Source organism: Rhododendron vialii, chromosome 7a (genome assembly GCF_030253575.1).
Source record: "Rhododendron vialii isolate Sample 1 chromosome 7a, ASM3025357v1".
NCBI classification, from domain to species: Eukaryota; Viridiplantae; Streptophyta; class Magnoliopsida; order Ericales; family Ericaceae; genus Rhododendron; species Rhododendron vialii.
The window spans coordinates 16,886,455-16,957,984 of NC_080563.1; the positions used below are offsets into that span (position 1 = coordinate 16,886,455).

The 71,530-nt window shown below is 38.6% G+C and overlaps 4 protein-coding genes and 1 long non-coding RNA gene across 8 annotated transcripts; 4 read left to right on the forward strand and 1 right to left on the reverse strand.

Annotated features, from left to right (window-relative positions):
* Positions 1-1,018: 1,018 nt before the first annotated feature.
* Positions 1,019-11,532, forward strand: LOC131332716 (uncharacterized). Its single transcript, XM_058367012.1, has 4 exons — positions 1,019-1,354; positions 8,934-8,997; positions 9,083-9,661; positions 9,887-11,532. The coding sequence occupies exons 1-4, from the start codon at positions 1,019-1,021 to the stop codon at positions 11,530-11,532; spliced, it is 2,625 nt and encodes an 874-aa protein (XP_058222995.1).
* Positions 11,533-25,727: 14,195 nt separating this feature from the next.
* Positions 25,728-35,389, forward strand: LOC131333799 (phosphomevalonate kinase, peroxisomal-like). Of its 2 annotated transcripts, none has more exons than XM_058368558.1 (11): positions 25,728-25,894; positions 27,911-27,970; positions 28,162-28,306; positions 29,876-29,973; positions 30,120-30,229; positions 30,308-30,360; positions 30,684-31,070; positions 32,213-32,317; positions 32,512-32,739; positions 34,455-34,577; positions 34,734-35,389. In XM_058368558.1, the coding sequence occupies exons 2-11, from the start codon at positions 27,963-27,965 to the stop codon at positions 34,962-34,964; spliced, it is 1,488 nt and encodes a 495-aa protein (XP_058224541.1). In that variant the 5' UTR covers positions 25,728-25,894; positions 27,911-27,962; the 3' UTR covers positions 34,965-35,389. The 2 variants fall into 2 exon arrangements, with proteins under 2 accessions (XP_058224541.1, XP_058224542.1); XM_058368559.1 differs by having other exon boundaries at positions 25,772-25,894; positions 27,921-27,970.
* On the forward strand, positions 31,078-31,656 carry LOC131333800 (uncharacterized). The gene is made up of 2 exons (XR_009201916.1): positions 31,078-31,372; positions 31,414-31,656. It is a non-coding gene; the product is annotated as an uncharacterized LOC131333800 (long non-coding RNA).
* Positions 35,390-38,749: 3,360 nt separating the features above from the next.
* LOC131333801 (extra-large guanine nucleotide-binding protein 3-like) lies at positions 38,750-49,139 on the forward strand. 3 transcript variants are annotated; one of them, XM_058368561.1, is made up of 9 exons: positions 38,750-39,088; positions 39,764-40,787; positions 40,909-41,046; positions 41,366-41,470; positions 41,569-41,748; positions 44,495-44,672; positions 46,089-46,330; positions 47,503-47,675; positions 48,322-49,139. In XM_058368561.1, exons 2-9 carry the CDS (start codon positions 39,807-39,809, stop codon positions 48,917-48,919), a joined length of 2,595 nt encoding a protein of 864 aa, XP_058224544.1. In that variant the 5' UTR covers positions 38,750-39,088; positions 39,764-39,806; the 3' UTR covers positions 48,920-49,139. The 3 variants fall into 3 exon arrangements, with proteins under 3 accessions (XP_058224544.1, XP_058224543.1, XP_058224545.1); XM_058368560.1 differs by having other exon boundaries at positions 38,817-39,088; positions 39,796-40,787; XM_058368562.1 differs by having other exon boundaries at positions 38,950-39,088; positions 39,490-40,787.
* A 736-nt stretch (positions 49,140-49,875) lies between these two features.
* LOC131333802 (26S proteasome non-ATPase regulatory subunit 13 homolog A) lies at positions 49,876-55,426 on the reverse strand. The gene is made up of 6 exons (XM_058368563.1): positions 55,136-55,426; positions 52,312-52,758; positions 51,390-51,470; positions 51,062-51,258; positions 50,876-50,975; positions 49,876-50,345 (listed from the first exon to the last, which is right to left on the reverse strand). The coding sequence occupies exons 1-6, from the start codon at positions 55,283-55,285 to the stop codon at positions 50,160-50,162; spliced, it is 1,161 nt and encodes a 386-aa protein (XP_058224546.1). The 5' UTR covers positions 55,286-55,426; the 3' UTR covers positions 49,876-50,159.
* Positions 55,427-71,530: the final 16,104 nt, after the last annotated feature.

A 71,530-nucleotide genomic window follows, 5' to 3' on the forward strand; every position in this document is an offset into this window, starting at 1 on the left:
TACTGCTTCCACCTCCACTGCTTCCCAGCTTAGGAGTACCAGAGCTAACATTGGAGTGACAGTAGCCGGCCAACTGGGTGAAGTCCCAATTTCCGAAGGAATTCCGTTACCACGAATAAGAGTTCGAAGATCCTCACGGAGTCAGCCCTCCTCTCTACCATTACCCGAACAGCCAGCTCCGATCTGCGTAACTAGCCAATCCTCATCCTCAGGTTATTCTCCATCTCCTCCTATCTCGAGCACTATGACACGCCAGCCCTTAAATCTCAGCTCCCTCGTCACCGTCTCTTCTCGGGGACGTGGGACTGGGCGGGTGGCCTCAACTGGAGCCCCTCCCCCACGATCTCGTCGTAATAGGGGGGGATCCGCATGGTCATCATCTTCTCCTCGAGAAGTGGACGCCACCACAGAGGCTGCTGACCTTCATAGAGACAAACGCCCAAGGGTAGATGATCAAGATGGTACTGCTTCTCAAGCAGATACTGAAACTCATCAACCCAATTCACCAACTGCTCAAATCCTTCCTCAGATATGGACTCCTCCTCTTATTAGAGGAGATCGTCCTATACATGTCGGAGATAGTGCCAGTTCATCTGAGACTGCTCTAGCCTTGGCTCAAGGTTTAATGCTCCCTGTTGATGTACAAAAAGAATCCTCGTCTTCGCCTGATCGGCTGGTGTCTACTGGTCTTGTCAATGGAATTAAGGTAAAAAACTTCTTCTTTGTTTTTCAAGCCCTACCTTTGTGTTGGTTAAAAATTATAACCTACATATGGTATTTCCGCAGTTTATTCAAAAGATGGCTACTCTAGGCAAAAAATACCAAGAAGCTGATGCTGAAAGAGTCAGGCTGATGAATGACAACACCCGAATGCTTCGAACAATCGCCAGGTTGGAAAGAGAAAGAGACAAAGCCAAATCCGACTTCAATCAAGCTAAAGGCAAACTCGAAATTGCCGAAGAAGGCCTCGATCATGCTTTGTCAGAGATTGACAATGCCAAGAAAGCTGCATACGAAGATGGGTACCAGAAAGGTTTTGACTCCACTACTGCTAACTACGTCGAGCAGATGCCTGCCATTCAAGATCAGATCTACCTGCTGGGAATCGTGCCTTACAAAGGTGGGAGTTGCTGAAGATTCTCCCCTTTGGGTTGAGAATGACCTACCAAGTCGTCAAGTTACAGCTCCTCCTGACGATGTTGATCAACAAATCGACGACTTTGCAGATGTTGATGAAGAAATACAGGTAGAATCACAAGATGATGTTGATCATTCGTCTGTTCCGGATGTGACCACTGAGATTGTTATCCCAGAAGTACAAACTGCTGCCGCTGCTGCCATTGCTGAGGCTGATGTCCCTCCAGAGATTCAGAACCTGGATTAAAAAAACAAGCAGGTAGTTTGTTGTTTGATTTCAATCGTTGGGCTGGTCTTGCATGACCTTGGCTTCTTTACCCTGCGTGGTACCAGTACTTTCTCTATTTTGACAACACAGGTTTTCGGCCCTTCGTGGCATAACTTTTACGTTCGGCTTCTCATATTTGCAGCATCTGTTCGTATGCAAGTTCAACCTAAGTATTTCGTACTGTTAACCATCATTCGTTTGCATAAGTATTTCGTACTTACACATGATTTCCTGTTCTGAAGTTTAAGTTTCACGTACTTTAAAAACATTTGTTTCCCAGTATCTCGTACTGTTTTTTAGTACATACAAGTGTATTCATACTTGTATTCGTTATGTTTCACGTACTCACACAAAAACCTCTAAGTATCACATACTTAGAACTACTCGTGTGTTGGATAACGTTTAAGTTTTCTCGTACTTTAAAAATCCATACAAGTGTTTCATACTTGTTAAGTATCACGTACTCACATAAAAACGCCTAAGTATCACGTACTTAGAACATCACACAAGTGTTTGTGTTTAAGTTTCACGTACTTAAAGGTTTGAAAATCTTACAAGTTTACAAGTGTTTCATACTTGTGCTTCAGTTTCACGTACTGAACTGTATAACTGTATACCCTGCTCCCCAATACGAATGAGGGAAACTAAACTCGCAGTTCGTATTAAAAACAAATACCACAACAGTTATACTAAGAAACGATTGTATTCATAATCTGCAAAACTTCAAGAGGGTATTATTCGTACCCCTTGCAACTAAAATAGTCAAAACTAGAACAAGGGAATTATATTCGTAATTCCCACACAATCACGTAATGCAAATCTAAGATAGATTTTAATACTTCTAAACAAAGAACTTTCGTAGATTATGAACATTCCAAGGCCTTGGAATTGGATCACCATCCAAATCTGCCAATCGATAGGCTCCTATGCCTACAATCTCAGTTACTCTATATGGGCCCTCCCAGTTGGCCCCCAGCTTGCCTTCGTTGGCCACCTTGGTGTTGCCGAGCACTTTTCGTAGCACGAGGTCCCCAACACCAAATTCTCGAGGATGAACATGCTTGTTGTAGCTTTTCATCAGCTGTTCTTGGTAAGAAGCAAGATGAACCAAGGCTTTTTCTCTCCTCTCCTCGGCGAGGTCAAGCTCGATTTCAAGAGCCCTGTCATTGCCTCCACTTTCAACCAAAACTGTCCTGTTGGTCGGCAGGCCTACCTCCAGAGGTATGACAGCCTCTGTTCCATAGGCCAATGAATAGGGGGTCTCTCCCGTAGACCTCCTAGGCGTTGTTCGATGAGCCCACAGGACCAATGACAACTCGTCTGGCCATTTTCCCTTAGCTTTGTCAAGTCTTTTCTTGATTCCATCAAGGATAGTTTTATTAGACGCCTCTGCTTGCCCATTACTCTGAGGGTAGGCTGGGGTGGAATAAAAATTTCTTATTCCATATTGGGCACAAAAAGCCTTAAATTTCTTCTGGAATTGGGATCCATTGTCTGTGATCAATGAATAAGGGACCCCAAAACGAGTGATGATGCTTTTCCACACGAACCTTTCTATCATAGGTTCAGTGATTTTGGCCAATGGTTCTGCCTCAATCCACTTCGTAAAATAATCAGTTGCTACAAGCAGGAATTTTCGATTCCCAGTTGCTTTATGCAATGGGCCCACGATATCCATTCCCCATTGGGCAAAAGGCCAGGGACTCGTCAAAGGTACCAGATCCTCGGCAGGCGTTCGAATCATTGGTGAGAATTCTTGGCACTTCTCACAAATCTTTACATAAACCTTTGCATCTTCTTGCATGTGTGGCCACCAGTAGCCTTGAGTAATTGCTCGGTGGGCAATGGATCTCCCTCCAGCATGGCTCCCACATGTTCCCTCGTGGATCTCATGAAGGAACTTCTGTACCATCTCAGGATGTACGCATAGCAAATAGGGACCTGTAAAGGATTTCCTATACAACTTACCCTCTGGGGAGAGCCAAAACCTAACAGATTTGACTCTTATCTTGTGGGCCTCCTTTTTATCAGAAGGGAGTATCTCATCTCGTAAGAACTCCATTATTGGATCCATCCAACTTGGTCCTTGGTTCACGTCCAAGACCAAGTCTACACTCTTCCCAATGCTAGGCTCATTTAGGTATTCTACTGCCACCCTTCTTTTGAACTCTGTTGGTACTGCTGCAGCCAACCAAGCTAAAGAATCTGCATGAGCATTCTGTCCAGAACTTATTTGCTCAATATATACCCTCTCGAAGGTATCAAGCAAGTCTTTTGCTGCCTGCACGTAGGCTACCATCTTTTCATTCCGAGTCTCGTACTCGCCGGACAGTTGATTCACAACAAGCTGGGAATCACAATACACCCTGACCCGTTCTGCTTTCAGGGTCTTTGCACTTCTTAACCCAGCCAAGAGTGCTTCATATTCAGCCACATTATTCGACGCACTGAATCCAAGCCGAACAGAGAGTTCAATCAGAACTCCTTGAGGAGGAAAGAGGACAATTCCAATTCCAGAACCAGTATTACACGCTGATCCATCAACGAATAACTTCCATTCTTTGGGATCCTGTTCGGTTACGGGTTGATCCTTCAAGGATGATGTCCTAGCTGCCTGTTCCTTTCTCGTAGGAGGCAAGGGGGCAACAGTGGGGGAAAATTCTGCCACAAAATCAGCCAACACCTGGCCTTTAATTGCTGTGCGTGGCTGATACTCGAGATCATATTGACTTAACTCCACGGACCACGTCGAGATCCTTCCCGAAAAATCTGCCTTTCGAAGCAGTGATTTTAATGGATATTCAGTATAAACCACAACCTTATGGCTTTGGAAGTAGTGTGGCAATTTCCTGGTTGCTGTCCTAAGTGCCAGGACAAGTTTTTCTAAAGGCAGATATCTCGTCTCTGCATCCAACAATGTCTTGCTAACATAATAAATGGGGATTTGCTCGATCCCCAAATCCCTCAACAAGACTGCGCTTACTGCATGCTCGGAAATAGCTAAGTACAGAATTAAAGACTCACCAGGCTGTGGAGTTGACAACAGTGGGGGCTCTGCCAGGTATTTCTTCAGGTCCTGGAAAGCTTGCTCACATTCTGCTCCCCATTCAAATCCCTCCCTCTTTTTCAATAGCTGAAAAAAGGGTCTGCATTTGTCGCTTGACCTGCTGATGAATCTGTTAAGTGCTGCTGCCATTCCAGTCAGCCTCTGGACTTCCTTGGTGGTTTTGGGACTCTGTAGTCTCTGTAAGGCATCAATCTGATCGGGATTTGCCTCTATCCCTCTCAAAGTTACCAAATGGCCCAGGAATTTTCCTGAACCAACTCCAAACGCACACTTCGAGGCGTTGAGTTTTAGTTTATAATTCCTTAGGATTTCGAACACTTCCTTTAGATCAGAAATATGCCCTCCCTTTTCTCGACTCTTTACCACCATATCATCTATGTAAACTTCCAAAGTCTTCCCGATGAGCTTCTTGAACATAATGGTTGCAAGTCTTTGGTATGTAGCCCCAGCATTCCTCAGCCCAAACGGCATGACACTGTAACAGTATAACCCTCATGGTGTGATGAACGAAGTCTTCTCCTGATCAGGTTCAAACATAGCAATCTGGTGATATCCTCGATATGCATCAAGAAAACTCATTCGCTCGTAACCAGAGGTTGCATCAACCAATTGGTCAATCCTAGGCAAAGGAAAACTGTCCTTAGGACATGCTTTGTTCAGGTCTGTGAAGTCCACACAGACACGCCACTTCCCATTCTTCTTCTTTACCACAACAGTGTTGGATAACCACTCTGGGTAATAGACTTCACGTATTGCCTTGGCCTCCAATAAACGATCGACCTCTTCAATCACAGCATCTACATGCTGTACGGCTGCCCTTCGTTTCTTCTGAATGATCGGCTTATGCAGAGGATCAATGTTTAAATGGTGACAGATCACATCTGCATCCACCCCAGGCATTTCCTCAGGCACCCATGCAAAAACATCCATATAATCTTTTAGGAACTTTACCGATTCGGCCTTTTCATCTGCTGGCAGTGATTCTCCAATTAAAAAATATCTTTCAGGATCAATCTCGTTGATCTGAATCTTTTCCAAGCCCTCAACCACTTTTTCAGCCGGGCTTCTTCCAACATCCTCGATGGTTGGTTGATCTGGCACTTCTAATGTGTGAACATGGTGGACCTTCGGGGCTGTTTTGATGATGGAAATCAAGCACTGCTGTGCCACCTTCTGGTTTCCTTTAAGGACTTCGATCCCGTTTGATCCTGGGAATTTCACCATCTGGTGATAAGTCGAGGAGACTGCTCTCATTTTGTGCAACCACATCCTCCCTATAATCGCGTTATAGGAAGATGGGACATCGACCACCAAAAAGTCTATTCTCAACACCACTGATCCGGCCCGAACAGGTAACATTACCTTTCCAAGGGGCCAGACTGCTCCTGCACCGAACCCAATTAGAGGTGTTGTTGATTGTTCTAAGTCTGATTGGGCCAGGCCCAGCTTTTTGAATGCATCATAGTACAACACCTCTGTACAACTCCCCGAGTCCACTAGAATTCTTTCGATGTCGTATTCCCCAACTCGTAGGGTTACGACCAATGCATCATTGTGGGGTATTTGGACCTCCGCCAAATCATCATCACTGAATGCCATGCTCTCATTGCATACATTAGTCTCTCGCCCTCTCTTGTTTCCCAATCGCATCACGTGCTGATCGTGTTTGACCTGTCTTTGCAACAGCCTCACGTCACTCCTCGTATAAGGTGCAGCCAACCCATGTATCATATGGATCACGCCTTTAGGGTGTTGCTCATAACCCAACTCCATAACCTTCCCTTTCTCTTTAGGGTCCTCCTGGATAAACTCCTTGAGATAGCCCCGAGAGACCAAATCATCAAGGTGCCTCTTGTATACCTCACAATCCTCGGTCATATGGCCTCAATCTTTGTGATAACTGCAGTGCTGATTCGTAGCACGTTTTGCATCTTTGTCTCCTCCTAGACTTGGGGGCCATTTAAAATATGGCTGATTCTTTATTCGATAAAGAATCCTGTATATTGGCTCCTTCCAAACCGTAGTGATAGAAAAGAAGGACTTGGGGTCAGGAGCTTGCTTGTCCTTGTATGGCTCTTTCTTAGCCTGCCCATACTCCCTTCTGTCTTTGTAAGACTTGGGTTCTGGCTTATCCACTTTTTTGGCAGGTGCCTTCGGCTGTTCGGCAACCGCCCTGCCATCCTCACGGAGTATGTCATCCTCCATTCTGGCGTGTTGCTCTATCCGTTCCATCAATTTAGCCAAGGTGGCTATTGGATGTTTATTCAATGAATGGCGCAGCTCTCCCCGAACAGGCAAACCAGTTTTGAACGTAGCAATTGCGTACTCCTCACTACAACTTTCAATCTCGTTGAAAGTTTTCCAGTACTTCTTTGCATAATCTCTAATTTGCTCGTTCTCCTCCTGCTTCATGGTGGAAAGACTCTCAAAAGTCTTTGGGGCCTTTCTGCTCGTTAAGAACCAAGCAGTAAATTCCTCTGCTAGCTGCCTCCATCCTCGTATGGATCGTGGGGCCAACTTATGAAACCAGGATAAAGCTACCTTGCCAAGACTGGAGGGAAACATCTTGCACAAGATGGAATCATCCCCCTCATGCATAAACATGGCCTGTTGATAATGTTGTATGTGAGCTACGGGATCCGTATTTGTCTCGTAAAGTACGAATGCACCGTGCTTCACTCTGCTCGGCAACCTTGCTTCTTGTAGCCTCTTTGTAAAGGGGGAGGCTGCAATATTACTTAGGGCCTTGCGTGCTGCTTCTCGTGCAGTCACTGTCCCATCCTCTTGCTCCTTTGACTTGTGGGCCGAAGCCTTGACCCAGTCAGCATCAGGCCTCTCGTACCTGTCTCGATGATGCTTTCTCGTATCCTCTTCCTCGGGGGTAGAACTTCGGTCTCCGCTCCTCCTTTTTCGTGAAGAAGTCCTTCTCTCTGGTGTTCAGCTTCTACTTTTTCTTCCCCTTTTTCGTAGAGAAGCCTCATGATGCCCTATAACAGGACTTCTGCTCTTGCTTCTGCTCCTTCTTCCTCGTGAAGGAGCTTTTCTGTATTGTACCACAGCATACCTACTGCCTCTAGAATTTCTTCGAGACAGTCCAGAATCCTCCGGATGCTCCCTAATTCTTTCCAATTCTCTGATCTCATGCTCTCGTTTTTTAATCAGACGAGCATACTCCTCGACTTCTTGCCTCTTCCTATCAAGAACGTCGTCGCTATGGTGCACATTCCTAGAGTGCGCGATCAATTCATCCCTTTGATGGGATTTACTCCTTCTCGTGGATCTCGAAGCCGTCTCTCCATCTCCTTTATTTTTGGAGTTATGATGCACGGTAAGGGGGCGGTCCTTTCTCGTGTTCCTCCTGGGCCCACCCTGGGGCTTTCTCGGAGCCCCAGGTGGGTATTTGTCCCTTCCCTCATCTAACACATCTTTTGGTTCATGCGGTGTTGCTGGAGTTACTTCCACCATGGTCGTATTTCAAAAGGGAATTCTTTCGTTTCCCACAGACGGCGCCAATTGTAGGGGGATGAAAACAATTGATGCTTCGGATCAACAGGATTGCAACGGCTTATTCGTGCCTCTTCACCGGAACCCTAGCTCGTCGTCTGAACCCTAATCTGTAAAATAGACAGGGGGTGAGTGCACCTTTGCCTCTCGTGGCAAAGGCCCTCCGATGCCTTTGTTAGTATCACGTACTAGAAAACTCAACCCTAATTATCAGTAGGAAAGCAATAATAATGCAATGTATTGCGTACCTTTCACCTCTAGGTTTACCTCATATTTATAGATTTATGGATGCTTGCTGTCCAAGCATCCTTGTTGCCATAGGATTCCTAACTCGTATAGGAGATCCAGGATATCAAGGAGTCTCGTTTCCTTTATCAGTTTATGGAAAAGAGTCCTTTTAGGATTCTTTTCCATTAAGAGCCGATCATCCCATACTTGTTGGGTATCTTTCTCAGATCCTATATTCTTGGAATCTTATTCCTTTACGGAACATGACTATTCTGGAATCTTCCAGAGTATTCCCTCTGCTCCTACTCTCGATTGGAGCTCCATCTTTGTTCGGCTGTCTCATGGCCGAACAGACGGCTTGGACCAGTTACTTCACATGTAACTGGTCCTTGAGCCCATACAACCTTCCTGGACCGTTGACTTCTCATGTCATTGGTCCATGTTGCCGAACACTTGTTTAGCACGATGACCATCCTGTCTATATTCAAACTATGGTCCCACGTACCATTTATTCGGATATCGATTGCATTGCTTTAAACCTGTGATCACTCGTATCACGTGCTAGGTTCTTTACATCATCTGTTCGGCTGTATCATAACCGAACAGCCTGCTTGGACCAATTACTTCACATGTAACTTGGGCCAATGTAATCGGAATGTCTCTAACTGCCGAATAGTCAGTTTATAGCCATAACTTCTCATATCATTGGCCCTTTATTTTGCCGAATAGATTGCATGGATTAATGACTTCCCATATCACTGGTCCATATCGTTGTTCATCGAACTGTCCAGCGGTAAGTCCTGTCATACTTACCACGTGCTCCCGACTACCACGTGTTCGGCAACTAAATGTATCTTCTCGGGAATACCTCCCTACAGCCCCTACCATAGAAGACACTACGACTAAACAAATGAGGGCTAAGGAGGACACTGAGTGGAATTCTGCTGACAATGAAAGTTTTGAGGCAAACTCTAAAGCTTTAGGAGCCATCTATGGAGCATTGAGTAAAACTGAATTTAGTCGTATTTCCGCGTGCACTACTGCAAAAGAGGCTTGGGATATTCTCCGAGTCACCCACGAGGGTACTAAGACTGTTAAAACTTCAAAACTCCAAATGCTTACAACACGTTTCGAAGATTTAAGAATGCAGGAAGATGAGACATTTGATAGTTTTGTCACTAAGTTGAGTGACATCGTTAATTCCTTCCACGCATTAGGAGAACCAATCCCTAATCTTAAAGTTTGTCGAAAAGTGCTTAGGTCACTTCCTGAGAGGTTTAGGGCTAAAGTAGTTGCGATCGAAGAAAGTGATAAAGTTGATGACATTCTTTTTGAGGAACTTGTAGGTAAACTTCAAACGTTTGAATTGAATCATCTCTCAAAGAAACCTACATTAAAGCCTAATAAAAGCATTGCTTTTAAATCTTCTAAAGAAGAATCTTTTGTGGCACATGAGAGTGATGATGACCTTGACGAAGAAGAACTTGCTTTCTTTGCTAAAAAATTCAAAAAATTTGTCAAATTCCGTAAAAATAATAATTCTGGAAATTTTTCTTCTTCGACTAATGGGGGCAAGAATTTTAATTCTGGGGATAATGAAAAGAAATCTTCTATTGATAAATCCAAGAAACCCCAAGGTATATAATGTCACGAGTGTCATGGTTTTGGGCATGTTCAAGCAGAGTGTGCAAACACTCTTAAAAAGAAAGTGGCCAAGGGTTATAAGGCTACGTGGGATGACGATAGTGATGACAGTAGTGATGGGGGTTCTGAAGCTCCTAGATATTCTGTGCTTGTTGCCAACATTAAGTCCCCCACGTCCCCCAAATCGGTTGAACTTTCTACAACTCTTAGCGATGATAGTAAGTATGTCCCGACTGACGAAGACTGTGAGAATAGTGATGATGATATAGATTCTATTCATGAGGCCTATAATCAATTGTTTAAAGAGGGTGTAAAATTGAAAAAGAAAAAGAAGGAACTCATGAGTGTCATCGAGAAAATTAGTGGTGAGAGGAACAAACTTAGTGATGACATTGAATCTAAGAACATCAAGCTTAAAGAATTAAAAACCTATACCGCTAATTTGAAAGACAAGTTTGCCAAAATTGAGAGAGAGCATGTGGATGCCTTGAAGGCTCTCGAAGTGTCTAAGGATAGGATTTTTGAATTGGAGCGTGACCTTAGGGAGGCCACTGAGGCCATAAAGCGTAATGAGTGTGGCGTAACTCGTATTGCCGAAATGACACGTACGTTTAGAAATAGAAGCGGCTTAGGGTTTATTGATCCACCTTCATTGACACCTATGGCTAACAAGGTCACCAAGAACGAAATCAAGTTTGTGAAATTTGATATTGCAAAGAATGAGGTAGTGAGCAATAAACCTGAATCTTCTATTAAATCTCCCACCATCATTAAGAATGCTTACAACAGTAATCATGTTCTTGAAAAGAAAATCTTGTTTATTTGTCACTACTGTGGTGGTCAAGGTCACATTCAACCTTTTTGTAATACACTTAGAAGGGACAATCAGAGAACAAAGGGGAAACTGCTTGTAGCCCCAATTAATAAAAGTGTTTGGTATGGTCAACCCAATGTGGGAAGACCTCAAGTTGTGCGTCAGTCTCCCACAAACATTAAGAATGAGAATTTTCAAAAGACATTGAGTCAGTTGGCGAATCAAACTTCTCACCTCGTCGAGGAAATCAAAAAGTTGTCAAATTTGGCTAATAACAATGGAGAGACTAATAGGATTGTTGAAAGACGTATCACACACGGTCACACATCGCATGTGAACACCAAACCAAAGCAAACATGGAAGAGAGTCGATGTCGTTTGTCATGTAGCACACACTGCTTTTCGGGCACATGATGCTTGCGCTTGGTACTTAGACAGTGGATGTTCTAGACACGTGACCGGAAATAAATCTTTCTTTGCTAAGCTAGAGAAGTATAATGGTGGTTTTGTCACATTTGGCGATGGTAATACGGGTAAAATTGTAGGACAAGGCACCGTAAACGCACCCGGAATCCCTCTGATAGATAATGTGTTATATGTTGAGGGTTTAAAAGCTAACCTGTTAAGCATAGGGCAATTTTGTGATAATATGCATGAAGTAAATTTCTCTAAAGATAATTGCTCTATTATAGATGCTAAGGGTGTGTGTGTGGTTAAAGGTATTCGATCTTCGGATAATTGTTATTGTGTTGAAACTGCAAGGTCTAATGTGTGTCATCGAGTCTTGCTTGATGATGTAGAAATTTGGCACCAATGTTTAGGACACGTAAATTTTCCAGAATTGCATCGAATAACCAAGACGAGATTGTGAGGGGAGTGCCCAAACTTGCCAATGGGCAAGGGCTTGTGTGTGGTGGTTGCATGAAGGGCAAACAAATAAAAAGCCCTCATAAAAAGACAAATTTAATTGCAACCACAAAATGTTTAGAGTTACTTCACATGGACTTGATGGGACCCTCGCGTACTGAAAGTTTAGGGGGCAAGCGATATATTCTGGTTATAGTTGACGACTTTTCTCGCTTCTCATGGATTGGTTTTCTTAGAGAAAAATCTGATGCTTATGCTTGTTTCAAAACTATTTGTCAACGTATTCAAAATGAGAAAGGGTACCCTATCACACGAGTCCGCAGTGATCATGGTCGTGAGTTTGAGAACTCCGACATTGAAAAATATTGTAATAAAAAGGGTATAAAGCACGAGTTCTCTGCACCTCGCACACCTCAACAAAATGGGGTTGTTGAAAGAAAGAATAGAACTCTTCAAGAGATGGCGAGAGTTATGCTTCATGCAAAGCGTGTCCCTAGAAATCTTTGGGCTGAAGCTATTAATACTGCGTGCTATACTATAAATAGAGTGTATGTTAGACCAGGGACTACTCTCACACCCTATGAAATTTGGAATGGTAAGAGGCCTTCAGTGAAGTATTTTAGGGTGTTCGGTAGTAAATGTCATATTTTGAGAGATAGTGAGTCCTTAGGCAAATTTGACTCAAATAGTGACGATGGTATATTTTTAGGGTATTCCAACACGAGCAAAGCTTTTAGAGTATATAATCTACGCACCTCTACCCTAGTTGAGTCGGCGAATGTAGTTGTTGATGATACCACTCTTGATCAGTCAGTCCCTCAGGTTAATGATGATGATGAAGGGAGTTGGGAAATTTTTGAGGGGGAGTTTCAATCCAATGGTTTAGATGAGGGAGTTTCTTCTAAAGAGGTTGTTGACATTTCTACGGGTGTGGATGAGAGAGTTGAAAAAGATAGTGAGGTTGAGGTAGATGAGCCTTTAGAAGATGAGGAGTTAGGTCAACACAACTTAGTTCCTTTCTCTGCCAAAGAACCCTCGGCTAGAGTAAAGCTTAACCATCCCATTAGCCAAGTCATAGGAGAACCCAATGATGAGATGAAAACTAGAAGGCAAATTAGGAATGAGATCAATTATGTGTGTTTCACGTCCACATTAGAGCCAAAAAGGGTAGAAGAGGCCTTAGGAGATGACTATTGGATAGGAGCCATGCAAGAAGAACTACAACAATTTGTGAGGAATGATGTTTAGTACTTAGTACAGAGACCCTCTCACACTAACGTCATAGGCACTAAGTGGATATTTAAAAATAAAAAGGATGTAGATGGCATAGTTGTGCGTAATAAGGCTAGGTTAGTTGCCCAGGGGTACACCCAAATTGAGGGAATTGATTTCGATGATACCTTTGCCCCCGTAGCAAGAATGGAGTCAATAAGGTTACTTTTTGGCATTGCATCTCATTTTAATTTTAAATTATTTCAAATGGATGTTAAAAGTGCCTTTTTGAATGGTGACCTTAAGGAGGAGGTGTATGTGGAACAACCTAAAGGGTTTATTGATCCTTCATTTCCTGATCATGTGTACCGCCTTCGTAAGGCCCTTTATGGCCTTAAACAAGCCCCTCAAGCTTGGTATGAACGTTTAACCGATCATCTTTTAAATACTGGCTTTGTGAAAGGGGGAGTAGACCGAACCTTATTTCTGAAGAAAATTGAAAGTGACCTTTTAATTGCTCAAATATATGTTGATGATATTGTGTTCGGTTCCACAAATGAGCAGCATGCGAAACAATTTGGGGCACAAATGTCCCATGAGTTTCAAATGAGCCTAATGGGAGAATTGACTTACTTTCTAGGATTTCAAATTCGTCAGTTGAACGATGGGATATTTTTGTCCCAATCCACATATGCGAAAGAATTAGTCAAAAAATTTGGTTTGGAAGATTCCAAGAGTACTCGTACTCCCATGGGTTCCACCGTTAAAATTGCTAAAGATATTGAGGGCGCTAGTGTTGACTCCACGCTTTACCGTAGTATGATAGGAAGCTTATTATATCTTACTGCTAGTCGTCCTGATATTTCATTTAGTGTTGGAGTGTGTGCCCGCTATCAATCTGACCCTAAAGAGTCTCACTTGATTGCTGTCAAGCGAATTATACGTTACATTAAGGGCACCTCCACGCTTGGTCTTTGGTATCCTAAGGGTACTAATGTGGACTTAGCCGCATTTTCTGATGCCAATTGGGCTGGAAGCGCGAATGATAGGAAGAGTACCTCCGGTGGTTGTTTCTATTTGGGAAACTGGTTGGTTGCTTGGCATAGCAAGAAGCAGAATTGTGTTTCGTTGTCCACCGCAGAGGCAGAATATATTGCCGCTGGTAGTTGTTGCACGCAACTTTTATGGATGAAGCAAATGCTTCAAGACTACGGTCTATCTCAAGGTGTAATGACTGTTTTTTGCGATAACACAAGTGCCATTAACATTTCTAAAAATCCAGTCCAACATTCTAGGACTAAACATATCGACATCCGTCATCATTTTATTCGTGATTTGGTTGAAGATGGTGTCGTGGCACTTGAGTTTATACCCACACAAGATCAAAAAGCGGATATTTTCACTAAGCGTTTAGATTCTCTTAGGTTTGAGTACCTTAGGAAATATCTTGGTTTAATTTCTCTAGATTAGGCTGTGTGTGGGATCACATGTCATCTCATATGCTTGGCTTGAATATTTTTAATTTTGAGTTGTCATGTGTTGTTATGTACTTAGTAGTATTATTATTATTTTTTTTATTGTTTTGAGTCAAAGATTTTTTTTTTAATCGTGTGCATGCTTGCAATGTTTTTGCGTGCTTGGGAATCATGAGCTGTCTTGATATCAGTTTTACATATGCTTATGCCTTTGAGAGTAATGTATCAAGTCAAAATTTTCCAATCATATCAATCTGTTACTTAGTGATGTTGTTCTCTGTTTTGGTATTAGAATCCCATGCTCACGTTTCTATGCACACAATCTCACTTGGAGCTAGTAAACTTACATTGTTTAAGTGGTCTCTATTGAGTCTCAGTTGGGTTTATCTTAACTAATCACTTTGATTGACCACATGTTCGTTGTTTACCTAGGGATGCTTTCCCTCATTTGACTCCTTATGAGATGGGCCGCCTATGGATTAGTGTGTAAAGCACCTCTAAGGTTTGGAAAAATCAAATTGAGACTTTCTTTTATTTCTTGTCTCTTGTTTAAAAAAAAAAGAAAAGAAAAGAAAAGAACAATACCCCTATAAAAAAAAAAAAAAGAGGGGTTTATTTACATTTGTCTCTTCGCCTTATAGGTTATAGCTGCCTGGTCCTTTGCCCCACAAGGCTAGGTGTAAGTCGCTAATCTCGAGTCTAAAACAACCGATGAGGTTTGTGCTTAAGTTTCTAGGTCCGAGCGTTTCTGGTTTGACTTCCTCGTGATAGTCTTGTTTAAACCTTTCTTGAGATAAGATTATGGCGCCCATTTAATCCTTGATAAATTTTCTTGCTCCTCATGCACGGCGTTTATGCTTCACATTCATAGGCGTGAGGATGGTATTCTGTCCATTCTTTGATCTGCATCATTCTGCTTCATGAGATGATATGGTCTTATATTTCCATTCGGTGCATTTCTCTTATAGCCATCTTGCCTATGTGATTCTTGTTATTGCATATTGTATGATTCTCTCGTATGCTTTCAGGTTGCATGTATCTCACTCGGATACAGTCATTTCCTTTGTTTTTCCGTGCCAAAAAGGGGGAGAGTTTTTATGGTCATGGGTTGGGGAGTAATGGAGAGTGATATGTGTCATTGAGTCTTGCATAAAGATAGAGAATTTTTTAGTGCTTTGTTCATTTGGGGAGATACTTATAAGGAGAGATTTATTTTATTGATGAATCGCTGGTTGAGTTTTCATGCTTTTGGATATAATGTTGCTTTGTCATTTATTATTAAATTATGCCGACCCATTCTACTTTTCGAAAAATATATTTTGTCGCATAGTTTTTGTTGAGCTATCTTTGCAGGTATTGGAAGTGCAACTCAAGCTTCATTGGATAGACCTAGTTTAGACTAGTGTTTGTCTCTTTAAGTTGTATTTTTTCCATTGTGTTTTAGTGCAGTTGGTTTTGTCCCGAAAATGCCAAAGGGGGAGATTGTTAGATATTTTGGCACTTTCCAGGGTTGTTCAAAACCTTCATTAGTGTCTTTATTATATCGACTCCATTTGATTATAATGGGTAGGTTATTAGGGGGTAGTTGCTCGCTCGATGCTCCTCCCATTATCTGCGCCAACTTAACCACTACGGAATCAAGCCAATTGCGTGAAAGGTAAAAGCACTACACAACATATCATGCATATTATTTCCAAGATTAGAAACGTTATTTCTACACGTTTGTCTTTCCTATAAAATCTCTCTAAAAATTCGTTTCCCATAAATGTGTATCCTAAATCAATTTTCTTTAAAAAGGTCCGAAATTTTGCTTTCCATATGATGCATAATTAGAAGAACTTTGTTGTAAGGGAAAATTGCAATATAAAAAGGGTTGATTACCATAGGGAGGTTTCGACCCCGAGAGAAGAGTTTTATTATTTGCTTATATATAAAAAAGAAAAGAAAGGGTTGCTCGACTGATTTTCTGTTTTCGGTGGAGGCGAGAGTTTTTGTTTGTTCATAAAAGAAAGAAAGGGGGGCACGGCTGTGATAGGTTTTCGACGCAAGCCCGTATTCCGTTTTTCGTTTATATTATTCTTGCCTCCCCAGCCGAGGAGTGTTTTAAGGAGAAAACCTTATTTTTCCATTACGTTCTCGGTTCTAAAAGTCCTTGAATGTTTTTGGATTTTTCAAGATCACGTTACACATCATATCATTCATCTATTCACTGTTCGTGGTTCTTAGTGCCGTTTGCTGCTGTGGCCGAATCTTTTGAAGATTGATTCGGAGCCGGTTGAATCCGGAGATCGGACGTGAAGTCCGTGGTGCATCTATTGGATCTTGAAGAAGCTCTGGGAGCATCGGAGATTGGCGAGAATAGGTAAAGGCTTGGGGTAAGGTTTTTGCTATTTCACAATCTGTTCTTCTTTTCGATTAATAGAATAAAGCAGTAGTGTTAGGCCGTGGTTTTGGCTTAGGGTTATTTAGGACCCTAAGTTTTTCCACGTAAATCGTGCGTCTCTTGTTACAATTTTTATTTTACTGCAGTACTTTATTTTTTTATTTTGATTAATCGAGATATAATTTTTAAATCTGAAAATTGGTATATTTTTATTAAAACTCCTATTCACCGCCCCTCTAGGAGTAGATTGAACGCTTCCGCATAATTTCATATTTTAATTTAACAACATCATCAGAGCCAAGTTCGCCTAATTGAAGGCAAAACCGGCCTACATGTTCGATTGTGGATTGATTCTCTATGCCACTAAAAAGTGATAATTCAGGTAGTTTGTAACCTCTTGGTAAAGGAACATTATCAACCCAATGTGGGTAGGGTTTCGTAAACATAGGTTTCTCTACCCTGCGCAGCCCTGGTCCATACACGTCTTGAATGACCTCTAATATGTGTGCCCTATTAATTCCCATGGGATCTTGAGCCCTATTAACATTCATGGGATCCGGGGCTCTAAGAACATTTGGTACATGAGGTTGTGTGAAAGGGAGATTCTGACCGTTACCATTGCCAATATTTGGCAGAGTTTGAACGTTTTGGCCATTATTCCCATTATTTGACATAGCTGGCGCAATATGGTATGTGTAATTGCCATGATTTGGCAAAGTTTGTGCAGTACTGTACATATGCTGACCATTATTCATAACATGGACTCCTGTGAAACCATTCTGGGAACTCTGACCAGAATTTAGATTACCATTTTGGCCATATCCACTACTATTCCCAATTTCATATATTGATTGGATACTTTGATAAAAACTGGTTGGCTTAACTACAGATCGTAGAGTAGTTGGCCCTACGAATGGCCGACTATGCATATTCATACTCGATTCAAATGTAGGGTTTGAGTATACCTGTTGAGGGGCCTGTCTAGGCAAATCACCAGAATGGACTTGTTCATGGACTACTCCATTTGCATCAACATCTACAGTAGATGGAGGTGTAACTACCCTTCTCATTAGAGTAATCAACTCCTGTGCCGCTTGGTCTTCTGGATTAGACAAAACCTGTGCCAACTGCCTGGAAAGGCTTTGTATATCAGTTGGTGGACTCGAGCCATTTCCTTGGCTATTCTCTGACATCCTTTGTTCAGGATGTACCACATCGTTTTGGGTCTCCAAGCCTTCGTTCTGAGGCTCTATTGGTCAGTCGCCTTGCTTTCTTGTAGTTGGTGCCATTACTTCCAAATTAGTAAGTAGCCTTCCTTCTAGCGCCAAAATTGTTTGTCTATTTTTCACTTGTAGTCGAAGAATCAACTAAGGGTTGTTGTGTGTGTGTGCTAGAATGTGGGTGTTTGTGGTGGTGGAGTTTGGTTCCTTGTCGTATTTCAGGACTTCTCTGGAAGCAAACTTAATGAAGTGAATGGAGATGAAAGAAGAACAACAATATGGACTTTATTATTCTTCGGGATAGAAGTCGATTGACGATGAGAACACAATCGAACAGACAATTACGTTACAAGCTACTCCTAGAGCAAGAAAAGTAAAGTACAGATAAAAGTAGAAGCCTTTGGGCGATTGAGTGGGTGTCCTTATAACGGTCTTCTGTTTTTGTTTTTATAGGCTGCTATTTCGACTTGAAATTCAAATTTGGCAAAGTTCCCTCCCTTAATTTGAATTAGGCAGTTACTTCTTTCCTTTCTCCTCTTTCGCCACGATCACGGTTAGGCGATTATCTCACACATTCTTATTGTTGTAATTGTTTCAACTGCCAGTGTTAATTGCTTTGCCCACGATCTGCTTGTAACTTGTTCTCAAAAATGTGTTCCGGATTTGGGTATAATTTCCAACCGTCGATCAATCCACTCGACTTTCCTTAATAGGCATCATATTGATTTAAAATTAGTCTAACATGTTGACACGTGTCACATCTTGACCTGGTCGATCATAATGGACTAAATTACCAAATTATGGTGTAAACAGACACACCACGTGATGTGTCCATCAAAATTTCATTGTCATGGTGGGACACACCTGGGCTACACATGCGGACATGGCAGGGTTTATTTTTATAAATATTAAAATCTTTTTTGGGATAAAAGATATATAACTTCAAAAAGTATTGGACCAAAAGTGTAATATAAAACATATGCGTATGTGCATGGGCATAAATCATCCATCAATAATGCATTCAATAGGAGTCTTGACCTGAAATATTTAGCGGTTACAATGCAGGTTGCATAACTCCAAGAAATATTAAAAATGATGTGTCCCCCTGCTGGCTCTGTGTCGTCATTATTTTAGAACTATCATGTTCTGTATCCGTGCTACATAGCTTGTTAGAACTTTCGAGTTGTGCCATAGCATTTAACTGCAACCTAAAATTACGATTGATACCTCTGACTCATCCAAAGAGTGTCCTAGCTTGTCCTTGAGCGTTTCTAAAGTGTCCAAATAAAAAAAAAACAGAAAACGAATATGAAACCAGTGATTTGAGTCGCGGGCATGTGTACGGAGAGTTCGTTCGACTTTCATACGTGACCTCCTGTGAGGTGTCCGTGCTTAATAGATTATTCCTACGTCTGAGTCCTATCCCTTTCTAAAGAGTTTTTTTCATATGAATCTGATCAGAAACAATGAACTCCTACTCGATGGCCACTTGGGAAAAAAAACACTCCTAAATGGATAGTTTTATAGAAACGAAACGAAGTCCCACTATCGATCTTGGACACCAGAAAAGTACCTTGGAAACCCAGCCACAACATTAATGAGTCGAAAATTATCTATGTTGAATCATGCTCAACTTTTTACTAACTTATCTGTAAAACAAAGAAAAACAAAATGTTTGATCTCCTCGTTTTACAAATTTACCATCAAGTAGACCACTATAGTATTGACACACGTGCATAAACCTTTACATATTTCATAAATATCTGGTATGCAGGGGTAGAAAAGGGGTGGTCTGCCATCGCCACCCAGGCCAATACATATATACCCGGCTTACCAGTAGTACTATAGTCTATAACAGACAGAGAAGGTGTCTCACAAGGAATGCAGTTTTCACTGAAAAGGGATCCCGACATTTTTTATGCCAAGCCACAATAAGCAAAATAGGCTTGACGGTATACAGGGTTGTTGCAACTTCTGCAACATGCTTGGAATATCTCAAGTCAAAAGTTAAAGCGGCGTTGGGCGCTAGAATTCGCAGCCCTTATATTTCATCCACTTTCCTCCGAATGAAATCTGTATGGGCAGGAAATCACACTATCCATTAGAGAGCTTGGTAACAGAAGGGGTAATGTCAAACGTGTCACTTCGATAACTTTAGCCTCCCAAAAACCGATTTGAAATATTTTCAAGAGAAGGGCCGGTGGCAATATTTTTACCATGCAGTCTGTAGCCAAGAACCACCCCGGGCATTCTACATCAAATAAGCAGCATGAGCCGCCCCATCAATTTAGGTGAACTACAGGCACATCTCCTGCCATTCGCAATCCAACTTCATGGAATCAAAGTACCAAGATAAAATATCACAGGCCATTGACTTCTTCAGATTTCAACAGAAGGCAATACATATAGTCATCCCTACAACCAACGAAAATCTGGCCACAAATCATCACAGGAGAAGAAAAATGTTGCCTTGGAGATCCAACCTACCAAATTCTTTCACCGCGTCTTTACTCAGTCGGCTTAGCGCTCCATCAGAATCTGAGGGGATACGGAGCACATAGACACTCCCACTACTCGTACACACACAGATTAACCAGAGAGAGATAGTGGATCAATGTTCCCAAAATAACAAAAACATTGAAACAAGTTTATCCCCTCAATCCATGATTGGATTGCGGATATGTGGAGGATACACTCAGAGAGACGAAAATGGTAGGAAACAAAGAAAATGATTACGTTTCGCTTAGATATCTTTTATATTCGTCTTTTCTCTTCCTTTTACCTTAGTCTTTCCATCCTTAAATACCTCTATTAAATATTAACATCCTTACCTTAGTTTAATTACCTATCTAAAAGGTGCGAGAAGTTGGATACAAACAGCAAGTTTTCATCAACATAAGCAGACGAAGTAATTGGGTCTCCAAGATTGAGTTCCCAGAGTAGACCACCCTTTTCCAATTCAAATGAATAAATCCTTCCATCTCTCGAACATATCAGTGCTTGAGAGGGTAGTGCATAAGATGTGCAAGGTCCAGCAAATATTGGCCCACCAGTTTTTACGTTCCAAATAGTGGACCCACCTGCATCCAGTGCAATAATGTGCCCATCCACCAAGCAACAGAGGACATTTCCATTCTGGGAATAGATGGAGAGGGACCCAAAAACTGGTGCTTCCAACTCCAACTCCCTTTTCCAATTCAAATGAATATTTTTAAGGTTCCTGTAAAAAATTAACTCATTCGAATATCGGTAAGTGCTTAATCGATTCATTCAGTTGGTTTCTGTCAAATTTTACAGGATAAAATTGAACAAATTGATCAAACTCTTACCGATATCTTAATGGGTTGATTTTTTTTAGGAACCTTTAAAAACCTATTTTAAATTAATTGAACGGTTCTGATCATTTGCATGGAAAATCCTCTATATCTTTTAAAAAAATGATCCGGTGTCTACAAATTTAACATGAAGTGATCTAACGATTGTAGAGGTTGCTCTTATTTATATGCCGAAACATTTTTAATAGAAACCACTCTATTTATAATGTAGACTAACGGATGCCCATACCTAAATGCAGGTTGGAATGTATCATAGTTTCAACTTAAATAAATTGCATGTACTCCCCAACTGTTTTACATGATAGTTGTAATCTTCACAAATCGTCAGTTACCATTTTGAGATATTTTTCTATTTGATCATATAAGGCAACATTATTTTACATTAAGGTACATTGCCTAAAAAATGAGGGTAGAGATTGATAAATTTATTATTAAGAGAATATTTTCTATATCTTTTAAAAAAATGATTTGATGGCTATAAATTTAACATGAATTGATCTAACAGTTGTAGATATTGCTCTTATTTTTATGTCTATACATTTTTAACAAAAATCGCTATGTTTTATAATATAGATTATATAGACATGGCTTGGCTTGGCCTTAGTAAATTGATTTCCTTTTTTTTTTTGTTCCATAACAAATTTTCTAATCTAATACTTTATTCCATGGTCCTATTTGGAGTGCTATTTACTATTCTTTAGTTGGCTGATGTTAGTGATTTAAACATAACTAATTTTAAGATAAGTTTTGATTTTATTTATTTATGCAATTTTAAGTACTATAAATAGTTTATGGAGATGATATCTTAATTTTAAGTGAACCGTGGTTTAAAACCGTCACTGAATCATATACTAATCGTTTGCATTGGTTTGATTTTATGAATTTTATGAGTTGATTTGATTGTCCAAATTCATGACCTGTAGGTAGTGACTTGATTCTCGGATTACTATAAAATCTGACCAATCTGGCTAGTCCATGAGCTCTCCCCTATCATTAACTAATTTACGACTTGTTATTGATTTATCAGTTAAATCACGTGATCTGGACCTAGTTTGGCAAAATAATATTTGTTCAAAAAAAATTTTCAATTTTGCTCATAATTTTTTTACTTTTCAATTTATTTCACAAAAAACTAACAAATATGAACAATTAAGTGAAGACAAAAAATAAGTCTCTTTGGCTTATTTAGCGAAACTAGGCCTAAACTTCATACTCAAACTACGTTAAATCGCAGTTAGCATCATGCTTTTCCTTGTCATTTAGGGTGGGTTTGGCTTCTCTAGATACCTTGGCTTATTGACTGCTTTTCCTTGTCACTTAGGGTGGGTTTGGCTTCTCTAGATACCTTGGCTTATTGACTTATTGAGGTCCAATAAGTTGGTAGGTTTGGTCAAAAAAGTTAAGATTTTTTGCTTAATGACTTTTAAGCCAATAAAATAAGTATACTAGTTTAGACAAACCCGGACATTTTTTTTCTTAATGAGTTTTAAGCCAATAAGTCTTAATGAGTTTTAAGCCAATAAGTCAATTAGACACAGCCAAATCCACAGTTCTTGTTCAAAGCATATTTCGCATCCATGCTTCTTTAAAAGGGTGATTGTGAAACACGACCTAACGTAATTTGATACTAATAAATTTAAATGATAGTACCCTAGTACTTGCGTTGGTTAATAAATTATTATGGGAATATGAAAATGGGACATCGGTTAACAAGCCACCGAAAGAACCCTGCTAATTACACATACGTCTGTGTACAGATTGTGTGCAGATTTTGATGTGGATCCATCATGGATCCTACACAAATTATCTGAATCATTCATTAAATGTAAAATAGTTTTTCATGGGTTTCCGTAAAAAATCAACTCAATCTAATACCTATAGATATATGCTTGATCCAATCATCTAAATTTTCATTCAGATTTTCTGGTAATGAAAAATTAGATGATTAGATCAAGCACCTGTAGGTATTAGATTGAGGTATTTTTTATGAGGACCCTTGAAAAAATATTTTACATTTAATTAACGGCTTGAATCGTTTATGTGGGACATGTGGTAAACCCCACAATAAAATCTGTACACAATCTTTACACAAATTGTCTTTGTGGACAGATTTATTGAAAACAGAAGGGCGCTGCTATTCGCAGCCCTTTATTTTCTCCCATAACCCATTATATTTCGGTAAAAATCATACATAACATTTCGGTAAATAGCGGTTAAAAACAAGATTTTATTTCGGTAACTACATGCCAAAAATATGTTCAACTTTTCGTAAACAACTGCCGAACATACATTTTCGGTAAATAGCTGTTGAAAAAAATATTATATTTCGATAATTGGATGCTGAAAATATATCTCAATTTCGGTAACTAACTGTCGAATATAATTAGAAATTTTTAACGAATTATGGAAAAAAATAAATGACAGCGCCTAAACGGAAATGGTAGGTTGGCGGGGTTGGTGACAAACTTTCAGTTTTCTGACGGGTTAATTACAACTGGCATCCCCACACAATTTTATTTTTTTTTTTAGCAAAAAAACATACATTTGCCATTTTGCCTCTTCACTTTGAATTGTATCATTAAACTCTGTTTTGCTACTTCTTTTTTTGGCACATCCCGTTCCACTGAGGTTCTAATTTCTAAGTACTTATTTTCCGTTTTACAGGACAATTCATTCTCTCACAATACATCACTTTTAATTTAAAAAATAAGTATACTTATTTTAGTTAGTGAAACACAATTTTTTTTACTTTTAAGTCAGGGAGTGTCACACTTCCATCCACTAGGCATTATAATTTGACAAAAAAAATTTAGGTGCCCAACATGTTTCTTGCTCTTAGTGCCATCTTTTGCCGATCTACTACTTTGTCCCTATATTGTTATTACAAATTACTCTAATTATTTCTTTTCTCTCATGCCCTAAAAAAAGTCTTTTCAAGATACTATTCATGCTCCCATCGAAAGTATAGGCAAATTTTACCTTGTTTAGTTCTTTTGGGTGACTTCATTATGGTTGTTCATTAGCATATTACTAGCTAGTGAGGTCACACCTTGCCCAGGAAAGCCTTATAAGTGTAGAATTTGTTTTTGTTATTTCAATTTGAAGTTGTATAGCATAATTGCCTTTACAAAATTAGGTTTTATAGAGTACGGAAAACATAATATATTGACAAAGAAAATCATCAAGTAGTTGCGCCATGAAATTTAAATAATATGAGTACATTTTCAAAAGTTTCCAACCATAGCTGAAATAGAAGATTCTCCATAGCATTTAGCATTCCCGATTTTTTGTTTTAGTTCATGAATTTTGAATTTTAGATTTGGAAGAATTCAATGACATGCAATTATGGTGGTGTAGGAAAGGAAGCACCACTCATCACGCACGCAAGCACAATTTATTTACTTAGTACAACAAAAGTGCAAAATATACAAGAGTAGAAAAGTACTTTCATAGTGTAGGAAGGACCATGAATAGTAAAAAATTCAAGCTTTATAGAATAGAATAGATTTTGTTTTGTGGTACAAAAGGCAAGAAGTACATTAACTGTGTACAACTATTACAACATTATGACGATGTAATATGCATAAAAAAGGGAGCACAAACATAAAAATACCGATAGCACAACAATATAAAAAGAAAACATGATGATAAAACCAAAGATGCACCAGCGAACTTTGATAAGACAATATTACGTCAGAGATGTGCATGCAAAATGAAGATAAACAGTTGTAATAGTAGTTTCACTAGTGACGAACTTTTTCACATAAACTGACCAATAGCCAACCAAGTGATGATCGCCTCAAGTAGAGAGCGTTGTGTGCATGGAAAATACATGCAAATTACCTAGATAGAGATCTAATCGTATAACACCAACTTAAGTGTAGAAACCAATATAGGATATACAGAAAATTTGTAACTGTGGTTATTGAAATGGGACTAGTGAAATATATAAATAGGAAGGGTGAACCCAAATAAGAGCATCTATATCAAGCTGGTTATTGTCCACTTCTCGCCAAGCTAACGAGCTAAATTCCAAAAATTGACCCACACCAGACTCGTTTGTGCCTCTCCAACTTTTTGAAAAATGAACAGTTCCTCTTCTTCCTTAACGAGCCGATGTTCATGGGTTAAAGAGTATTTAATTATTTCTTGTCTTGTTCGTGCAGGTGTGAGCCAGTAAAGTGTACTTCTTCTCCTCCACACCAAAAAAAGAAGAAGTGTTTACTGTAGTTTACTTTATTTGATAAAATGATGTGTTTTAAGTTATTTTTTCAAATAGAGAATCTGAAGCAATAGACACTCCAAATGGGAACTAACTAAAGTAATAAAGTGATTTTTTAAAATATAATTTGGTCTAAAAATTAATGAGATTGATGCAGATGTTCTAAGTACACTCATATAACTAGCCACGTACCGGCTTTTATCAATTTCACTAATAGCTCCAGCGGATGGGATGTTTCCATTTCAAATAAACTCAAAGCAGAGGGTGTTGTCTCTCACAATTGAGAGGAAAGACCCAAAATAAAATTTCCTGCTAACATTTGGGGTGTTGGGTGTAATTAACATCTTAAATGAGCCATACAAGTTTGAACATTGGAACGTCAAAAGCGAGAAAAAAAGGTTTACTCGTATATTTAATATAGTGGAGTGCTGATCGAAGTAGGCAAGACGACTGTGACTCACCTCCGGCGTTGCCTTCTGATTTTCCGGTGAAAAGAGACCTCGCTACCCATTCAAAGAGGTATCTTTCTATTCTCTGAATAATGGGTCGTTTAGAATAATTGGAAATTTTGGGGATCAATTTTTGTTAATTTATTTGGTATTAGCTTTTACGGGGTTAATAATGAGTTCAGAAACGGTGGATTAATGCATTTTTTACTGTTGAATTCGTGGAAATGTTTTCTTGTAGTTTCAATTTCGTTTGCTCCATCAGTCCATTGAAAAAAAAATTATTTTTTATTTTTTTGTATGTGTTCGTTTATGATAGAGAAATGCTGGTGACACTGTATTTGTCACAGAAATGGCTATGCTGGTAATTGAGTGTACAATTTGCTTTTAGTTGAGATTACTATATTTTTTTTTCCTGTTCTTTATAAATTCTAATGTCTAACTGATGTGTAGATATACCTGGAATTATTAGTGATGAAAGGTTATTGAGGAGTAACTAGCCTGAAATATGTTAGATCTTACCTTCTTCCAGTTTATTGTTTCTTGGAAAGAGTGAATTAAAGCGGTCTTGAATCATTGATGATTCTGTCAAAAGGTTTCCTTATGGGCTTAGTTTCGTTTAGTCTATTTGGTTGTTGTTGTTGGTTGCAGGGAAACTGAGAGACACGAAAGTAGATTTTCTGTTTTTTGTTTTCCCATTTTTTGATGATAGAGGAATGGTAGAAATACTTTGTTACTATAAACCTGTTTCATGTAATACCCCTGTTATATAAATGCCGCATAGATTACTTAATGGACACAATGTGGTTGCCAACATTTTGAGAAGAAGGAGATGTATACCAGTTTCAAATTCATGTAATAACCCATGACCTGAGAAACAGACATGGATATGGGATACGGACACGACACAAACATGTGGACACGTCGAAACATAACTCATCAAATTCAGAGTAATGCTGTGAAGAGAAAATCAATGGTCCACATATAAATATGGATGAACTCTCTGTTCTAAATGGCGGCCGCCGAGGCCGCCTAGGCGCTTGGAGGTACCCTGCCGCCACGCCAATACCCCTTGGCGTTTGATTTGGAGCCCAGGGAGGTTTGGCGGCCGCCTAGGCGGTCTTGGCGGGCCTTGGCGGGGCTTGGCGGCATCATCAACGTCTTTGGAGGCCTTTGGCGGCCTAAAATGTATAGTATTAAACTAATGTAGATCAAGTTTTGGAAGGGTATGGAGGAGAAGAGTTAAAGAAAGGAGATGAACTTTTAACTTGGTATTAGGGATCTCCGATCTCGTTTATTCCTACTTATTGTCTTATTCAACTTATTTGCTAGTTGCTACTACTTAATTTCATTTGGGTTTGTACATTAAACTTTGCATTATGGTTATGTAGAACTTTGATCTTGTATTATGGATACATAGAATATAGTTTGATTGGATAATGGTTTGTTAAAAAAAAAAAAAAACGCCGAATTGCTTGGCGGCGCCTAGGCGGCCGCCTAGGCGGCTTGGCGCTTGGAGGTGGGTCTCCGCCCTACTAGCGCCAAGCGCCATTTAGAACATTGGATGAACTATACATTTGTGGAAATTTTCACTCTGGGCAGAGTTTTAAAAATTATATTTTGACCTTTTAATGTGTCCTTAGCACGTTCTAGGTGTATCTCTTGTGTGTCCTAGAGTATTGACAATATGACTGAGTAAAAGAAACATAATAAAACAATTGGATAAGTATTTAGGCATGCCAAACACATGTCTGGAGAGTGTCCTGTCGTGTCCATGACCAACACTTGTTGGACACGGCTTTGTGAGGCCAACATACATGTCCGTGCTTCTTTTACACAATGGGTCTTGGCCCCACACCAATGCTTGACATGGGCCCACACTTCTTTGTTAGTTGTGTATTAAGTCTATGTGAATCGGCAGTTATCTATGCACTTATGCAGGCAGTTGATGGTATAATTCACTCCGTAGCTTTTGCTTGAGATTTTCAATTTTTTTTTTCCTTCTCCGTTCTTTTATTCCCCTCAGCCAAATGGATTTTTCTTCCTTCTTCATACAAGCAGAAGTGAATTTTACTGACATGGATTACAGCTTTTTTCAGTTGATTCTGGAATTTAGAGGTCAGATTGGTAATTGAAGAGCAATGGCTGTGTAAGTTCATCTGTTCAATTGCAGGACTATCATCAATTGCTCATTTTCCTGAAGGAAAAAAATACTGAAGTTTAATATGTGTGTACTTTGTCAATATTCGAAGAAAAAGAGTTTCATAGAGGATTAAGTAGTCTCTATCGATTTGGATTTATGGGATTGTCTATCGATTTGGATTTTGGTTTTTCATATAGAGTTGCTTCTGCTCCTGGAAAGGTCTTGATGACTGGGGGGTATCTTGTTTTGGAGAGGCCCAATGCGGGGGTTGTACTCAGTACCAATGCCCGTTTCTATGCGATTGTGAAACCACTCAATAATAATATTGATCCCGAAATCTTGGTAAGGTTGCATGATAATTCTTTATGATTTAGCCTTTCACTCACAAGTGTTGGTTCATTACATTTTTAGGTTTTCTTCTTTTTGTGTGTTTTTTATTCATCATAGCACCTTTTTTTTGTGCGATTTTGCTTCATTAGTCTTGTACTGAATTGAGTAGATGAAGTTAACATTGTCATCAGATTGGTATAAGGAGTTATGGCCCTTCAGTACATATGATAGTTTTTTTCCAAAGCTGATAAAGATCCGAGATCGCCCCTTCTTATTTCATTCATACTGTAGAAGATTGGTTTGCCTGAATCAGAAGTCTCAAAGAACAAAGAGACTTCCAGATGCTGTCGATGAACAATTATGGTCTACCTAAGACCATCAAATTCATCTATGTAATGCAAATTGCGGGAAAATAGTGCTGATGTGGGGAATACAGAACAACACCATTGAGTTGATACCTGAGCAGGCTAGTTGGCAGTTAAGAGTCATCCAAATTTGAAGTATGTAAACTATTTTTAAGTGTTATTTTCCTGTTTTCTTCTGCCTTGTGTAGGGAAAGAGAAATAATGTTATAGTTTCCTAAAATGGTAAAAGAAATACCATGTGGAAGTTTAGGGATATTCAGAACTCTCAAAAGCCATGTTCAGTTTGTTCGGGGCACAGTGACATCTCCAGAATTAGTTGTCAGGGTAGCCATTAGAAAAACTTGTCAGGAACCCTTATAACTCATCGCCAAGGGAAAAGTCATTTTAAGTCTAATTTGAACTTTAAAATTATTTCTGATTGTATGGAGATACAAAAAAAAAAACTATAGACAAAAATGGTCATGCTCTTTTTTCTGAATAACTAGCCTTTTCATAAATAAAAAAATTCTCTCTGATAGTCTATTTAACCAGCACATGAATAAAATTATAATATAGCAATAGCCAATTAAGTTGATTATCAACCTAGCAACAATAAGAAATGAAGTGGATAGCACTACCAAAAACAAGCAAAAGAGGGGAATACATGTGGAAGATCTTTCAACATGGAAGCTAGGGGGTGGTCAAAGGTTATGCCGTCTGTTAAGAGTATGGCACATGCAGTAATATTGTTCTAAGTTCAGGGTATTCAGATGACTACCCCAAGCTTCATGTAGACCTCTGGTTGGGCGAACTGTTGAAGTGATCCTGCGACATTATTATAGGAAGGATCAAACATGATTTCTGGCTGCATTTTTGTGGGTGGACTGCATTATTTGGCTTCTTGCTTTCTTGATTCTGCAGGCATTTTGAACCATTAACTAATTGTTGTTAGCTCCATGGGGAATATTACTATTGCAAAGTGTTTTTTTTTTTTTGCATTCGACATTGTAGTATTTCCCTAATGCATTTTGGCATGGACAACTGTGAAATTTAGTTCTCCTCATTATTCAAAATGTTGCTAAAGACTCTACTTGAGTTTATTAATCATTTCGCATTTATTACATCGGTTTTTCCCTTGCTAGCTCCATAGAGAAGTATTTTGTTGTGGTATACTGTTTTGCCATTATGAATTGCTGGGTTTTGTGTTCCAATTTCTATTTTCTTCATGCTCTTTCAGGCATGGACGTATGTGAAATTGACTTCTCCTCAGATGTCAAGAGAAACTATTTACAAAATGTCGTTAGAACATTTAACACTTCAGTGTGTCTCTTCAAGGCAAGTTTCTGTTTCTTGTACAATACTCGCTAATCTAATAGTATCACAATGTTTGTTATTGTCCTAGTACTTATTTTCCGTGACTTTATAAAATCGTATTACGTATCGTTCAGCTGATGCTTACTACCATTGGCTTAAAATCTCAGTGATTCAAGGAACCCCTTTGTAGAATTTGCTGTGCAATATGCTGTAGCAGCAGCCCGTGCAAAATTTGACAAGGATAAGAAGGATATGCTACACAAACTACTTTTGCAGGGTAATTTTGGATGCTGCATTTCATCTTAGGGTTAAGTTAATTATGGATAACTGATATCTGGATGGATTAGTCATGCAGGTCTTGATATTACAATCTTAGGTTGCAATGACTTCTATTCATATCGGAATCAGGTACCCTGCCTTTCCAGTTATACTTGACCTTTGTCTATCTTTAGGGGGTTTATTGGCTAATCTCTTTTCCTAAAATATCACTTCTCTTTGATACATGCTTTGACAAGTATTCAACCATGGTTTCCTGCAAATTTTTGATTTCATTTTTTACAGCATTCAGTTACTAACAATCAGGCAAGAACGAGCAACAAGTAGAATCCCAGCACTGAGGAAACCTTTCTGAAAGAACAAAAAACATTTATGTATTACAGCTATGTTTCATTTGAATTCTTTTTGTCACCTGATGATTAACGTATTGTGGCCTTGTTCCTTAACCTCTGTAGATTGAAGCACGTAGACTCCCGTTGACACCAGAATCATTAGCTTCCCTTCCACCGTTTACATCTATTACTTTCAACACTGAGGGAGAAAAAGGAGAAACTCGCAAGCCTGAAGTTGCAAAAACTGGATTGGGATCATCTGCAGCTATGACAACTGCAGTCACTGCGGCTTTACTTCATTACTTTGCAGTTGTTAATCTTCCCTCTTTGTCTGAAGATCAACACCATGAAAAGGAGAGTACTGTGGATATTGATGTGGTGCATGAGATAGCTCAAACTGCTCACTGCATTGCACAAGGGAAAGTGGGCAGTGGGTTTGATGTCAGTTCTGCAGTTTATGGGAGTCAACGATATGTACGCTTTTCGCCAGATGTGCTTTCTTCTGCTCAGGTCTCTCTCTCTCTCTCTCTCTCTCTGTGTTAAATTTGTACACAAAATGATGTCATGGACTCATGGATATTATTCCCTCATAATCGTTATGTTGAAACGATGCCATATCTCAGCATGCTTTCTTAACTGCTTTCAAGGGACCATCAGAATTTTTACTGGCAACTAAAGGACTGATGGACAAAGAAAATTACACCATCGGTTTGTCCAAGTTGTCAACATAGAAGATCTACACATTTTCTTTTTAGGTTGAGTGTTGGGGTTCTGGTTGGATTGTTAGGCGAGGATTAAGGATGCCAAATTACGTATCAGTTATGTGGATGTGATCATTTATGCCCGTATGAAGGCATCAGTTTCCACTTGGGCATTATTTGTTATTCATCACTAATAAGGGAGTAGCATGAAAAATGGAGCTCATGCTGGAGGGAGTGGAGAAAAGGAAACAAAAGAAGCTAAGAAAGTTATGCGAGTATGTGCTTTTTGTACGTCTTTACACCATGTAGACTTGAACTCATATCGTAAAAGTCTCTGTATAGTCTTTAAATGTATTCAACGTTATTCATGCTGCTTGCCTTTAAAAAAAAAACAATGTTTTCATGCTACCATGAGTGCCATGAATAGTGCAACAAGGGAGTTGATGTCGACACCAATTGGCTGTGACTGATGTTCTTGTTAGAGAATTATTTTCCAAATTATAGTTATTTACTGATGTCTTTAGAAGCCAATTACCTGAATATGATCTTGTCAGATCAAGATTTCAGGGTCGTGGAAAGGGATTGGGGACGAACTTGACAGTTTGCTCCACTAAAATTGGGCTATGGATTGACTTGATTCTAGTGTTTAGCACTTGACAGTTGACAGTACAGTCTAAACATTACACCATGCGATCTCTTGCATTTCGCCCTCTGTCCACCTAACCTGGGTGGTTGTGTGTTGTTCGCCTGGTTAATAGTATTTGATGAAACATTCAGATTAAGGAATTGATGGAATGTCTGTCTTTGTCCTGTTTGCATAAAACTGCGAAATCTACGAGTATTGTGAGAATTATAGCATCAACAGGGGCAAACACAGTATTGGGCTGATTCTCTGCAGTTTTTCACTTGAATCTGTCTGATTGTTGAAGTTTTGCTTATGTGGAGTTGCAGGACGCAATTAAAGGAAAATCATTAGAGGAAGTCATCAGTGACGTGATAAATGGCAAATGGGACCATGAGAGGACTAAATTTTCGCTGCCCCCATTGATGAATCTTGTAAGTACGCTGATCATTCACCATGCTACTTACATGAACTTTCATTTCCATGTTCGCAAGTAGACATGGGTATGCTAGGGGCCGAACACTGATGAAAATGTCACTTTCTCCTTTGCCTTTTTTTTTTTAAAAAAAAAGTGCACTTTGTAATTTCCTTTTGTTGGTTGCTATTAGTAATTGTGATGCGTTTCCAGTTACTTGGAGAGCCAGGTGCTGGAGGGTCATCCACAGTATCGATGGTTGGTGCTGTCAAGAAGTGGCAAAAATCCAAGCCTCAGAAGGCCCTGGAAACATGGAAAAAGTTGTCAGATGCAAATTCAGCACTTGAAGTTCGTCTTAATATGTTAAGCACAATGGCAAAAGAACACTGGGATTCGTATACATCCATTATTGACAAATGCAGCTTGCATAAGTCAGAAAAGGTAATTCAGAAGCTTCTTAAACGAGTAGCCACTATGCATGCAGAGTTCATTTTTTTAAATAGCTGATTTAGTACTTGTTACATAACATTTGGAGTGTAATGGTACTGAGTATCAGGTATCAAGCGATACGGATTGGAAATCAGGTGTTGTGGTTGTCAACTTTTTAAGTTAGCCGACGACACATTTACAACTTGATGATGCACATTTTGAACTATTTAAATAATAATCTGTCAAAACTATGGTGTTAACCGAATGATCCCTTAGTACCTTCCACTTTGAACAGATCAATTTCAATCATGTGATCTAAATTTGTTCTCACGAAAACAATAACAAAGAATGGCAAAGAAAAAATCGACTTTTTAGGGGTTACATCAGAGCACATTTTAGCTGCCTTTATATGATCTATCGTCCTACATTAGGTACGAAGGAATCTGTTGACTGCACAACTACGATATGTAGCTATCAACCCTCATGCATAATGCCCAATCCCACATCCAGTAAACAGAGAAAGTTATGGCCTGCAAACACCTTTAACTACGCTTCCGTCCCTTTTTGCTTATTACCTGCCTAGCGATTGCCCAGTTAAGCGATGCAGTGTTAACCTGGAACTGGCAGGTTTGCTTCGACCAAGCTGGCTTCTAAAACCTTGGTAGAGGTATAGCAAATTTTATCATGTTGTTATAGATGAATTTTTTTTTTTTTTATAATAGGAATGTTAATGAGTGAAAGGACTGCTTGTATCTCAGTATAACATTGCATCTGCAACTAGCAGGGTTCATAGAATTCCCTGGTTGATTCGTTTTTCTGCGTGAAGAGGTTCATTCATGCACTGAAAGAATTTTAATGTACATGAATTCTATGGTCTAACTTTGTACTGCAACCTGCTTCAATCTTATGCTGTCTTGTAATTTGTGAATTCAAAACAAGGACTTTCTCCTTTTTTGTTCCGTTGAACCTCGGCAGCTCTAGGGCACCTAGCCAGGGTTGATAGGGCCAAAATGCCTCAGTACAAAGAATCTACACGGGTAATAGAGGAACTGATCACCAGTGAGAACTAAGTTCTAACATTGGGAACCAACTTCCTCTATAGTTCAAAAATAAAAATAATAAAAACATAGAGCGAGAGAGAGAGACCTAATAGAGCCTATAGAGGTACGGAATTTTGAAAAGAAGCACAAACATGATTAACTTCCTTGTATGCTTTTTTAATCGACATAACCCCTGAAATGCTACAGTAGACAGGTATAACATAAAATACGATTCTATAATTTGTATTATATTTCAAGTACCTGTGAGGTTGACCGTTGTCTGAGATAAGAGGTTGGTCATTGTGATTTCAATGGTAGATTTGTTGACAGAGGGATGAGGTAAAACATCACTATGTTATACTCCTACAACATTTGTAATATGTTGCCAGTCTCACGGGGACCTCTTATTTCTTGTTTTGGTTCTATCACAGTTTCCATAAGAGTTATAGCTTCAGTATGATACCATTTCACAGTTGAAACTACCATTGCTGATGAAACACAAGATAAAATACTAATCGATCACTTAATTATGCATTCCCACTTCATTTTACGGGAAGATTAAATTATGTTTGTTCCAGCATATGCTTCTGCGCTATGCCCATTGCTTTTCCCTCTGTTAGGAATGAATTATGTGCAGAATTCTTGTATGGTATTGTGGAGGATCTTACACACGCTGGTTCTATACAGTGGATGGAGCTCTCCAGTGAACCAACTGAAGCTGAAATCGTGAAAGCATTGTTAGGAGCAAGAGATACAATGCTTGAGATCAGATTTCACATGCGCCTGATGGGTCAGGCTGCAGGCATACCAGTAGGTTCTCTTTACTTTGATGCTTCTCTCTCTCTCTCTCTCTCTCTCTCTCTCTCTCTCTCTCTCTCTCTCTCTCTCTCTCTCTCTCTCTCTGTGTAGAGTGTTCTACCAGTAGTCCGAATTCAGTCACTGACTGTATTCCGTTCCAATTCACAGATAGAACCTGAATCTCAAACTAAGCTTTTGGATGCTACTATGAATATGGAAGGAGTTCTATTTGCTGGAGTTCCTGGAGCAGGTGGTTTTGATGCTGTTTTTGCCGTGACTTTAGGGAATTCAAGCAGCAATGTTGCCAAAGAATGGAGTTCACTCAACGTCCTCGCCTTGTTGGTGAGAGAAGATCCTCGTGGAGTTTCTTTGGAAACCGGGGATCCGCGGACCAAGTAAATTCGATCATCCATTTCTTCACTTAATAACAGTTAAGCTGCAATCTTCCAGTGTATGTTCCATGGTAGAATAAAATTACACATTTCTCAGAACGAGAAATGCAGTGGGGGTTTTTTCTTATACATCAATAGGTTTTTTAGTCGTGTTCCAGACTTGGAGGTTATTGGGACCTTCTAACCAATAAACGGCCATTGAATAACTGCTGTAATTGTTGTTGTGATAGGTATGGCTCAAATAAGGTACTAATAGACTAGTAGGTATGGCTCAAACTGTTTTTTTTTCCCTCTAAAGGGCTCGTATTTAAGCAATGGTCTGTGCGGACACAACAAATTATACGAATGTTTGTGTAGGTGTGTGTGCAACGCGTTTGTAACATGTTATTCTATTCCATGAATGAATGAAATATAATCAAATCTTATTTGGTTGTTGACCTTGTATATATGGGTAATGAGCAAGTGAGGGGTTCAAATAATTGTGCTTAAATAATACTCCTATTATTGTGTAGATGGTGGGTTAGGTTTGGTGGAAAGGTCAAAGTCTCAACATTACTTGCCAATGATACTTTCAAATGCCAGTGTTACATATTCTCCCTCATCCAAACACCCAAATTATTTCGGTTGCAGCTCTGACATATATCTTTGCATAATGCTGTAGGACTAATAAAAGTTTGGCAGCTCAAATCAAGTAATGCAAGCATTATTTTGCTCTAAGGCCCTGACAATATGTTTGCTTTGATATGTTATTCTTAAATGAAATACCGTAACTGCTGCATGAAACGCTCGCTTGAGAGAGTCAGCAAAATGTACGATTTTGTGTAATTTTTAAAATGTGCTGCGAGACAATTCTATTTGAATCATGTATATATCATTGTCCGATTAACATGATTTCTTGATTCACACATTGCATTCAACAAGTTCTACGAACTAAATGGTTCACGTCACGATAATGAAATTCTGATCGGGCACACCGAGACGTCCTACAATCCTATGGTGTATTGGCGCACCATCGGGTCCCTTGTCCCACCAAAATGCAAGGAAGTTGTTTACCAAAACCAGCATGAAATGACACTATCAAATTAAACATAATAGTACCAGAAATTTATCAGTACTTGCGCTATTATATAACATGCACAACTTGTCAAATATTGATTGTCCTTTCAAACGGGTACTCCTTTGTGTGGGTCCAGAGGACATTAATCATGTTGTCCTCTGCATGTCCTTAAATTTATTAATCTAGTCCAAAATATACAACTAGTAATAATTATTTTGAGAAATGAGAAATTTAGAATGGAATTTGTTTTCAGCACTTTCCTATTTACTCTTTCATCCCAACCTATTTACTCCTTTTGTCCGAATTTATTAGTTTTTTTAGAAAGTTGATGTTACCATGACTTTAAAAACTTGATTTAATGAAATATTTTTATATCTACCAAACAAAATTCATGTTTCATATAAATAAGTTTTATCCGGTCATAATAAAATTACGAAAAATCTATGAGTACCGACCATTGGGGGAGAGAAAACGTACCGACGGCCGCCGGCGGGCCATCTCCGGCCACCGGACGGCCGATCCGAGCCGTTCAAAAATTCTAAAAAATAAAACCGAGGGGGTCAACGCGGGAATCAAGGGCATCCGAGGTGTTTAGGGTGCTTGATCAAAGCACCCTTTTTTCGTGTATATATGTACACACACATATATACACGAAAAAAGGGTGCTTTGATCAAGCACCCTAAACACCTCGGATGCCCTTGATTCCCGCGTTGACCCCCTCGGTTTTATTTTTTAGAATTTTTGAACGGCTCGGATCGGCCGTCCGGTGGCCGGAGACGGCCCGCCGGCGGCCGTCGGTACGTTTTCCCTCCCCGTGGTCGGTACATATAGCAACACTCATAAAATTAGGGACAAATAAATTGAGCTGAATGGAGTAATGTTTACCGTCCTTTTTTTTATTATCTGTATTGGTGTAACTTGACAATTTTACCCTTCAAATTTTGAAAAAAAAACAATTCAATTGTAGAATAATAGGAGTATTATAAAACTGAATTACGGGTACATAACGAGAAGGGGGAAATCACTGCTCTTTCAATAATCCTTCCTAATCTTCTGCAGTTGGCAAAATGCCTGGACTCCATTTTTTCCAGTTTTAAAATGACAGCCACTACTACTACGAATTTCCAATAGTCGTTTTTTCATCATTAAGGATAATGTGTGTGGAGTTCCTAATGACACTCGGCCATCAAGGCGTGTGCGGCAACAAGTAGGACATCAAACAGCCCAGCCGAATTTTAAAAATTTAAGTTTTCAACGAGTCTGAGTTTTATACCATTGGAAATTCTATGAGCCGAGGTAAGCAAACTGGCCTAGATTTAAGTCGAGCTCTCCGTTCCAGATTACCTTCTTAAAAAATAAGTAATTGATCTTCTAATTTTTCATTCAGAAGTTAGACAATGAAAAGTTAGAAGATTGGATCAAGTACTTACACATATTTAATTGAGCTGATTTTTTGCAAGAGCACTTAAAAAAATATTTTAAAATTTATCAACGGACCGGATCATTTGCGTGAGACCCATAATGGGTCCCACAGAGCAATGTACACTCTTTCATATGTACTCTTGGCATTTTTGAAATTTCAATGAGTTAAAATTTCTAACTCCACTGGATCTTTGTTTTTTTTTTTTCCTAACGAAAATTTTCTTCATTCAAATATGTACGACTTTGTTAAACTTCAAGCCTTGAAGAGTAAAATATTTATCTACAAACAATTCACTTGTGTAGATTTAAAGAGAGACTTGAGAGGTTATTTGATCATAGAATTGAACATGTAGCGGTGCATGTATATATTAGTCAATTAAATGTATATTAAACTTGAATGGAAATTACCATTCATGTAGGGAAATAAAATCCGCTAAAATATAGAAGATTAAATTCTAAGTATTATAATGCATGCCTAATCTTTCTAGAACTTATCCACTGTTTTCAATCGCTGCACCCCTAATGCTATTACAATCCTCTACCTCCCACCATGCAAATTTATTGTCTTTTTTCCCATAAATTTATATCCGAATTTATGTTCCAAACACATTTATCGCGTCAAAATCCACACAAAATCTAGAATCACCAATCCTCAAAATACGATCGTGTCTTCAATTTTATGTATAGCATAATATTCTCCATGTGTTACTATTGACAATATGGGGCGAGAAGGGTAGATTAACACAGTATTACCAGATTTTCTTTAATTAGTACTTCAACATTCCCTTCAAGAATTTACCAGTTGACGGACACATCACACAACTCAGTACTAAAAATTTAAAACCCTGCTAACCACACATACATCTGTGCACAGATTTTCTTGTGGGATCCATTACGGATCCAATACAAATAATTCGAGCCGTTCATTAAATGTAAAATATTTTTTTAAGGGTTCTCATAACAAATAAACTCAATCTAATATCTATAGGCTCGATCCAATCATCTAAATTTTCATTCAGATTTTCGGGTAATGAAAAATTAGATGATTAGATCAAGCATCTATAGGTATTGGATTAAGCTAATTTTTTACGAAAACCCTTGAAAAAATATTTTATATTTAATGAACGGCTCGGATTTTTTGTATGAGACCCGTGGTGGATCCCATGCCAAAATCTGCGCACAATTTGTGCTCAAATTATCTGTGTGGACAGATTTACCGAAAAAGCTACTGTCGGTAATAATTAATCAATGGTGGTCTTCGACAACAACAGCAAGTCTATAAAAACGAGGTTGTTCTTCAGGCAAAGCAAAACGCGCGTGGAACCAACAGTCAACTGTCTACAATAATCTCGGTCAGAATTCCTGACGTGCGCGCGTGGGCATCCCCCAACGTGGAAGAGGAAGTCAGGAAGAGGAGTGCTCAGCTCAGCTGCCTTCATCAATCAATCCAATCCGCACTTCCAGTACTAACCCTGGCCCAACGTGGGCCCCACTCACCCTCCCCCCTCTCTCTCTCTGAAATGGTTCTCTTCTCCGAGTCTTCCCCCCCTCTCTCTCTCTCTCAACACATGAAAGATCAATGGTGGATTCGTAAAGAGACGCTTTCTCCCATATGAATTTTCAGATTCAGCCAAAGTTTCTTCCTTTCTGAGGTACACATACTTGACCCTCTACTTCGTATCTTTTAAATCTTTATGAAAGTGGAAATTTTAACTGTAAAGTGAAATCTTCTGATCCTTTCCACATAAAACCCATATCTTTTCCTTTAGTATTCATGCACATGTTTAGTTCTATATTAGATGTATATATGCTTTTTTGCAGTCGTGTTCCTTCTGGGCTTTGATTTGTTTTGGTCGACTCTGAAAGTTCCAACACTTATGACTCACCCTTTTCAAAAATCTACAATTTTGAGTTTAAAAAAAAAAAAAAAAAAAGGGTACTTGTATATGGGTGTGTTTTTTTTCTGTCGATTTGCTGATGTCTTGTGCTTGGACTGTTGAATCCTTTTTTATGGTGCTTGATTAGTTCTTTTCAATTTTGATGGCTTTTGAAGGGGTCGCCTTGATTGAGACAGGTGGTGCTGACATTTTCAGTCGTGTTTTTGGGAATATTTGATAGGTTTGAAAAACCTGGAATTTCCTTATTCAACTCCTCTTTTGTTGATTATTTGTTGTGGGTATTGTGGTTTGATTGCATATATTCTCTTCCTCTGTTGAGTTGGTGCTTGTTGGTTTTCAAATTTGGTCTTACCTGGGCATTAAAACCAGTTTTTTTGGGTTGTGGGTTAAAAAATAAGGGGTATTTATAGAAGTAGTTTGAGATTGCAGTTCATAATTTGGTGGGTAATTGGTACTTTTAGTGGGAGGACAAATGGCGAAAGATGGAGGAGAGAACTGGAGGGAGGTGGTGAGGAAGATGCTTCCCCCCGGCATTCCCCTGCCAGAAGACGAGTCGGACCTTGATTACTCGATAGCAATGGAGTATGAGGGCCCACCGGTTTCTTATGAGCTCCCTAGGGTTGATCCCCTTGATGTAAATTCAATTGCAATTCCCACCGCCTCCATAGCCGAGCCACTTTCTGAATCACGAAGATCGGTGACCTATGATGCTCCTCCTGTAGTTCAACCCATCCCTCTTCCAGTGTCTCGCCTTGCTGGTGTCACAAGCCCTCGATCCCAAAGTCCGAGAGCATCTGGAAGTTCAGAGTCCCTAGTGTCTGTTTTACAAGACCCTGATTTTTCTTCCGCTTCCCCTTCAGCATCTCCTGGATCGGGAAATAACCATCCTAACAATGCTTCTAGACGAGTAGCTAATGAGGCGAGGCGGGCCCCAGTCGTCACTTTCAATACCATTGAGAGATCCGAAAGAAAAAACATTGATGTGGAGAAGCAAGTTTTTCCGGAATATGTTGGGGTTTCCAAGGAAAGGAAGAAGAAGAAGAAAACAAGAGTCTGTTATAGGTGTGGGAAAGGGAAGTGGGAAACGAAGGAGTCTTGCTTAGTTTGTGACGCCAAGTATTGCAGTAGTTGCGTGCTTAGGGCGATGGGTTCAATGCCAGAAGGGCGCAAATGTGTTACGTGCATTGGTGACCCAATTGATGAGTCGAAGAGGTCCAAACTGGGTAAGCAGTCAAGGGTATTAGCACGATTGCTTAGTCCTTTAGAAGTCAAGCAGATAATGAAAGCCGAGAAAGAATGTGCTGCTAATCAGCTGCGGCCAGAGCAGTTGATTGTGAATGGGTTCCCTTTGAAGCCAGAAGAGATGGCCGAATTACTTGGTTGCTCTTTGCCACCACGGAAATTGAAGCCCGGCATGTACTGGTACGATAAGGAATCTGGTCTTTGGGGACAGGTAAGTGCGTCATTACAGTGACATATATACATGGTTTTATTTCAGCGTTCATTTTAGTGAAGAATTGTTCGTATCTTGTGATAACCAATGCTACTAGTAAGACTCTGTGTTGATGTGACAGGAGGGAGAAAAACCAGATCGGGTTGTAAGTTCAAACTTAAATTTTACTGGGAAACTTAGTCCTCATGCAAGCAATGGCAACACTGAGGTTTACATCAATGGCCGAGAAATAACAAAACTTGAACTGAGAATCCTAAAGGTCTGTTTTTTGAGCTTTCTTTCATTTCAAAGTTGAACGGTGCAGTACTTGTTTTTTTCTTTGAATCAAATTTTTGCTGAGGTTGCTGTGTTGTGCACCTTTTATCCTTGTTGCGTAACAACTCTAGTCTCATATTAGATCCATTGTTACATGGAATGTCTGCTTCTTATACTTGATTTCTACTTAAATTTGTCCTTTGGAGTTAACACCTCAGGCTTCCTTATAATTTCTTAGCCCCCCCTTTTTTTCCCTCTGTATCACTTGCTTCTGTGTTTAGTCCACGTGGACTCAACCCTAACCTGCATTTGTCATATTTCAGCTGGCCAATGTGCAGTGTCCACGTGACACTCATTTTTGGGTGTACGATGATGGTCGTTATGAGGAAGAAGGTCAGAACAATATCAGGGGAAACATTTGGGAAAAGGTATGCGTCTGAAGATTTCATTCCGAATATATTTAGGAAACTGTATTAGGTTATGAAAAACTTTATGTAACATCGATACATGCCTCTTTGTTAGACAGGCTTCAACGCGGCTTTTTTGCACCGTGTTTTCTTTGCCAGTGCCCCATGGTCAACCTCAGGGGCAACGGGATGAGCCTAGCAATTATACTACTGTTCCTAATTATCTGGAACAGAGGAAAAATCAAAAACTGCTTCTGCTTGGCCCTCAAGGCTCTGGAACCAGCACTATTTTTAAGCAGGTATGTAAGCATTAAATGGGCTCTGGTTTATGATAAGATAGCTATTAATAGTGTTGCTGGCAGTACAGGTTGATTTAGTTTTCAAATTGGTCACATGACATGTTTCTTTTGAGTCTTTAATAGAGGGTTGATTATTTTTTGGCTAAATTAACCTTTTGTTAAGCACAACAAACACTAAACCAGATGGCAAAAACCCTTACACAACACAAGCTAGTTTGAAAGCCTAGCAAGTAACAAGAACCCCCAAAGGGAAAAAACAAAAACTAAGGACTGAATACAGAGAATGACAAATTCCAGCCCCTAACCAGTAACCTATTCTGATTCGACTTCTTAATAGTCCACCAATAACATAAGCAAGCTCTGATCTCATCTTCTATTCTGCCAAAAAGATCTGCAGCATCAGACTTTTTACCTTGAAACACACAACAGCTCCTATCCCTCCAAAGCCAATAGATGGTGGCAGCAAGTGACAGCTTGAAAACAATATGCAAGCAGGACTTTCCAGATCTATATCTCAACATCCAACTCACTTCCATAGACAATGACGATGAGAGCATACTAACACCATTCTTCTGAAGGATCAAGCTCAAACATGCTTAGAATATAAACAATCAAAAAACAAGTGCACATGTGATTCTGCACAATTTCCACACAATACACAACCAGCATCCAAAGGCATACCCCAACCAATAAGTCTATCTTTTGTAGCAAGAGTCCAAAATAGGACTATATGTACTTTTACTTGTTAATATTCACTACGCGTGTATTCAAATCTGTGCACTCAACACATATATCTTGATGTATTTAGCGTTGTTTGATGTGCCTTTCTGTACATGGCATGTTGTTTCAACAATACATCACAGAAAACGTAGATGGTAATATTGACTGATTTTGTCGATGTACGAATTTCCAATTCTAGAACAATTACGAAAAGGTGGTTGAAATGTTTGGTTCTGGTGTACTATTTAATCCTCATTTCTTATCTTTTTTTGGATCGGCATATTTACTCCTCATTTCATTCACCATATAGCAGTCAATGGATAATATGTTCTTAATTTATTGTTGGTAAGAACTTATCAAAAGCAATTATACACTATTGATACCAAAAATTGAAGTATACCCAATTTAATTCTCATTAATGGGGGTCTGAGAGGGAAAGATTGAGTAAAAACCTAAAGTTCGATATTATTTGCACAAAGTATCTATTCTTGTCTTTGAACCCACAAACAAGGTTAGCGAACTGAGTTTTTTAACCACTGAACCAGTGGCCCCATAATAGTCGTACGTGAGGAATATCACATACATATTTTGCGTGAGATAAAAAGAAAAAAGAGCAAAGTCTACTTTCACCCCTTGTGGTTATCGCCATGTGCGGATACCCCCCTCATGGTTCAAAATTGATCACATAACCTACCTGTGGTTTTGCAAATGTGTGGATAGACCCCCTGCCGTCATGTTTTCCATCCATATTAACGGAGGTGTATCTCACACGCCTCTAGAATGTAATCTGAGTCGTTCATAATGTATTAAATAAAGAATAGAGTATCTCTATAAAAAATCATCTCGATCAGGCATCAATAACCCAGTGATCTAATTTTTACTAAATTCAAATATGAAATTTTAATTTCATAACAAAATCGATTTGACCATGAGCTTTTCATTTTTTGATTGACTTGAATTTTGGCATAGATGTAGTACTCTTCAAAATTTACAATATCAACGGTTTGGATTCAATTTTTGGTATAGTGGATGGTGTGGTTAGATTTAAAAAAGAAGTATCAAGGGACATGATGAGGGTATATCGGTCTTTTAATATTGTGTCCGTTAATGTGGATGGAAAACACGACGGCAGGGGGTCTATCCGCACATTTTCAAAATCACAGGTAGGTTATGTGGTCAGTTTTGAACCACGAGGGGGTATCCACACATGGCAATAACCACAGGGGGTGAAAGTGGACTTTGCCCAAGAAAAAAACTGCAGATTTTGCGTATTATTAGGCTGAATGTACACTATTCTCAGTTTACCTCAGTTATAACTCGTCAAAGCTTTTACTCCCTTTGTCCGTGTTGGTTGGTCCACAAACATACTTTTTTCCGTCCATTAATGTTTGTCCATGTTTGAAAGTCAATGATCAAATTGTGTCACTTTTACCCTTGTCTTCAAATATTGAATTAACAAACCAAAAGACCAATTATCACATAAAAAAATTGGGAGTCAGACTCATGTTTGGTGGCATGTTTTAGGAGTCAGACTCATGTTTATCATTTAAAAAATGGGATGCTCAATTTTGCCGTGGGTTGGAGAATGGCGCCAAATTTTTTAAAAAAAGACTTTGATTGTTTGAAGGGTAAAATCTGAAAGATAAAATTATCCAAAGCAATCATGATGTTTCCCAAAAAAAAAGTTGGAATTCCCAAGACGGACTAACAAACACGGATAGAGGGAGTACGTTTTTTCATTTTAGCGGCACCAGAAGCAGCACTAGAAAAATTCACTGATCCAATTTCGATTGACTATTGTCCAAATTGTCTATAAAATGCACTTACCGTCCGTTCTCCTGAGCATTAATGTGAAAAAGTTGGTCCTTAAACCTGAAACTGGGACGATCAGTTTTGTGGTGTATTTAGATTCGCAGACAAAGAAGATCTGTGGCTACAAATTGCATGTCATTCTTTCCCTACTTGTTAGAATGCCTTACTAGTGCTTATATTCATTTTCTTCTGTTCTTTATGGATCATTTAACAGGCGAAATTCCTGTATGGGAACAAGTTTAATGCGGACGAATTGCTGGAGATTAAACTTATGATTCAAAGCAATATGTATAAATATCTTAGCATACTGCTTGATGGACGGGAGCGCTTTGAAGAGGAGGCTCTGTCAAGGATGAAAGCAATAGATTCTTATGACCAAAGTAGTGAGACAGGTACAATGGATAAAGCTTCTATAACAATCTAAGTCAGATGTTTAGTTTCAAATCATCATTTTCCCTTTGCATACTACTACGCTCATCGTAAAGTAAGATTTCACTGGGTTCATATCATACAATACAGCTGCCTAGTCTGCATTTATTCCTATTTTCCATCAACTGGTGAAGAATTTTTCATAACGATTCCAAATAAGTTGTAGAGTGCCACTGGCGACGGGTATATGCATTTATTTTCAAATTTAAGGAAGTGAATGTAGTGATATGGGAAATATAGCGGTTTCTTTGAGCTATATATTTTTGTTTACAAATAAGACACGGTGCCTTGTGTCAGGGACTCAAGGGTATGTCTAGAAAGATGATAGTTACTCACGGGGTTCATAGGTAGCTCGAAATTTTCCCATTGTCTTCCTCGAAATTCATCCACCAGTATTTTTGGACCATAAGACCGTTCAGATCATATGTAATCTATGGTTGCGGGAGATTTCTTTTACTGTGTGGACATGTTCAAATGCCCCACAAAATTTCTGTCCTTCATTAAAATTTGACATATAGTTCCAATGAAGAAACCACTAAGTGGACCTTTTGGGACACGTTACCTCCCTTGCAAGCCCTCCCTTGCCTACCCTACCTCAGGTCAAAACTAAAACAATCTGCCTCTTTATCGATCAAATTCTACTTTGATTTTACTCCCTTTGTCCCAATTCGTTTGTCCAATTTTTGGATTCCAACTTTTTAAGGGAACAAAATGATTACTTCTAAAAAGTTTTGAGTTTTCAAAAATACCCCACTTTTTTGACATTTAATGTGAGAGCGCACATTTTCAATGCATAATTTTTCAAAAGAGAGGGCATTAAGGGAATTTTTTAAAAGTCAACTTAAAATTGGACAAACATTTTGGGACACGTTAAAGTCAAAAAGTAGACAAACAAATAGGGACGGAATGAGTAATAGTTAATGTTTTGTTACTTATTGAATGAGTTGTAGTTAATGGATACTGAGTTCTTTGAGGATGGGAACACTGATCTGCCCTTTTTCCCTTTCCCCCCTCTTTTCTTGCGTGTGCATGTCTGTTGCTATACTTGCAAAACGATTTGGGACTAAAAAGAGCAATAGAACTCACGATTCTATGTTCTTTAAGATACATGTTTTCCATAAAGAGTAAGCTTTAATAAGTAGCTCTCAGACAATTTTCATTTGTTCGTTGACTTAGGTCTGTGTTCTAATGGTAATTTGAAAATCAAGGCTGCTGCTTTTTCTTTTTTTTTTTTGTGTTCCTTGATTTTCGAGGATGCACAAATTGTTTGATTGTATGCGGTGGTGATGTTATTGGTCCACATGTGAAATGCGTAATGATAAGTTAAACTGATGACTGCACTGCTGTATTTCTGACAATTGTACTGATTCTCGTCACAGATGACGATTCCAATGCGAAAAGTCAATGCATCTACTCCATCAACCCTAAGTTGAAGCATTTCTCTGACTGGCTCCTAGACATTATAGCCACAGGAGATTTGGATGCTTTCTTCCCTGCGGCAACGCGTGAGTATGCTCCCCTAGTTGAAGAGGTTTGGAGGGATCCTGCTATACAGCAAACGTATAGGAGAAAGGATGAGCTTCATTTCCTGCCTGATGTTGCTGAATACTTCCTAAGCCGGGTATTCAATTCATTTCAATTAGCCATGTTATCTGATGTTTAGGTGCGTCCATAGTGGAACAATAAAAAATAATAATAATAAGGCATATGTCCTTCCCATACAATTGTGATTTACGGATGTATATGGATCCACATGTGTATTCCTAAATCTAGGTAACCATGGTTCTCTCATAGGCTATGAAGCACCAACATTTCTAGAGGCTGGCGTGTCGGTTATATTTGATAATCTGGGGACACAGGAGGGAACGTATAGGGATAGGGCAGGGGTTAAATATGCAATTTTTTTTATTTTTTAATTATTTATTTTTAATTAATTTTTTATTTTATTTTTTATTTTTTATTTTTTTTTGGGGGGGGGGGGGAATGTGCAATACTTTTAATATTTTGGGTTAAAAGTGTAATATGATGTGTATATTATGCTTGTTTGTATATGTTGATGCTTCGTGCTTACACATATAACTATATTTTCACTAGTATAAAATAAATAGTGGAGTATTTATTTACTCCCTCCGTCCCAAAATAATTGTCCGGTCCGCAAAACAAGAACTTAAAAATAATACGAATTTAAGAAAAATTCTAACTTTTTTCAACAATTTGCTAGATATATTAATGAGTTCTTTTAATTGATAAAAAAAGTTAGAATTTTTTCTTGTAAAAAACGTATTATTTTTAAGTTCTCGTTTTGCGAAACGGACAATTATTTTGGGACGAAGGGAGTATTTATTTTTGCCGTGTCCATGTCCCCATTTTTTTAGAAATTCCGTGTTTGTGTCCATACCCATATCCGTGCTACATAGCTCATAGGTGTGACAGCAGTCAAGAGAACCTACCAGCAGGTCCAGCACCTTTGGTTGATGGTGTGAAAAGAAAGGATCATTTTGGTGAGAAATGGTGAAAAGTAAAATGAACCAATAAAAATCCATCATTTCGCTTCATCTCTGTAAGTATTTCTCACAAGGAAATAAGTGATAAGATTCTCGTTTCTTTTCTTTCTTCACCATGTTCTACCACGTTTTCTAAAATATGGAATGTCTTTCCAAAGCAGTGGATGTTAACTGGGTAAAAGTTTCTCCTGAATGTCTTTGTCCCGTTTTCTCCGTTTACGGACTAGGCCATAGAAATTGGGAGGAAATAATTGAGCTTGGATGGCTAATTGATGATGTCCTGTCTTAGGCTGTCGAGGTGTCAAGCAACGAGTATGAGCCTTCAGAGAGAGACATAGTATATGCAGAAGGGGTCACCCAAGGGAACGGTTTGGCTTTCATGGAGTTCTCTCTGGACGATCGTAGCCCAATGTCTGAAGCCTACACAGACAATCTGGAAGCTCCACCCCCGCCTCTAACCAGGTAATTGTTGCTTCCTCTTCCATTATGTTCATATGCACTACTCTGACTTACAAGGCATAATTAGATTCCACTCAGGTGAAGGGCAGAAGGGGTTTGATATTATTATTCAGTGACTATAACTCCAATTCAGGTTTGATGGATCACATGACTTTTGACACAAGATTTTGGATACCTATCAATAGAAGTGATACCAAATCCTTCACATGAAGGATTATAGTTGTATAGTGATCCAACAAACTACACCTTTTCGTTACACTTCATGTAATCCGTCTTTTATTCTAGTTTCACAAGTCATGTATAGCTAATCAAACTCAAAATCCGGTCATTTGAAATTCACTTCTACCCAAATGGAGCCTTATATATATCCAAGCCGTGGCTTCTTCTACTTCCTGCCTGAAACCATTTCCAATGCTGGTGGTAGAATGTAGGCTTTGAAGTCTGGAACCCCCATGTTTCAAAAGAAGCTTTTGGTGCAATATCACTTTTCAAATGACAGCAACTTGGTCACAAATGTGGTCATCCATAGAAGCATCGCATAGTCCTCGATAGTAATTTTACATGATTTGCGACTTGTGAGCTATTCTTCTGTTTCCCTTTCTTGCCTAGCGATTCAAATATTGTTTGCTCCATATGTCTTGTTTTCCAGGTACCAACTTATTAGAGTGAATGCCAAGGGCATGAGCGAGGGCTGCAAGTGGGTAGAAATGTTTGAAGACGTCCGCGTGGTAGTCTTTTGTGTATCGCTTAGCGACTATGATCAGATGTGTCTTGCCCCAGAAAACACCAGTTCAGGAACCCTACTAGAAAACAGAATGATGCAAACCAAAGCTCTCTTTGAAACAACGGTGGGCCATCCATGCTTCAAGAACACCTCTTTCGTCTTGATCTTTAACAAGTATGATCTCTTTGAGGAGAAAGTCAATCACGTAGATCTAAGTGCTTGTGAGTGGTTCACAGATTTCAGTCCAGTGAGGCCCCACAACAACCACCAGTCGCTGGCCCACCAAGCTTACTACTACGTCGCTATGAAGTTCAAAGACCTTTATGCTTCCCTCACCTGTAGAAAGCTTTTCGTGTGGCAAGCTAGGGCAAGGGACCGAGTAACCATTGACGAGGCATTCAAGTATATAAGGGAGGTTCTAAGGTGGGATCAAGAGAAGGAAGAGAATTACTACGGTGTGCAAGAGGATTCTTTTTACAGTACAACAGATGTGAGCTCCTCGCCGTTTGTAAGGCAAGAGTGAAGAATTGGTAATATTTACTTCGCATGTATTTTGTTGTATAGACAAAGAGGTCAAATGGGATGTCAAATAAGGTTACTTTATCTGATTTTTGTTTTATTCCGTATGGAAAAAATTCAGAGCGTTTGTGGTGATGGTTCGAGTAGGAGTTGTGTATCAAAGTGTATATTAGAGCTCCAGATCTGGGTTGTGGCTCGATGCAGAAGTAAAATGTTTCTTCCCATGCCTTCGTGTTTTTTTTTTTTTTTTTTGCCTACCGGAACCACTCACATTGGACATACTGCGGTACAAAATCCAAGGGGTATGAATCAGTGTGCAACATGTGTGCCAAGTCGGACAGGTTGTAGCTAACGAAAATTGAATATCAGAGTTTAGCAAATTCAATTTTCGTATTTACAGTTGATCCCACTGGATATTTTCGTACATGTTCTTAACAATGAGGAATATGGATAGGGATTTGAAAAATAATTACTAGAGATATTCAACGACAATCTGCAAATTAAATTAATAGTTATACAATTTACGATATTTCATATAATTGGAATTGTTACAGGTCAAAAACAATTTCGGAGGATCCCTGTGTACCTTTGTCAATATCCAAGAATATTCTGCAAAAAATCCAGAGCTCTGTTTGCAAATGGAAATCCAACTGATATACCGAAAACCTCTCTATACTTTTCACATGAACACCTTTTCTCACAGAGAGGAATAAGAATACAGAAAGTAGCTTACCTGCTCTCTATACTTTTCACATGAACACCTTTTCTCACAGAGAGGAACAAGAATACAGAAAGTAGCTTACCATCAGCAGGAATCGACCATCTGTAGCCATGGTACAAATCTCACTTATGCTGTTAAGGGGTGAAACACAAAAACATCTGTTTACGAGAAAGAATGATTACCTACAAGTAAATGAAGAGAACAAACCGTGGAATAAAATGGACTCCATCGACGAAATGTTGATGTAACTCAAGAACATTTCCATTAAATTGTTCAATGAAACCATAAAGAAAGTAAAATGTCTCTAGGAATGCAATAAATCTGAAAAATGAAAGCACGAGAGCCTGCTCCTTTCAGAAATATAACTCAAGATCTGATGAATCAGTATGAATCAGTATGAAATGAAGCATACAAAGATGACCTGAGCAGCTAACAATCTTTTTCTTTGCTGCAGTTGCCGATTCATTTTGGGCGTTCATTAGACTATTACATAATGCGGAAAGGATGTCAGAGGAATAAAGCTTTAAGATGCAACTAGATCAGGTGTTTCTGCCTCTACTGACAACAAAGCCGTGTGTACTTTGTCCACCCAATTGTCCAGCCGATCACGCAAAGATTCGATCTGCAGAATTCCCAACACTCTTGGTTGCACCCAAGAGACGTGAACAGTTCCCTCAACTTGATCAATTATCCCCTCAATTAGATGAACCTGCAGTAATATTTTCCAACAGTTAAAAACATCTGGACAGAGAAAAAATCCTTAGTATTTATTTAACAAATAAAAGATAAACAGCATGTCCATCAAACTACGCTTCGCAATGATGAGGCAGTGGCAACTGAGTTGCAAAAGATTACCATTAACCAGCAATATCACACAAAAACTTGTATACTGACACAATATCTATGTTGAAGTGGAGAAACATGAATTCTCATTTCGGAGCTTTCTAGTTTATTATCCCTCCATTCCAATGTTTGACCATTTACATCTCAAAAGCTCGTCCATGTTTAACTTATTCTTTTCTAGATTATTTTGAAAACTTCATACATAATAACTGATTGAGATACTTTGATTGGTCAAAAAACTTCAAAAATAAAAATTCACGAAGAAATATTATTTGCTGATCTGAAAAGGATGCGACTGTCAAAAAAGGGAAAAACAAAATAAGACGGAGAGAGTATCAGCTTCCTATTCACTTGACGATTAGATTAATGAATCTCCGTGTCATCACAAGGACTTACTGATAGACTTTTCATGAGAAGATACTCCACATCCTCCACAGTAAGTTTTGTGCGTTCTGCAATGATACGTAGTGGAATAGCTCTATCTTCTGATGGTCGACTGCATGGAACCACATTTCCAATGAATCCAGCACCAAGAAGTGAAAAAAGCATAGGATCAAGGACAAAAATGGCTTTCTATCATACCTGAAGATGATTTCCATCAAACAGAGAATGTTAATCTTTTCTAGTAGCTTTTTCTCATTCTCCACCAGGGCTGGTTGAGCACTCAACGCAGCTCTATGCACCTGGCACAATTCTTGGTAGCGAACTAAGTCACCAGAATTGAATGCTTCAAGAATATAGAAGAGCCATTCCACCTTCGTGCCCAGAAGGCTCTTTATCTGTATCAAATAAAAGATGTCACAATCAACTACATGGAAGTAGGAATCTCTTAAAGGGCAAAGTGGGAAGACAGTGTAGCTGATTTCATCAACAATTTGGCAACGAATAATATAAGGGAAAACTGACTTACAATTGGATGCGCAAGCAGTTCCCCAAAATTATAGATGTTCTCTCCGAGCAACGCAGCTAGAGATAAATCAAAGGCCAAATCCTGATACATACGAAAGATTGACATAAAATTCATTACCGCTGATGGAAAAAATGGGAAGCTCAAGAAACCAGGCAGGAATATTCTCAAGAATACATTAAAAGAAATGATCCATAATTACCAATTGATTTCATGAACAATCACTCTTCTTCTGTAGGATATGGCTAATATAAGTCTAGGTATGAAAACAAATTTCAATGTGAGCTCATGTCATGTGAAAAATACCCAAGAATCCAGATTTGATTCAAGTGTGTAACAGGGAGAATAATCTGCATCCAAAAGACTCGTCATCTATTCTTCTGCTACCCCTTCTAACCAAAAGTTGATTAAATAAAAACCGATGCTCTCATCGACTAAAAAAGAAAAAGGTATTCAGAATCCCTCATCCACAATTCCAAGACCTCCTAAAGCTGACTTCTTAGCCAAGAGTAAGGACACTGAGACAACTTTAAGGTCCTACAGTGCAAGCAACATCATCCCCATACCACATCCACATTCTCAAGTTATCTCATTCTTCCTTGCATTCTTATCCAATCCCTTTAGTTCACCATTTTAACCCCATAGTCCAAGACATCTACTTACACATTCATGGCTTAAAGGAACCCTATTGTCCAAAAAAATAAAAACATTGATGTTCTCAAAACCATTCTTGATGCAATGCACTTTCCACAATAGAGAGACAATATTCAAACCAGGCAGCATGCAGTAACAAGAAAGGGCAGAATGAAAGCTGCAAAAATTATATACATCAATAGTATAACCAGAAATTCTAAACATGCTCTAATATTAATTTATTGCAGCAAATTTTAACCTCCATAAAATAGTTAAATATCAGGTCACATACCAGCTTAAATGAGTCTGACAGTGACTCCACTGAGGTATATGCTAGATAAAGAAGAGCACTTTTGTAAAACTCAGCAAACTCTTGTCGAGACTTATGACACTGAGATGAAACCCAATAATAGCTGGCATACACAGATGGGTCGATGTCAGTCATAGTGTCAAGCGTACTCTTCCCGTCTTCGAGAAGTTTCTTGCACTCTTTTTGGCTGCCTTTCTCAAGATTAAAGATAGCAATTTGCATCTTTATAAAAAGAATTGGTTCCTCAATGCGCATTTCTCTAGTAGCCTGAAGCTTTTCTATCACATCTTCCAGGTAACTAATGGCAGCATCTTTCTCTGAATACTGCCGAGAAACAATGACGGCGAAATGTGCAAGCTTGAGAAGATTGATCTTGGTCTCAAAATCAGTGATGAAATTATGATATAACTGAATGAGAGCATCACCAGCCTGAAGATAATGAGAAAGAAACAACTGTCAAGCACAATCAATGCATCTTGTTATGTTTAAGCTTTTCCCAGTCAAACACTAGCAGAACACATGTAGCAGAAGCTATGCTACCTGCTGAGTCATACAGAAAGACCGTACAATGAAACTAATGTCCAACCAGAAAAAGAACACCACATATGAGCCGTCACCCGGCAGTGCGAAGAACAGCTTAGCAAAATAAAAAGCACCACCAATCATCAAAAGATTCGAAACTAATCATTTCTCCAATGAAAATGCAACATTCGCTTGTGATACAACTCTGCCACCCGCCATTCTCCTATGATGCTATTGTCATCAACATGCAGGATCAACTCACTTGGTCTAATCTTGCCGACCAAAACAGAAAAACTAACTCATTCTAAATGTGCACAAGCCTTTGAATATGTGGACAGCGACATCCAAGAGATAACCAGTAGCAAACCATCCTATTAACAAGCTTTACAGGCTTTTCAGTTTCAAGCAATAGAAAATTCATATTAAAGAGCTTAATCCTGAATTGATAATAGGGACAGCCTTTTCAGCAGGTTTGATCAATGCTTGACCAATCGCACTCACTCCTCACAGTAAGATGGTAAAACAAAAAATTTCGAAAAGAGAGGAAACTCTACAAGTCAGTTAATATCATCTCATCTGAACAATTGTCACCAATATCTTATTAGCAGCTGGCCAAACAAACTTCAAAGGATACCCTAATTGGTTGTTCCAATGCATTCGGAAGGACTAAAGAGGCATATGGCTGCATAGATGAGAAATTGGAAAATGAAACTCATAACACTTGAGGCTCAGATCAATAACTGTTCAGCTTAGCAGCATTATTTCCCTGCTCATCTTCAGCAAATGAATATAAAGGAAAAATGGATCTGAGCTGACGATTTTGTTCATAACAAACACAGCTTGCAGAACAACCCAAAACCATCTCTTTTTATGTCTGCAACAGAAACAAATTTCCTCCATAAAAAGGATCACTTGGGTATAATCAAAGCCCCATTTTTTTCCCAGTCAGCAAAAACACATTTCATTACCAAAGAGTGAAAAGGTACAAGAAAAACAGGATAATCAAAAAGCAAGTTTTTTTTCTAATAGGCAACAAAAATACATTTTACCATTAATAAAAAGGGAAAAGGTACACGAACAAGGAGATAACCAAAGACCACTTTTGGTCAAATCGACACAACTAAAACAACCGCTATTGGCCATAGCCAACACCACTACAAGTCAGACCCAATCACCAATCACCACTATAAGTTGGGACCAAACACCACTTGGTTCATATCTGACATATAGGTGGGACCACAATATTTCGACTCATAATGCACAACCAAACACCACAAAAGTCAGCCAAGAACATTAAAGGTACACGCCTGGAAAAGGGGTGTGCATGATATAATTCTCCTAGTTATTAATACAGGTTTCAAAATTGTCCACGATTCCACATTTCACATGGTGAAGCTTAAATCCTGTTGTAGATAAACAACAATTACCTATACTTGAGACGGCTATATCAAGAGAACCACCGAAACTTCAAACTTCAAATAATTTAGCACTTTCTCTGGTCTCTTAAAAGAACAACAACTAATCCTACTTGATTAGCATTTTTTGGGGGATTCTGGCAATCCTGTAGGCCACAAAACCCTTGTTCATTCACATACATAAGTCGATGAACAGAACAAATTGTCATCTAACTAACATGCAAAAGCCCTAGAAATAGAATGGCCAAGAATTCAAACATTTGGTATGTATCACTTTATCTGGTATCTCATTAGCCAAAAAGCACTTGAGGTAACAGTTATGACTGGGATTCTGGAAACACTTCAGAGCAAAAAAGTGGATTCTGGCAATACTTTGGCCTAAAAACATAATTTCTGAAAACCTAATGAGATATAAAACCATTATCTCAATCAAAGGAAAACACAACGTCATCAAGCGGTGTAGAAGGACGCATAAGCCCTAAACAAGTAAAAAAAAATTTGACTATAACGGGGCGTTTCCGTCAAAACTAAATGGACTAAAGCCCATGTTTTCACGGATTTCTAGCCATGTGATTCTTCTCCTCACATAAAACAACTAAAATACCATTTAGCAGAAAAAACTTAGACTTAGCACGTGGTCCAATAATATAGCGGAAAGTCGGAAACGCACCCAACAGTATTGGGGATTCTGTCATCGCATAAGACCCGAAAACTCTTATTTACCCTAAAAACAAAGAGATATACAAACCCTAATCTCAGTCATTGAACAAATCAAGCTGTCACAAAACCAACAAAACAAAAAAACCTTTTATTCCCAAATTTAGCTCTTCAAAATCTAACACATTATTGGAAGTTAAAAGGGGGGAGACCTGAAAAACGGCGAGAGCGACGAACTGCTCGAGCTTGAGGGTGAGCTGATGCCAGAGCTTCTTGTGGTACAGATCTGACAGGGTGTTGTACCAATCGGATAGCTCTGGGTGGGTGTTGCGCAGAGAGTCGAGGTACTGAATAGCTGCCATGGCTTCTTGGCAGAGGAAGAGGGCGAGAAGATTTCTTATGAAAACCTCTCGTACTCGTGTGTTTGTCTTTACTTCCGCTTAAAGAAAGGGTAAGAACGATAGAGAAGTTTTGAACCTGGGGTTTTTATGGGAATTAAAAAAGGATTACCGAGGACGTATTGGAAAGGTGGTTTATCGGGTTAACCCTCGAGCAAAGTTTTTTGGCCCAAAAATGAAACGGGTTTGGATTTCGGGTATGAACCACACGCACCAATGACCTGATGATAAACAAGTTTTTTTTTTTTTTTTAATACACTTTTTGATAAATATAACATCAATTTGTGGTGGAATCCACATTATTTCAATTAATAGAAAAGAGGGTAATGTTCACCTTTTTGAGCGGAGGATGAATAAAACTCAACTTGTGCATAAGGGATTCAGAGAGGGCCCAATGCCCTGAACCCCAGAATCCATACTCGATGATAAACGAGTTTACTATGGAGATTTTACTAATAGAGAAAGGGTGTGTTTGGACAAAATTAGGTGCTTATATAGATAGTAGGTATCATTGATGTTTAGTGGGTTCTTGTTTAGATTTCCATCGAAACATTTGGAATTAGTGATCGGTCTCGAGGAGAATCGAGAAATTATAGAATACTACCTTCGTCCCAAAATAAGTGTTCGGTTTGCAAAACGAAAACTTAAAAAAAATGCGAATTTTTTAAGAAAAATTCAAATTTCTTTCAACAGCTAGTTATCCGTGAGTTTTTTTAATTTATTAAAAAAATTGGAATTTTTTCTTGTAGAAAGCATATTATTTTTAAATTCTCATTTTACAGACTAGACATTTATTTTTGGACGGATGGAGTATGACCATAATACTTAGGGGTGGCAAACGGGCGGGTTTGGGTCAAATTGGGTAAGTTGTTAGTGGGTTGGGTCTTTAATGGGTCATTGACCCATTTAGACCCATTAACTATGAGTCTAATTACCCATACCCAACCCGACCCATTTATTTTAAAGCAAACCCGACCCGCCCATTAACCCAATTATTTATATACTAAAAATTATGATCGAAAAATTAGAAAAGTAAAAAAAAAATTATGATCGAAACTCATAAATTTTTTCAAAAAGACGAGAATAAGTAATTTTTTTTGTCTTATTGATTTTTTTTTTGTCTTTATTCAAAAAATTCTAAGTTTCGATCAAATTTTTTTACTTTTCCGATTCCTCTCATCAAAACAAATTAATAAGTCACAAAAAGATGACAAAAAACAAAAAAAATGAAAAAAATTTGAATAAGAACAAAAAAATAAGTCAATTTTTTAATCCAAACCCTTTGCGGGACTACCATGAGAGAAATTTATTCACGGCGGAGCACAATTTCACTGGTGCATTCGCGCAATTAATGGATGAAATGTGTTTTCAATTTTGACTGGTCAAAATAATTGTTACCGGTCACAATTGATTTTTAATTCGAACCAGCGGGGAGAGAGAGAGAGAGAGAGAGAGAGAGAGAGGGGGGGGGGGGCGGGAGAGAGAGGGGGAGAGAGGGAAAAGAGACCAGCAGAGAGAGAGAGAGGGAGAGAGAGGGGGAAAACTGAAAAGAGACCAGCGGGGGGAGGGAGAGAGAGAGAGAGGGGGGGGCAGGGGGAGAGAGAGGGAAAAGAGACCAATTGATGGGTTTGGGTTTGGAAAAGAGACCAATTAAGAGATGAAATTTGGTGGGTTACTTTCATTGCCTATTGGGTCATTTAAGTTGACCCAATTGATGCCCGATTATAACCCAACTAATACTGGGTTAGCTGGGTTTGACCCATTCTTACCCAACTAATAAATGGGTTGGGTTGAGTCTATTTTCTAGTTGATAGGTCTGGATTTGTTAATGGGTCTGAGTTCAATTTACCACCCTTAATAATACTAAAAGAAGTCAAGATAGAATGAACACTGGAAAAACTCGATTTGCTCTTCTTCTTCTTCTTTTTTTTCCATCTTTATTGAGATTTTTGGTCATTCTTTTTTTTTTTTTTTACTTCAAAAATTATTTTTTCAATTTCGTTCATCAAATTGAATGATTGTTTAGAAAGACTTACACGAATCTAATATAACTGTAAAAATAATATTGAAAACAACAACAATAATAATAATGAAGTAGTGTAATGGCTTCTCGATCCTCTTGTCCGGTCTGGCTCCCACCTGTTTCTCATTGTTGGATGGGTCCGGTCTCTGCTTAACGGCGAAGTGGAGCTGCGGATCTTGTCACTGTTGTTATTGCTTTCGGTGATGACTATAGCGGTGGTGATCTGGTTGTGGTGGTGGCTGGTGGTTGTGGAGGAGATAAGGGTTTCTTTTTCGCAGGTCTCTGTTTTTCAGGGGGTGATCGCAGTGGAGGTGTTGATGGGGTATCTCGATTCTGAGATTTTTCGGTGGAAGCATGGGGGTTTTATGGTTTCCGCGGCAACAAAGCTTTTGGCTGCAAGGCAGTGAATGGGATGCGATGGAGGCTGTGGACGGTGACGTTTTGGTGTTTTGGTAGTAGGCGGAGGATGGGATGCGAGGTTCACGGCGATCTCACTAGAGGGCGTCTCTTTCAATCGTTTTTGGGACCGGCGACATACAGCGGGTTTATGGCGGTCCTGCTACGCGGCGGCAGCGACTTAGAGTTCCGGATTCCAAATTTTGGTGGCATGCTTTTAGGGTTTGGGTGTATTGGGGCTAATACCTTTGTATTTGAGCTTTTAAGCTTTTTTTTAGTATTTGGACTGCGACCTATATGCGATTTATTATTATATTTGGCTTTATGACTTTTTAGGTGTTGGGCTTTGACCATTGGGGTTTTTTTCTTGGTTGGTATCTTGCCAATCAATGATTTGAATTTCGAATGGACACTTGTTGTCTTGCTCCTTTTAGTCTTTTTTTGTTGTTCAAAAAAAAAAAAAAACCTCGATCCAAACACACTCCACATCCTCGAAGGTTTCATGTTCCATTCTTATAAGCACGCAATCAAGAGTTTGCTTATCGCTGGATTAAAGTCATGTATTTGACTTAGAGAGTTGATAACATTTAAGAGGATTCAAACTTGAAATTTTGATGAACAATTTCCAAATCACAAGTTTAGACAAACCAACGGCTGCTTATCCATAGCACCTTGTATCAAGTAGAATGATTAGAAATGACAATTTCATCCGAACCAATAGTTACTTTGGCCATTCTACATAGAATGAAACAGTTGTCACCCAATTTTTTTTACCCGCAATTAGGTTTTGGTTATTAATTTGAAAATAACGATGATTTTTTGTATAGGTTTGGTTTTTTACAATATCCAAACCGAACCTAAACCTGAGTCCAAATAGTAGACTATATCTCTAACTCAACTCTATATCTCTATTTGATAGTGTGGATGTGACATATAAAATAGAGATTTTATAATTTATTCCCTATTTTCTTCAATTTTTTGTATTTTATAAAAAATCTTGGAGGAACCCATCGTTTTTTTAGATATTTGGACTCCAAATTTACTTTTGGTCCTCTATATTTAGGGAATTCAAACTGTTTTTAGAGGACCAATCTCCAATCCATCTTTCATTCCTCTATATTTTGGTCCTCCTCCAAAAATGTATTTTGGAGAATGTGTTTGCTCCAACTCATTTTCCAAAATAGTTTTTTTTGTCTCCATTTCTTCAAATGTAGTGGAAAAACGCTTCGTAGCTCCACGATATAATGGAAAACACCCAAAGCGTAGAGTTTAATACGTCGAGATAAGCATAATAATCCGGAAGACCGGGTATCGTACCCAAGGAAATATTTGTTACGGCTTAGATGGATTTGTAGATATAAGCAATGTTTTCGGTCTTTAGACAACCAACTTTGTTTTACGTTAAGCGGTGGAAATTAAAATGGCTAAATTGAACGGAGAATTAACTAAGATAAAAGGCAGGCTAGGTCTAGGAGATCCTAACACCCACGACTCAAGTCAAATCACTCTTCTCATCCTATTACTCGGTTTGAGATACACAACTAAAGTTCTCAATCCGGAACATATATGGTTCAATTACCAAGCGAGCTCTAGAATTCATTTGGCAAACACCTCGTGCGACAGAGCTCCAAGCATCATGTGTGGCAAGTAGCAAGCCCACACATGATCAAAGAGATTAACACCTTAGCAATTTGACAAACAAACCCAAACTAAACATCAATTTTCGAACCAAAGATTCAAACTTTTTGATGAAAAAACCAATATCAACTCAAGTCATGAAGTGCTAATCACCCCATGACCAAGTCCTAAAAAACTACTCACTTATATCTTGAGAGATTGAAGCAAGCAAAAATCTAGCTAACATATTGAAATAGAAAAACATGAAATAAAATAGAGATTATGATAGATTGAAAGAGTAGCTACAACTTTAATGGAAGCGATAATAGCAAAACTAAATTACTTAAAGCAGAAAATTGAAGTTTAAATGCTGAAAAAATGAAGAACACCAACAACAATTAAAAAAGTAATTCAAATCCTATTCTAGATCTAGAAATGCAATAAAATCTACTCTCTTTTTTTGGTGACATCACATCAATTTATACAAGCCTCATTTGCGTACAGAATATTCCCAAAGATGCTTTAGAAATTCTCTTCTGGCCCTCAGTACCGATACCTACCGATACCTCCACAACTTTGGTATCGGTCCCGAGCTCATCAACTGCCACCTTTAAGCTCCTCGGTACCGATACCTCCTCTGTCATGGTATCGGTACCGAGGCCTTTATCAGCAACTTCACAGCTCCTAGCAGCTACTTAAGTAAAAACTACATTTTAAACCTTTCTTTTACCTTTTCTTTACTTTAATTTATGAAATATTTAAATATCTATCATCTTTATCCATAACATGTAAGAATTCATCCCGCCATTTTTTCATGCTTATGTTTTCATCCTCTTAGTGTGTGAGTTCCCTCTTTTGCCCTTTAATGAGATATGTATATATATTCATACATATATGCCTGTATATTATACCTACATTAGTGGGATTCATTAAATATCCATACATATAGGCCCATATATTATACCTACATTAGTGGGATTTGATGTAGATTAACACCCATCAATTACAAATACATTAAAGGCTTATTAGTAACTTTAAAACATACTTGGGGTAGATACCAATCCCACAAACTCCATTTCCAATGTGTTCAAATGAAAATTTAAATTCAAACGAGTATATACGTGCAATACGTTCACATATTATTAGTAAAGTGTTCAGAAATCATTTAACTTAGATTTCATGGTAAGTTTACACCATGATTGGTATAGAGTTCGGAAATCATGGTAGATTTATCAAGTTCAAACAAATTTCATGGTTAAAATACTTGAATTTAATGGTAAGTTCACATGTTACTAGTAAGGTGCTCAGGAATCAAAATTAATTTTCTTGAATTTCATGGTAAGTTGATCACACCATGATTGGTGAAGTGTTAGGCAATCATGGTGGATTTCATGTTCAAATAGTGTTTCATGGTCAATTTACTTAAATGTCGTAGTAAATTTCACATATTATAGCATGAATGGAAAATCTAAACTTGGAAGTCTGCCATGGTGGATATACACATGGAAGTCACAAGTCAATATGTAATGTAAAATTGAAGTCCTCCAACTTTATTTATTCCATAAAATTAAAACAGGTTTCATGGTTAGTTTATTTGAATTTCATGGTAAGCTAACAAATGAAAAGTTAATTTGTTCAACATTCATGGTAGATTAAAGTTGAAACATGATCATTCAATATTTTTGCAATATTACCATGAAAAATATTTCTGAATATGGTGCATATTCAAATCGATCATGTTTTTCATGGGATTATTTCTGCAAAATTACCATAACAATTGTTGTTGTTACCATAAACAAAAAGAAATAAATATAGTAAAATAAACCACCACAAAAAACGAACCACCACCATTTGCAAGAACATAAACATACAATTCAACGATGTATATAATCGTTCCAGAAACATCTCATATCTCGGCAACACAAACTTTACAAATATGAAATAACCAAAAACAAAAGAAGAGAGAGAGAGAGAGAGAGAGAGAGAGAGAGAGAGAGAGATGGGACTACTACAATGGGAGCCTTTTCACCGAGAAGCACTTCACTACCGGCAAGATTGCCACACCGAAAAGCTTTTTTTGGACCACCACTTATTTTTAAAGGCAATCCATAGCATCCCTAGGAGATGAGTGGCCGAATAGAATGGAGTGATGGTGGGATTCTGCACGACAAAGACACTAGGAAAATCTCCATAGACACCATGAAATCTCCATCCATCACATATAAGTACTGCATGAATCCATCGATTACATACCTCAACCAAATAAACCACAAAATCAAAAGGAAATAGGTTAGGTTCACGAACTTACGGGTTGACGTGATTTATGAATCTTTTTCTTCTCCACAGTCACAAAGCTTCACGACTGGAAATGGAGTAATGGGTTCAATTTTAGAATGTTTTCTTCATGATTGTTGAAAAATGTATGCATTATAATTTGTGAAAAATTATATGCATCTCTATTAATTATTTTGATGATTAATTCAATGATATTTTTATTCGGCAAATACAAAATTATCGAAAAGTCCTTTCACGAACTAAATATTTTCGTGACCTTGAAATATAGCATAAAGTCTCTTGGATTCATGATTTATATTTACAAAGACTTTATTGAGCTCAATACATGCCTTAATGGATTTATTTAGATAATTTTATGAGCTACTGGTTGACGAACCGGCTGACAGGCCGGCTGTCAGACCAGAGGAGTGTGTCTACCGGAGGGCACCGGACGACCGCCCGGACAACCACCCGGACGACCGACCAAAGCAAATCTCACCCAGCTGTGCCGATCCAGATCTAAATCCAACGGCTCAAATTAAACTCCAACGGCAGGATTTGAGCACAACGGCTAAAGAGCAGAACAGGGGTCTTAAAGCACTAGTCTTTTATTATTGATTGATCACAACAAAAAGCTCTTACTCTTTCCAAGCAAAAAGATATTGCTCTTCTCTCCTAGATCCAAGAACAATACACTTATTCTTTTCCATTGTCATATTTATTGTTGTGAGAAAACTTTATTGTGGTTGTGAGCTTTCATCTTCTCATCATCCTTCACAATTTGTATTCCTAAGTGAGTGATTGAGAGAGATCACTTGTAAACCTTAGAAGACCAAAATCTGACAGATTTTGGGTGTTTGTTTTTGAGAGACTTTTCGGAGAAAACTCTTGCGGTTGTGCTAGCTCCTCGGGAAAGCTAGAGGCATTCGGTTTTTGTAAGCACCCGCAAGACTTACAAGTTGTAATCTTTTAAAGATTAGTGGAACCTTCAAGTAATTGCTTGAGGAGAAGTGGAGTAGGGCAGGACCGTGGACAAATCCGAACCGAACCACTATAAACGGGTTCTATCTCTCTATCTCTCTATTTGATTGCATACTTATTGTTTGCATATATTGTTAGAGATAAATTTTTATCGGTGATTATTACTAGCAATCCTATTAACCCCCCCCCTCTAGGTTGCATAATTTGGGTAACAATTGGTATCAGAGCTTCGGTTTGTAGATTTAACCATCTAAGAGTTAAGATCCATGGCAACCACTAGTAATGTTTCTTGTATCGAAGGTCAATCGTCCAATATATCTCCCTTGTTCACCGGAGAAAATTACTCTCATTGGAAAAATAGAATGATGATCTTTATTCAATCCACGGATTATGATCTATGGAAAATTATCAAAAATGGTCCCATTATTCCTACTAAGAAAGTTGGGGAAGAGACTATGCCTAAATCAGATAATGAGTGGAGTCATTCGGAAAAGGCTTCAATAGAAAAGAACTATAGAGCTATGAACCTTCTTTTTTGTGCTATTACTCCCAATGAATATGATTGTGTTTCCGCATGTGAATCGGCTAAAGAAATATGGGATAAGTTAGAAATGTCACATGAAGGAGATAGTCAAGTTAAGGAGTCCAAAATTGATATTCTTGTGCATAGCTATGAGCTCTTCAAAATGAAACCGGATGAATCTATATCTCAAATGTTTGCTAGATTTGCTAGTATTACTAACGGTTTAAAAGCTCTTGGAAAGATTTATAGTCAATCCGAGATGACAAGGAAGGTGCTCCGTTCCATGCCAACCAATTGGGACACTACCACCTCCATCATCCTACAATCCAAAGATTTCTCAACATACACAATGGACAAGCTCATGGGATCTCTCATGACGGAGGAAATGCATCACAACCTCAAGGGTGAAAAAGAGAAGAAAGTTAAGGATCTTGCCTTCAAAAGTACAACAAGCAAATCAAAAAGCAAGGAGGATTCAAGTAACGAAAGTGAGGATGATGAAATGGCGCTCATCACAAAAACGTTCAAGAAACTCCTCAAAAATAGAGCATCTCGCAAAGGTAGAGGATTTTCAAGAAAAGATGAAGGCAAAGAAGAAAGTAGCAAAAAGGATCCAATCATTTGCTACGAGTGCAAGAAGCCCGGCCACATCAAAAGCGAATGTCCATATGCCAAGAAATATTCAAAGAAGGATAAAAGGAGAGCTATGATGGCCGCATGGGACAATAGCGACGATAGTAGCTCCGATGAGGACGATGAGCAACAAGAGGTCGCTAACTTGTGTTTCATGGCCACCAAAGAAAATGAGGTAGATCTCGACTCATCCTATTCCTTTGATGAATTGCTTATTGCCTATAAAGGTTTGAAAGTTGATTTTGAAAAGGTTGTCTCAAAAAACAAATCTCTTAAGAAAATGGCCAAAGAACTTTCAAAAGAAATAAATGATTTATTTGAAGAAAAAGATACCTTGGAAGAAGAAAATGAATCCTTGAAAATTTCTTTGGAAAAGGAAAAGGAAAAGGAAGTTTTGAAAAATATTCCTCAAGATGTATCTCTAGTTGAGCAAGTTGATGATTTGACAAACTCTCTTGCTAAACTTACCAAAGGTAAAGATAGATTAGATATTATTCTTGGAAAACAAATGGTTTCTTTTTACAAAGCCGGAATTGGGTATAATCCCACTCAACACAAAAATCTCTTTGATAAGGATCTTCCTCCAACTAGTCATCCCAAGCTCACTTGTCATTTTTGTAGAAAAATTGGTCACATTTCTCCAAATTGCCCTATGAAAATCTTTTCAAACGGTAGAAAGACTTGGGTTCCCAAGAACCATGTCAATGCTAACCTACAAGGACCCAAAATGATGTGGGTACCAAAAGTCAAGACTTGATGCGTTATTGTAGGTGTGTTTGAAAAGTACATGGAAGGAAGGCACATGGTTTCTTGATAGTGGATGCTCTAGACACATGACCGGAGATAGGAAGGCATTCAAATCTCTTACACCAAAAGATGGCGGAAATGTCACTTTTGGCGACAATAGCAAAGGTAAAGTCATCGGCATAGGTAATATTGGTAAGTCACCTACTATTGAAGATGTTTTACTTGTGGATGGTTTAAAACACAATCTTCTTAGCATAAGTCAATTATGTGATAGAGGAAATCGTGTTGTCTTTGAGAAATCAAAGTGTATCATTGAAAATATCGATAGTAACAAGACACTTTTTATTGGACAAAGACTTGACAATGTGTATGTGTTCAAGCTAAACGATTTGAGTAACATTGAAGCAAAATGTTTTACCGCTATAAGTGATAATAGTTGGCTTTGGCATAGACGCCTCGGACATGCTAGCATGGATGCTATTGCAAAACTTTCGAGAAAAGATTTAGTCAAAGGACTTCCGAAAATCAAATTTGAAAAGGATAAACTTTGTGATGCATGTCAACAAGGCAAACAAACAAAAGTTTCGTTTAAATCAAAAAATGTTGTTTCTACTACAAGGCCATTGCAACTATTACACATGGATTTATTTGGACCCACTCGCACTTCAAGTCTTTGTGGTAAATATTATTGTCTTGTTGTGGTAGATGATTACTCTAGATTCACATGGGTTATATTTCTAGCTCATAAGAATGAGGCTTTTCCTAACTTTACAAAACTTTGTAGAAGAGTTCAAAATGAGAAAGGTTTTGTTATTTCAAATATCCGCACAGACCATGGAAAAGAACTTGAAAACTCCTTGTATGAAAAGTTTTGTGATGAACATGGTATAGGCCACAATTTTTCGGCTCCTCGCACTCCTCAACAAAATGGGGTAGTCGAAAGGAAAAATCGTACTTTGGAAGAAATGGCTAGAACGATGCTTTGTGAAAACTCTTTACCAAAATATTTTTGGGCGGAAGCCGTAAATACTTCGTGCTATGTTTTAAATAGAGTTTTGATTAGGCCAATCCTCAAGAATACGCCTTATGCGCTATGGAATGGTAGAAAACCCAACATTAGTTATTTTCATGCTTTCGGTTGCAAATGCTATGTATTAAACAATGGAAAAGATGACTTGGGTAAATTTGATTCTAAATCGGATGAAGGCATCTTTGTTGGTTATTCTCTTACTAGCAAAGCATATAGAATTTATAATAAGCGCACTAATCTTGTTGAAGAGTCTATTCATGTTTCCTTTGATGAATCTAATCCTTGCGCTACTAAGGTTGTTGATGATAATGATGACTTAGAAATTACAAATGAGATTCATGACTTGACAATTCAAGAAAAAGATGATGGTGCTACTCAAGTAGAAAGCTCTCAAATCAAGGAAGATGAAGTCATTAATCAACCTCAAGATGTCATGGGAAACAATCAAGATCTTCCCAAGGATTGGAGATTCGTGCAAAACCATCCAAAGGACTTGATTCTTGGAGAAGTTTCGAAAGGGGTAACCACTCGCTCTTCTCTTAGAAACTTGTGTGATTATCAAGCTTTTGTTTCTCAAATTGAGCCTAAAAACTTTTCGAAAGCCAAAAATGATGAAAATTGGATTTTGGCCATGCAAGATGAGTTGAATCAATTTGAAAGGAATAAAGTTTGGGCATTAGTACCTAAGCCTCTTGATCACTCTATTATTGGTACTGAATGGGTTTTTCGTAACAAGCTAGATGAATCCGGAAATATTGTTAGGAATAAAGCTAGACTTGTTGCTCAAGATTATAATCAAGAAGAAGGTATTGATTACGAAGAAACTTTTGCACTGGTAGCTAGATTAGAAGCTATTCGCATATTACTTGTTTTTGCATCTTTCAAAAATTTCAAGCTTTATCAAATGGATGTGAAAAGTGCATTTTTGAATGGGTTTATAAATGAGGAAGTTTATGTCAAACAACCTCCCGGCTTTGAAGATCATGCATACCCCGACCATGTTTTTAAACTTTCAAAAGCTTTATATGGTTTAAAACAAGCACCACGTGCATGGTATGATAGACTTAGCTCTTTCTTGCTTGATAATGGCTTTACTCGTGGAAAAATTGATACTACTCTTTTCATTAAAGCCAAGGGTATAGATATGCTCATCATTCAAATATATGTTGATGATATTATCTTTGGTGCTACTAATGAGAATATGTGCAAAGAGTTTGCTAAGTGTATGCAAGGTGAATTTGAAATGAGTATGATGGGGGAGCTTAACTTCTTCCTCGGACTTCAAATCAAGCAAACTAATGAGGGGATCCTAATCAACCAAGCCAAGTATGCGAAGGAACTTATTAAGAAGTTTGGCATGGAAGGATCAAAGCCAACGAGCACACCAATGAGCACATCAACTAAGCTAGACAAAGATGAGAATGGTAAGGCCGTCAATGAAAAGATGTATCGAGGTATGATCGGCTCATTACTTTATCTCACGGCAAGTAGACCGAATATAATGTTTAGTGTTTGCATGTGTGCTAGATTTCAATCATGTCCTAAAGAATCGCATCTAAAAGCCATTAAACGTATCTTTAAATATGTTGCCGGTTCTCATGACTTAGGATTGTTTTATCCACGTGGAGTTGCATTTGATTTAGTTGGTTATTCGGATGCGGATTTTGGTGGTTTCAAAGTTGATCGAAAAAGTACAAGTGGGACTTGCCAATTTCTAGGGCACTCTCTAGTGTCTTGGCATAGCAAGAAACAAAATTCGGTAGCTCTATCTACCGCCGAGGCGGAATATGTAGCGGTCGGAAGTTGTTGCGCCCAAATATTGTGGATCAAACAACAAATGGAGGATTTCAATTTGCAATATGATCATATTCCTATTAAATGTGATAATACTAGTGCAATTAGCTTAACCAAGAATCCGATTCAACATTCTCGAACAAAACATATTGAGATTAGACATCATTTTATAAGAGATCATGTTCAAAAATGGGATATTGAACTTAACTTTATTAGTACCGACAAGCAATTGGCGGACATTTTCACAAAACCCCTTGGTGAAGAACATTTTTGTTTCATTCGACGAGAACTCGGCATGTCTAATCATTTATGAAAAAGTCTCGTGTTTTTGATGTCAAAAGTTTTTTTTTGGATTCAATGTTAAGTTGATTGAATTTGTAAATATCGTATTTGATGGAGAGTACAAATGATCTTGATAAAGAAATCCCCTCCAAACATTTTATCATATGTTTCACTTTCCTGTGTTTGATATGCATAAAAACAGTTTTCTGGTCCTTAATGCTACTCCTCTTAAACGTTTTCTGGACTTGACCTGCAATTGTCAGCCGGATGACCGAGCGGATTTCCGACCGGACGACCGTATGGTCGACCGACCGGTCGACCGGTAAGTGTATTTTTGGGTCATTTTTATGTTCAGATCTGGTCCAGTTTGTTTCATAAAACCCCCCTTTGACAGACATCAGAACTTCGACTAAAACACCCCAAAACCTTCAAACACCCTTCAGTCCTCTCAAAACCCCCAATCAATCCACTATACCTTCACCTAATCCTCATCTCCACTCATCTCTACCATCAATTTCACCATTCTCCACTCCGATCAACCCAAACGAACTTCAAACCCTTCAAAACCCTTGGTTTTCTGAAAAATGCTAGCAAGAGGAAAAAGAACTCGCTCCGGAGCAGGGCCAAGCGAACCGCAACCTGACTTCAACGATCAACTCTTCACCAACCGGGTTAATGAAGGAAACTGGGCGGGTTTCAAATCGCGACCTATTGTTTCGGGTCGTCAGGTAATAACTTCACCCCGTTATTACCGCTATATAAATGACGTTATTACTGCTGCGGGTTGGACTGAGATAATGGCAGTGCCGAATATTGTCTATCCGAAACTTGTTTGATATTTTTACTGCAATCTAGATGTTGATCAGAATGCCGATGAGTATACTTTAGTTTCACGGGTCAAAGGAGTTGATTTTGTACTAGATGAAAGTACCATGAGTAGTTTCTTGAAATGCCCAGTAGTTGAGAATTATCAGTATGTGGATAATGATGACGATTTGGTAACTGCAATAGATGATGTCGCTGCTTTCTACCAAACCATTACTAGTGATCGTGTTATTGGTGGAGGTGTGTCTAAAAGTGAATTGAAACAACATCTGCGTCCCTTACATTTGTTTATTGCACACAATGTGGCTCCTCAAAAAAGACACTATGATGCCGTGTCCCCTCTTCATTGTTTAATTCTGCACAGTTTAGAGACGCGCAACTATTTGAACCTGAGTTATTTGGTACTCAGAGAGATGGCCTCTGTTCTTCAGGATAATAATAAGGCTTTACCTTATGGTGCTTTGCTCACTAAACTGTTTTTGAGTGCCAAAGTAAGGATTAAGGGAGAGCAGTCTGAGAAAAATGACCCCGAGCCTATTAAAGATTATATGTTCACTAGGGGGCATATTGGTGATGATGAGGTAGGTAATCCTCAAGCCAATGTTGAGCAAAGACAAGAGGACATTACAAGACAGCAGGGAGAGCATTTGACACAACCACCAGTTGGAGGAGATTTTTCTCAGCAAATGTTCTCTAGGTTTGATGCGTTGCAAGCCTCGCAAAATCAAATGTTGGTAGAATTCCAACAGTTCGCCATTGCTCAGAATAGTCGTTTTGATAGAGTGGAGCATAGAATGGATCACATTGTTCAAGCTCAGCAGCACTACTTCAGCCATTACCATCAGCAGTACCCTGCCTTCGTGCCTTACCCACCCTATCACCCACCCTCACCACCGCAGTAACTTTCCTACCTTCCCACTTTAGCCTTTGTTGATGATGTCAAGGGGGAGAAAAAGTCTTGGTTTTATGTTATTTATGCTTTAACTCGTACTTGGCTCCTTAGTCGTACTTTCTAAGTTTGAACTTACTCTTTAAGTAGTTTGATCTCTGATTATGAGCTTTATCAGTTTTAACCTTGATCGCCGAACCTATGGTTGAGACTTATTCAAGCTTTCGCATTGCTAACTCTGATTTATTAAGTCTGTTATACTTAGTTTGTATGAACTTCATGGCTTAGTGCTTAATTGTCTCTTATATACTTCGCCGATATGAATTTCTTGTCACTAAGCTTGCAGGGATCACCTATTTGATAATCATTCTCGGTAACACCCCTCGTATTCCTTAAAAACTCTTTTTTAGGGGGAGCATGTATTAAGAGGGAGATTGGCATAAATTTTACTTGCATAAAAACTATCATTTTGTGTCATCATCAAAAAGGGGGAGATTGTTGAAAAATGTATGCATTATAATTTGTGAAAAATTATATGCATCTCTATTAATTATTTTGATGATTAATTCAATGATATTTTTATTCGGCAAATACAAAATTATCGAAAAGTCCTTTCACGAACTAAATATTTTCGTGACCTTGAAATATAGCATAAAGTCTCTTGGATTCATGATTTATATTTACAAAGACTTTATTGAGCTCAATACATGCCTTAATGGATTTATTTAGATAATTTTATGAGCTACCGGTTGACGAACCGGCTGACAGGCCGGCTGTCAGACCAGAGGAGTGTGTCTACCGGAGGGCACCGGACGACCACCCGGACGACCGGCCAAAGCAAATCTCGCCCAGCTGTGCCGATCCAAATCTAAATCCAACGGCTCAAATTAAACTCCAACGGCAGGATTTGAGCACAACGGCTAAAGAGCAGAACAGGGGTCTTAAAGCACTAGTCTTTTATTATTGATTGATCACAACAAAAAGCTCTTACTCTTTCCAAGCAAAAAGATATTGCTCTTCTCTCCTAGATCCAAGAACAATACATTTATTCTCTTCCATTGTCATATTTATTGTTGTGAGAAAACTTTATTGTGGTTGTGAGCTTTCATCTTCTCATCATCCTTCACAATTTGTATTCCTAAGTGAGTGATTGAGAGAGATCACTTGTAAACCTTAGAAGACCAAAATCTGACAGATTTTGGGTGTTTGTTTTTGAGAGACTTTTCGGAGAAAACTCTTGCGGTTGTGCTAGCTCCTCGGGAAAGCTAGAGGCATTCGGTTTTTGTAAGCACCCGCAAGACTTACAAGTTGTAATCTTTTAAAGATTAGTGGAACCTTCAAGTAATTGCTTGAGGAGAAGTGGAGTAGGGCCGGACCGTGGACAAATCCGGACCGAACCACTATAAACGGGTTCTATCTCTTTATCTCTCTATTTGATTGCATACTTATTGTTTGCATATATTGTTAGAGATAAATTTTTATCGGTGATTATTACTAGCAATCCTATTCACACCCCCCCCCCCTCTAGGTTGCATAATTTGGGTAACAATGATCATCTGCTCGGTTGGAGATTCAAAAGTGGGATATGGGTTTTCGGTTGGGGTGGGAGATTGGGATGAAATCTTTTACTGAGATTTATGGGTGTTGGAAACTATTATATATGGAAATGTTTTGAAATTGGGTCAAACGATAGTTACAATTTCTTGGGTGGGACTCCTGGTGTTAAGTTTTCATCCCAAATTTCTGTGCTATATACATAATACCCAATATGTTATACAAGGGCAATCTTGGGATTAAAAAAGAGTGGGGATGCAAACATAAATGTTCAAAATGGACGGGATGGAAACATAAGTCAGCTAGAGTCTGAGGATAAATATTTAAGTCTCCCATAATTTATTTAATGAAAATAAGGAAGTACCTCCCATTTGGAAACAATGGGATTACCAGAAATTTGATATTTCAATCCAATCAAAATGTTGACCCCCAGCTTTTAGTGTAAAACAAAAACTAGCATGTTTTTCTATAGAAGAAATGGCTCAAAACATGATATTGCTCTTCGAATAAAACCTTGCAAATTTGAAGTTGCTCTTAGAAAAATCCAAGGATCAATTACCGCCATTTTTTATCTCGAAAATCAATACTTTTTCGAAAAGTCATTTTTTCATACTTAGACAGATTTTCAAGGGCCGACAGGG

Excerpts from the sequence above, each read along its gene's own strand:
- LOC131333799 (XM_058368558.1), top strand. Across the intron at positions 28,307-29,875 it reads ATATTGATCCCGAAATCTTG|GCATGGACGTATGTGAAATT; the intron begins GTAAGGTTGCAT and ends ATGCTCTTTCAG. Across the intron at positions 30,361-30,683 it reads TCTATTCATATCGGAATCAG|ATTGAAGCACGTAGACTCCC; the intron begins GTACCCTGCCTT and ends TAACCTCTGTAG.
- LOC131333802 (XM_058368563.1), bottom strand. The coding sequence starts at position 55,285 with ATGGCAGCTATTCAGTACCTCGACTCTCTGCGCAACACCCACCCAGAG. Across the intron at positions 51,471-52,311 it reads TGTCAGACTCATTTAAGCTG|GATTTGGCCTTTGATTTATC; the intron begins GTATGTGACCTG and ends CGTATGTATCAG. Across the intron at positions 51,259-51,389 it reads AACTGCTTGCGCATCCAATT|ATAAAGAGCCTTCTGGGCAC; the intron begins GTAAGTCAGTTT and ends TATTTGATACAG.
- LOC131332716 (XM_058367012.1), top strand. The coding sequence starts at position 1,019 with ATGGGTACCAGAAAGGTTTTGACTCCACTACTGCTAACTACGTCGAGC. Across the intron at positions 1,355-8,933 it reads CTGCCATTGCTGAGGCTGAT|ATTGCATGGATTAATGACTT; the intron begins GTCCCTCCAGAG and ends TTTGCCGAATAG. Across the intron at positions 8,998-9,082 it reads GTTCATCGAACTGTCCAGCG|CCCCTACCATAGAAGACACT; the intron begins GTAAGTCCTGTC and ends ACCTCCCTACAG.
- LOC131333801 (XM_058368561.1), top strand. The coding sequence starts at position 39,807 with ATGGCGAAAGATGGAGGAGAGAACTGGAGGGAGGTGGTGAGGAAGATG. Across the intron at positions 41,749-44,494 it reads CCAGCACTATTTTTAAGCAG|GCGAAATTCCTGTATGGGAA; the intron begins GTATGTAAGCAT and ends ATCATTTAACAG. Across the intron at positions 47,676-48,321 it reads CCACCCCCGCCTCTAACCAG|GTACCAACTTATTAGAGTGA; the intron begins GTAATTGTTGCT and ends CTTGTTTTCCAG.